The following is a 71,818-nucleotide window of genomic DNA, read 5'->3' on the forward strand; positions in this document are numbered from 1 at the left end:
TATAATTGGCCACGTTCCGAGAACACTTTAGGTTAACATTCTTAGCCTTATGATTTCTGATTAGATATAATTGGCCACATTCGGAGAACACTTTAGGTTAACATTCTTAAGTTCAACAATTAATTTTCCCTTATGTTTGTTTTGCAGTATATGACAGATGGAGTGCTTCTTCGTGAAACCTTGAAAGATGCTGACCTTGATAAATATCGGTATGCTGTTAACCTGCCCTTGTTCTCTCGTAGTGCTGATAAATCTTGTGATATTCATATACCTCAGTTTTGGAATATTGCTTGCTGTATTAATGCTTTCTCCCCTCTTTTATGTAGTGTTATCGTCATGGATGAAGCACACGAAAGATCCCTCAATACTGATGTTTTGTTTGGCATATTGAAGAAGGTTGTTGCACGTCGGCGGGATTTTAAGCTAATTGTCACATCTGCAACCCTAAATGCAGACAAATTCTCAAAGTTCTTTGGAGGGTAAGAGAACATGCTATATCTTTTTCTCCATTATAAAGATTTGAATCCACTGTCTGCAAACCTTATAATTATTTTCTTTGTCTGCAGTGTGCCTGTATTTAACATTCCAGGCAGGACATTTCCAGTTAATATCTTGTTTAGCAAAACACCATGTGAAGATTATGTGGAAGCGGCAGTGAAGCAGGCCATGACAATTCACATAACGAGTGGCCCTGGTGACATCCTCATCTTCATGACCGGGCAGGAAGAGATCGAGGCTACTTGCTATGCTCTTGCTGAGCGCATGGAGCAGCTAATATCGTCATCCACGAAGAATGTACCCAAGCTCTCCATCTTGCCGATTTACTCGCAGTTGCCTGCTGACTTGCAGGCCAAGATCTTTCAGAAGGCAGAAGAGGGCACTCGCAAATGCATTGTTGCTACCAATATTGCTGAGACATCCCTCACAGTGGATGGCATCTTCTATGTCATTGATACCGGGTATGGAAAGATGAAGGTATACAATCCACGGATGGGCATGGATGCTCTTCAAGTTTTTCCGTGTAGTCGAGCAGCTGCAGACCAGCGTGCAGGACGTGCTGGAAGAACCGGTCCTGGCACATGCTACAGGCTGTTCACAGAATCAGCTTACCAGAATGAGATGCTCCCTAACCCCGTGCCAGAGATTCAAAGGACTAACCTGGGAAACGTGGTTCTCTTACTGAAGTCCCTCAAAGTCGAAAACTTGCTTGATTTTGACTTCATGGACCCACCCCCCCAGGAGAATATCCTCAACTCCATGTACCAGCTCTGGGTGTTGGGCGCCTTGAACAATGTTGGTGGACTTACAGAAATAGGTTGGAAGATGGTGGAGTTCCCATTGGACCCAACTCTAGCAAAGATGCTTCTCATGGGGGAGAAGCTGGACTGCCTTGATGAAGTATTAACCATTGTATCCATGCTCTCAGTACCCTCAGTTTTCTTCCGGCCAAAAGATCGAGCAGAGGAGAGCGACGCAGCAAGGGAAAAATTCTTTGTCCCAGAGTCTGACCACCTAACGCTCCTGAATGTATACCTGCAGTGGAAGTCAAACCAATATCGAGGAGACTGGTGCAATGACCATTTCCTCCATGTTAAGGGTCTCCGTAAGGCTCGGGAAGTGAGATCTCAACTGCTAGACATTCTGAAAGCCCTGAAGATCCCACTGACATCATGCCATATGGAATGGGACGTGGTGAGGAAAGCTATCTGCTCGGCGTACTTCCATAACTCGGCAAGGTTGAAGGGCATAGGAGAGTATGTCAACTGCCGGAATGGGATGCCGTGCCACCTGCATCCGAGCAGTGCTCTGTATGGTCTCGGGTACACCCCTGACTATGTGGTGTACCACGAGCTTGTCCTGACAACCAAGGAGTATATGCAGTGTGTGAGCGCAGTGGATCCGCAATGGCTGGCGGAGCTGGGTCCTATGTTCTTCTCTGTGAAAGACACGGACACCTCCCTGCTGGACCACAAGAAGAGACAGAAGGAGGAGAAGACGGCCATGGAAGAGGAGATGGAGAAGCTGAGGCAGGAACAGGCGGAGGCAGCACTCGTGGAGAAGGAGAGGGAGCGACGGAAGAGAGCCAAGCAGCAGCAGCAGATCTCTATGCCGGGTCTGAAGAAAGGTTCGACATATCTGAGGCCCAAGAAGATGGGTTTATAGATAACAAAGCTGGAAGAAGCTTTTGCAGTGTATTGTGATTTTTGTAGGCCGAGGGAAACTTGTACAATAGTTATAATATGTCGGTGATTCACTCACGCCTGAAGGAATCTAGTAGTTCAAGCCTGCACTCTGCAGCATGTACAACACACATGAATGTAACATTTACATCACTTGAGAGAGGAGACGGCACTGTCAAGCACTTGTCACGATGGCAAATTGTTCTTCTTGGTGCTTGTTTGTATGTCAGTACTCCCTCTCCCTCCGTAAACAAATATAAGAGCATTTAAATAACTAAAATAGTGATCTAAACGCTCTTATAATTATTTACAGAGGGAGTACTTAAATTTTAATTCTTGGTTCTTACTTACTTTTATTCCCTCCTTCCATCTATATAGGGCCTAATTCGTTTTTCGAGAATGCCTTTGACTATTGACAAGATTAATAATACATGACATGCATAATGTGAAAAATATATCACTGAAAGCTCCTTTCACATATGAATTTGACGGTATGCTTTATGCAAGTTGTATGTCATATATTATTGCTCTAACACTAGGTCAAAATTAGCCTCGAAAAACGCATTAGGTCCTATATTGATGGAAGGAGGGAGTAGCTCAAATTTAGATTGATTGACATGAAGTCCACCATCTTAATTGCTCGGTTCTGAAGTGAACAATTCCTATGGTGCATCCGCTTGTTATGATTTCTCTGATGTTGTTGTCCAGCTATGAGGAACTGCAACATGAAACTGTTGGATAAACAGCAACTACTTTTCCTGAGGGTCAAAGGTCATTACATATACATGTGTGATAAAGTGCAGAAAACCCCTTATACAACGGGGATATACCGAAAGGGGATTATACACATCTAACACCCCCTCTCAAACTCATGGTGGATAACAACACTGAGTTTGGAGAGGAAAAAGGTATGCTGCGCTCGAGTCTGTGCCTTCGTGAAGAACTCAGCCAACTGTAACTCAGAGGGCACATAGTGAAGAGCGAGAGTCTGATCCTGCACAGCAGCACGCATAAAATGGGCATCCACACCTATGTTCTTGGTGAGCTCATGCTTCACCGGGTCACGCGCAATACTGATAGCACCAGTACTGTCTGACAGTAAGGGAGTCGAGGTAGTAGCCGGTACACCAAAATCCTCAAGTAACCATCGCAACCAGATCACCTCAGCCGTCAACATAGCCATGGCTCGCAACTCAGCCTCTGTACTCGAGCGAGAAACTGCAGTCTGTTTCTTTGTCTTCCAGGCAATCAGAGAGCCACCAAGAAAGACACAGTAAGCAGACATCGAGCGTCGATCAGAGGGATCACTAGCCCAGGTAGCATCAGAGTAAGCCTGGAGCTCAAGAGAACCGGAGCGAGGAAAGAAAAGGCGCTGAGAGATCGTGCCACGAAGATATTGTAGAACACGGAGGAGGTGACTATAGTGGACAGAGGTGGGGGCTGAAACAAACTGACTCAGGATGTGAACTGGATAGGAGATGTCAGGTCGCGTAACAGCAAGATAGACAAGGCTACCGACGAGGTGACGATAGCGAGTGGGATTAGGAAGAGGGTCGCCATCAGATGCACGAAGCTGAACGTTGAGCTCCATAGGAGTCACAACAGTGCGGTCATCACTGAGAGCAGCTCGATCAAGAAGATCCTGAATGTATTTCTCTTAAGAGATGTAGAAGCCATCAAAGATGGAGGAGATCTCAATCCCAAGAAAATAGCGAAGAGAACCAAGATCAGTCATAAGGAACTGCTCGTGAAGGCGGGCCTTAACAAAGGCAATGTAGTCAGAGTCGTCACCCGTGATGATCATGTCATCAATATAAAGAAGGAGAAGAGTTCGACCATGAGGAGACGTGTGAACAAACAACGCGGGATCATGATCACTGGGCAAGAAACCAGCTGCAGTCACCACAGAGGCGAAGCGCTCAAACCAAGCACGAGGGGCTTGTTTAAGACCATAGAGGGAGCGGCGAAGCCGACAGACCATGTGTGACGCCCGGGTAATTAAGCTACAGTGATCCTCTGCTAGTGATGCCACGTCACCTCGATTATAGTTGCTAATCTCGAGTTAATTCGAAACCGATTCAAATTCAAATTTAAAATTTGGTAAATAATAAAAGTTTTCAAACATTAAAATAAAATTGTTCGGTTTGTACTAGATATTACATAGATAATTATGGTGTAGAAGACACAGTTTTATAAGATGCATAAATATTTTAAATTGAATTAAAACAGAGGAGAAAATAAATAAAAGAAAACAAACAAAACAAACAAAAAAAACAGAAGACCAGAACCCCCCCCCCCCCGCTGGGCCATGAGGCCCAGCTAGCTAGCCAGCCAACCGGCCCACCCCGGCCGTGGCCTATATGGCCTGCCTCTCCATTCCCCGAACCCTAGCGCCCCACTCCCTCACGATCCCCACTTCTCCCTCGTCTCCCTCCCAGCGCCGCCACTCGCAACACACACACATACGCATCGGCACAGGGAGAGGAGCGCCCCTGTTCGATCACCTCCCCCCGCACGCTCGTGCCCGATGCAAACCGCCGCCGGCGCCGCCCCTCCCGGACTCCTCCGGGCCCCTCCTCTCCCTCGCACGGTGCTCGCTTGAAGCTGCGTCCTCGCCTCGTCACCGACCCGATGTCGTCGCCCGTCGTCACGCCACCACCGCCCGGAGACCTCGCCGCCTCGACCTCATCTCCGTCGCCGACCCGACCCCGACCTCGTCGTCCTTGTCCTCCCCGAGCCCATTGCCATGACCCTGCAACCCTTTGTGAGGACCCCCCTCCTTCTCCTCTTCCCGGCGCTCCAGCAGCGCACCTGCACGCCCGCGTCGTCCGCGCCGGCGCATGGCTCCCTGCCATGCTCCGACCCCCTCCCATCGCCGTCGTTCTCCGCCACTGACGCCGTCTCTCGGACCCCCCCCTGCCGGACCGCCTCCTCGACCCCGCCCCGGCCCTTCCCCTCGCCCCAGTACTTCGTCGATGCTCACCGAGGCCCCGGCTGGCCGCGCTTGGAGCCGGCGCCCGCGCTCACCCCCGCTCTCCCCTGCCGCACTACCGCCGCCGCATCCCTCCTCCACTGGTCCATCCGGCGGCTCCCCTCGTCGTCGGCGACCACGCCCCGGGCGGCGCCCGGCGCTAGCGTCCCGCCTTGCTTGGGTTCGCCCCCTCCTCGGGTACGGGCGCCCACTTCCACGCCCCTGTGCCCGTTCGCCCGTCGCCAGATTGGCCTATGGCCACTGCCCAGTGGTGCCCACGCCCCCCTTTTCTGAAAAAAGGGGTTAAAAAAATAATATTAACAATAATTAATTAATTAATTAATTAGTTAAATATTTAATTAACTTAATTAATTAATCTTAGTTAACCTAATGAAGTAGAATAGTTATTTTAAAACTGCAGTTAGCTAGATGAGCCAATGACAAGTGGGACCCAAACCCTATTGACCTTTTGACCGGTCAAATGTTGACTGGGTCAACTCTGCTGACTGGAACCTCCCTGGCCCGCTGTCAGCCATACGAGCACTCCGGCTGGGTACACTTTTGGGTGTATCTAGCAATTAACCATTTTATTTTCGAATTAAGAATAATCCCGGAAATTGCTTAAATCTTTGGAAAATCATATAAAATAATCCGTAACTCGGATGAAAATGTTTTGTACATGAAAGTTGCTCAGAACGACGAGACGATTGCGGATACGCAACCCGTTCGTCCGCCACACTCCCCTAACCTATCGAACTCGCAACTTTCCCCCTCCAACTCCTCTGCCCGAAAACACGAAACACCGGGAATACTTTCCCGGGGGTTTTCCCCCCTTCACCGGTATCACCTACTACCGCGTTAGGGCACACCGAACACCGCGTATTGCCTTGATATATTTTGTGGTGCTTTGTTTGCTCTGTATTCATTATTTCTTCCCCCTCTTCTCTCCGGTAGACTACGAGACCGACGCTGCTGCTGACCAGTTCAAATACGGAGTTGACGACCCCTCTCTCTTGCCAGAGCAACCAGGCAAGCCCCCCCTTTGATCACCAGATATCGCCTACTCTTCTCTATACTGCTTGCATTAGAGTAGTGTAGCATGTTACTGCTTTCCGTTAATCCTATTCTGATGCATAGCCTGTCATTGCTGCTACAGTCATTGATACCTTACCCGCAATCCTAAATGCTTAGTATAGGATGCTAGTGTTCCATCAGTGGCCCTACACTCTTGTCCGTCTGCCATGCTATACTACTGGGCTGTGATCACTTCGGGAGGTGATCACGGGCATATACTATATACTTTACACTGTTACATTACCTGTGATACTGTTCGGAGTTGGGGGCTGAAGGGGCAGGTGGCTCCATCCCGGTAGAGGTGGGCCTGGGTTCCCGACGGCCCCCGACTGTTACTTTGTGGCGGAGCGACAGGGCAGGTTGAGACCACCTAGGAGACAGGTGGGCCTGGCCCTGTTCGGCGTTCGCGGATACTTAACACGCTTAACGAGATCTTGGTATTTGATCTGAGTCTGGCTACTGAGCCTATACGCACTAACCATCTACGCGGGAGTAGTTATGGGTATCCCGACGTCGTGGTATCAGCCGAAGCACTTCAGACGTCAGCGACGGAGCGGCGCGCGCCGGATTGGAACGTAAGCCTGCTCTTGTATTAAGGGGCTAGTTCTGCTTCCGGCCGCCCTCGCAACGTGCAGGTGTGCTATGGGCGATGGGCCCAGACCCCTGTGCGCTTAGGTTTAGACCGGCGTGCTGGCCTCTCTGTTTTGCCTAGGTGGGGCTGCGACGTGTTGATCTTCCGCGGCCGGGCATGACCCAGGAAAGTGTGTCCGGCCAAATGGGATCAAGCGTGTTGGGTTATGTGGTGCACCCCTGCAGGGAAGTTAATCTATTCGAATAGCCGTGATCTTCGGTAACAGGACGACTTGGAGTTGTACCTTGACCTTATGACAACTAGAACCGGATACTTAATAAAACACACCCTTCCAAGTTCCACAGACAACCCGGTGATCACTTTTCTACAGGGCGACGAGGAGAGGATCGCCGGGTAGGATTATGCTATGCGATGCGACTGGAGATGCGCTTGGAGATGCTACCTGGATATGCTACTTGGAGATGCTACTTGGAGGACTTCAATCTACTCTCTTCTACATGCTGCAAGACGGAGGCTGCCAGAAGCGTAGTCTTCGACAGGATTAGCTATCCCCCTCTTATTCTGGCATTCTGCAGTTCAGTCCACTGATATGGCCTCCTTTACACATATACCCATGCATATGTAGTGTAGCTCCTTGCTTGCGAGTACTTTGGATGAGTACTCACGGTTGCTTTCTCCCCCTTTTTCCCCTTTCCTTTCTTTCTGGTTGTCGCAACCAGATGCTGGAGTCCAGGAGCCAGACGCCACCGTCGACGACGACCCTACTACACTGGAGGTGCCTACTACTACGTGCAGGCCTGACGACGACGACCAGGAGTAGTTAGGAGGATCCCAGGCAGGAGGCCTGCGCCTCTTTCGATCTGTATCCCAGTTTGTGCTAGCCATCTTATGGCAACTTGTTTAACTTATGTCTGTACTCAGATATTGTTGCTTCCGCTGACTCGTCTATGATCGAGCACTTGTATTCGAGCCCTCGAGGCCCCTGGCTTGTATTATGATGCTTGTATGACTTATTTTATTTGTAGAGTTGTGTTGTGATATCTTCCCGTGAGTCCCTGATCTTGATCGTACACATTTGCGTGCATGATTAGTGTACGATTGAATCGGGGGCGTCACAAGTTGGTATCAGAGCCGACTGCCTGTAGGAATCCCCCTTTCCAACTCCTTGGCCGAAGTCGAGTCTAGTCGTTGAAAAACTTTTACTAACATGGCTGTGTGGCCCATGGGCCCACGTCGCCATTGGGTGGTATTAGGATCTTTTATTCCTCGACCTTTACTCTGGGATTCTGAACCTCTTCTATTCGGGTTAAACGATTTTTACTAAAACTAACTTTAGGTTCTCGAAAATACTTTCTCCCGGAGAGCCCCTTCAGTCCAGATGGTCACCGACTGCACCAGAAGATTTCGGAGATACTCTTTGATATTCTCTCGAGACTTTGTGCCCATCACTTTTGCTATTCCCGACCACCGATAAATCCTTATGGATAACTACTTACACTTGCCATTCTTACGATCATTCCCCATTGTTCTTGTTATTACAAGATACCCGAAGTTTTCTCTATTGTTCCGAGAATACTTCGTGCCTACTGCCTAGCAGTTCTTTGCCACATGAATACCCCTTCAAATAAATCGCCGCACTTGTCAAGTATCCGCTCATCCCCAGTTGTTCATGAGTTTCACAAAAGTCTTCAAAATACTATTCGATCTTCCGAAAATCCTCTGGAGCCTTTGGCTCTTGAAATTCTTGTTTGCTCACATTATGGTTAATCCCATAAGTCTCGTAGTCTTAATGACATTCCTTGTCATTATCATTTTGAGTCTGTTGACTCAATATGTTTGCGAATGCACGCAATCATCATTGATCCTTATAAATTACTTCTCCGGCTAAGCTGCCATTCTTTTAACTGGAATTGGTTCTCGACCAATCCAATTGTCATTGATTGTACCCTAAGGCTATTCAACTTATCCATCCCTACTCAGAGCATTGCTTCTGATCCCTTGATTTGGAAATCATAATTCCTTTGCATTTGACAATTGAGTTAGTCAGTTGTTTCTATAATCTGATCTCCTTGCAATCTTCTTCCTCTAGTTGAGTACCGATGCTCACGTCAGATCCCTTGTGGACCACCAGATCCTTTGTTGGATTTTATCTGACAACGCCCTTCATATTCAATAACCTTGTGAGCCTTTCCTCTGATACATAATGCCTTTGGTAAATTGTATCCTCTGCTTTCTCAACCATGCTCTGCCTTTGAGCTTGAGTTAATTACTTCTGAAGATTTGGTATATGATTCTAAGATGCCCCAATGGGTTGAACCTATGCCTTCCTTAATAGGTGTGAACTCGAAAGTTTTCACGAGTCGTACTCTTCTGGTATTTTGCCAGATAAAATTTCAAAACTACAACTTCATTGAGCGCGAGAAGTGAATGAAAGGTTGTGCATTGGAGAAGTGGGAGTCGACCTTAAACTTGTGTTCATGCCCATGGACACGATGTAGATCTTATCATTAAAGCTTCTCTTAAATGAATTATTCCTTGGTATAAGTTCATCTTATATCTAGGATCTGGCCTTCTGCAATCGTGGTTCCGACCATGATTGTTCTTCTTTGATCTCTTTTCTCGGACAAGTTAAAACAATTGTCTTCTATGGATCAATACACCAGTCCAACCTTTACTTTGATGTGTCGTCGAGTATTACCCCCCCTGGTATCTCGAGATTATCATGGAACTGCATAACTTTTTATGAGTTCTTCATCAAGTGCTACCTTCCCACCGATTCCAATTTTTCGTGGGCTCTGAGTTATTGAACACTCAAAGACACCGATAACTGAACCGAGTCCGCTTTTCGGTTCAACAACTCTTCAGTAAGCTTCTATAAGTACGAGTTTGTACCCGATCACGCCATTCCTAGCCTGTTTGGCTATATCATTGTCGTGACGATTCTAACTGTGCTACCTGGTCCTTATTCTCGGAGCACCAATTTTCGACGATGAACTAACCTTATGTCGATCCTCATCGTCATATCATTTCGCCTTGAACAACAAGCTTGGTTTCGAGTTTGTGTCGTACCCTTGGTTCCAATAACCTTTCACTTCATCATTACTTTGACTTGATGTCGTCGCCGATCGATTACATCTTCATGAACTCTCGCGACAAAGGTGTCGTGATCGTCAACATTCTCAGCTCATCCAGGATATCAATTGGATTCATGATGAGAAATACCATCCTTGCCTCGATGGATTGTATTATCATCGACCACTTTATTGCCTTCCCACCAACACAAGCTTGTTCATGTTTGGTGTTATACCTTGAGTTCCTTGCTGTCCAGCAATTGATCTTCCTTACCTCGGAAGTATTACCATCTCTTTTTGTCAAGAATGTGGTGAGAATTTCACCACCTCTTAATAATTCTTGATATCTTAATACTTCTTGCCATCTTCGTTCATTCCTTGGTCCCCGTATTGTTTTCAACCGGAATACCGACAATGGAGCTATGACGTGTGAATTCAAAACTTCTAGCAACCCTATTGCTTTGAAGTGAATGGGCGATAGTTCATTCTAAGTCCTTCGCTAATTGAATCACCATTCTAACATTGGTAGTGCAACCCAACCCGTACTTCGGGCGCACCCTTCAACCAATGTTTAATTGTGTATGTTTTCCTCGAGCATACTTCCTTATATCATTTGATCTGACAAATGTTATCTCCTTGTTCACTTAATGGTGGAAATCCATCTTTTGGGAATCTCGGTGAATTGCCGTTGAGTTCACCAGACACCTCCTTGTCCTCTCCTTGGTTTAATGGTGAACTATTGCTTCAGAAACCCGCTCCCATAGTTCATTTCCCGAGAAGCTTGCAATGCCATTTCAACGATTTGTGTTGCGCCTTTTCTTCTCGGACATCCTGAGTCTCAGGTATCCTGACACCAATCGGATCTGAATCTCGGTCAGATATGATGGTTGGGACAACTTTCCAAGAGTTATGACGTTGATCCTTTGATGACCCGGTAACATGATGTCATGCCTAGCACCCCCCCCCGGCTGGAGGACCTATCATTATAGATTCCTTTTCAGCAAGGTTATCCATTCATCCATGAGGAAATTGTAAGACTTATTCTACAAGTTATTCTTGATGGATCCTTCGTGTTTCCAAAGTCTGATCTTCACCTGAAGACCATGTCACTGCTATCTCGAAGCATGTCAATGGTACTCCCATTTTCAACAGGCACATTTGAAGCACGATGCTATATTTTAATTATCATTATCCTAACACCGTTGTATGAGTAATATCATGAGATTCCTCCCCCCTTACCTAAATGGTTTTCTACTTTATATCCTGTCATGGATATCTTGCTCTGCTTGTCCTTGGGAAGGATATACCCTCGAAATATGTGTTTAAACATATTTTCCATTCCATTGTTCTATTTGATCTGATGATCACCTTTTCCTTTCCATTGTTTTGTTTAACCTTTCTTGTGGTCTATATGATCTAAGCAGTAATGTTCTCCTGCTTATGTAAACACCTCGGTGTACAACTCTGTCAGCAAGACCCTGTTACTATTGTTGAAAACATTCCGGTAACCACCGATGGACGAGAACTTTGCCTATTGGCCCGCCTCGTTCAACGAGCAGGAAAATGGTTCTCTTCGTCCCTCGCCCTTGGTATCGATGTTGTTGCCGACATATCTGACAGGCTACCCTTTGACACACCTTACTATCATGACCGTGCAAAATGTCGGCCCCCTTCCTACTTTCAACCACATGGTGGGCCCATAACCCACAGTTCCACAGGATCGAAACCTGACTCTCCTGCACCCCTGTTACTAAAGCTAATCCTCACGCTTGGCTTCGTATGAAAGATCACGAGCCACCTTCCTAGTGATCTATTCTGGTATCAGACGCAATGCTTATTCCCGTTGCTCTGAACCCCTTTCACGCCTTGTAACAGGCATCGAACGATTGCCTACCCGCTTGGAACTTCTCGTGGTACTTACTTACTTTGCTCTCGATAATTCGTTAAGTTTCAATTCGAGAGTTACTTTCCGCCACCTTCCCCGATCTTATCGACCAGATAGTTAACCTTGCAGAGGTTCGTTCTCCCTGTATGCCCACCCTTTATTCCTTCGTAAGTACGATGGAGTTCCGGAAGAAAGGACGCCGACTTCATCTTGATGACCTAAAGCAGCGAAATGAAGACATCAATGTATTGGACCGGCCTCTTCGAGAAGAGCAAGCCAGGATGAGAAGACCCGCTAGATTCGTTACCAAACTTCCCCCCTTACACCCCTCTTAAATCTCGGGACGAGATTTCTTGTAGTGGAGGAGAATTGTGACGCCCGGGTAATTAAGCTACAGTGATCCTCTGCTAGTGATGCCACGTCACCTCGATTATAGTTGCTAATCTCGAGTTAATTCGAAACCGATTCAAATTCAAATTTAAAATTTGGTAAATAATAAAAGTTTTCAAACATTAAAATAAAATTGTTCGGTTTGTACTAGATATTACATAGATAATTATGGTGTAGAAGACACAGTTTTATAAGATGCATAAATATTTTAAATTGAATTAAAACAGAGGAGAAAATAAATAAAAGAAAACAAACAAAACAAACAAAAAAAACAGAAGACCAGAACCCCCCCCCCCCCGCTGGGCCATGAGGCCCAGCTAGCTAGCCAGCCAACCGGCCCACCCCGGCCGTGGCCTATATGGCCTGCCTCTCCATTCCCCGAACCCTAGCGCCCCACTCCCTCACGATCCCCACTTCTCCCTCGTCTCCCTCCCAGCGCCGCCACTCGCAACACACACACATACGCATCGGCACAGGGAGAGGAGCGCCCCTGTTCGATCACCTCCCCCCGCACGCTCGTGCCCGATGCAAACCGCCGCCGGCGCCGCCCCTCCCGGACTCCTCCGGGCCCCTCCTCTCCCTCGCACGGCGCTCGCTTGAAGCTGCGTCCTCGCCTCGTCACCGACCCGATGTCGTCGCCCGTCGTCACACCACCACCGCCCGGAGACCTCGCCGCCTCGACCTCATCTCCGTCGCCGACCCGACCCCGACCTCGTCGTCCCTGTCCTCCCCGAGCCCATTGCCATGACCCTGCAACCCTTTGTGAGGACCCCCTCCTTCTCCTCTTCCCCGCGCTCCAGCAGCGCACCTGCACGCCCGCGTCGTCCGCGCCGGCGCATGGCTCCCTGCCATGCTCCGACCCCCTCCCATCGCCGCCGTTCTCCGCCACTGACGCCGTCTCTCGGACCCCCCCCTGCCGGACCGCCTCCTCGACCCCGCCCCGGCCCTTCCCCCTCGCCCCAGTACTTCGTCGATGCTCACCGAGGCCCCGGCTGGCCGCGCTTGGAGCCGGCGCCCGCGCTCACCCCCGCTCTCCCCTGCCGCACTACCGCCGCCGCATCCCTCCTCCACTGGTCCATCCGGCGGCTCCCCTCGTCGCCGGCGACCACGCCCCGGGCGGCGCCCGGCGCCAGCGTCCCGCCTTGCTTGGGTTCGCCCCCTCCTTGGGTACGGGCGCCCACTTCCACGCCCCTGTGCCCGTTCGCTCGTCACCAGATTGGCTCTATGGGCCACTGCCCAGTGGTGCCCACGCCCCCCTTTTCTGAAAAAAAGGGGTTAAAAAAATAATATTAACAAATAATTAATTAATTAATTAATTAGTTAAATATTTAATTAACTTAATTAATTAATCTTAGTTAACCTAATGAAGTAGAATAGTTATTTTAAAACTGCAGTTAGCTAGATGAGCCAATGACAAGTGGGACCCAAACCCTATTGACCTTTTGACCGGTCAAATGTTGACTGGGTCAACTCTGCTGACTGGAACCTCCCTGGCCCGCTGTCAGCCATACGAGCACTCCGGCTGGGTACACTTTTGGGTGTATCTAGCAATTAACCATTTTATTTTCGAATTAAGAATAATCCCGGAAATTGCTTAAATCTTTGGAAAATCATATAAAATAATCCGTAACTCGGATGAAAATGTTTTGTACATGAAAGTTGCTCAGAACGACGAGACGATTCCGGATACGCAACCCGTTCGTCCGCCACACTCCCCTAACCTATCGAACTCGCAACTTTCCCCCTCCAACTCCTCTGCCCGAAAACACGAAACACCGGGAATACTTTCCCGGGGTTTTCCCCCTTCACCGGTATCACCTACTACCGCGTTAGGGCACACCGAACACCGCGTATTGCCTTGATATTTTGTGGTGCTTTGTTTGCTCTGTATTCATTATTTCTTCCCCCTCTTCTCTCCGGTAGACTACGAGACCGACGCTGCTGCTGACCAGTTCAAATACGGAGTTGACGACCCCTCTCTCTTGCCAGAGCAACCAGGCAAGCCCCCCCTTTGATCACCAGATATCGCCTACTCTTCTCTATACTGCTTGCATTAGAGTAGTGTAGCATGTTACTGCTTTCCGTTAATCCTATTCTGATGCATAGCCTGTCATTGCTGCTACAGTCATTGATACCTTACCCGCAATCCTAAATGCTTAGTATAGGATGCTAGTGTTCCATCAGTGGCCCTACACTCTTGTCCGTCTGCCATGCTATACTACTGGGCTGTGATCACTTCGGGAGGTGATCACGGGCATATACTATATACTTTACACTGTTACATTACCTGTGATACTGTTCGGAGATGGGGGCTGAAGGGGCAGGTGGCTCCATCCCGGTAGAGGTGGGCCTGGGTTCCCGACGGCCCCCGACTGTTACTTTGTGGCGGAGCGACAGGGCAGGTTGAGACCACCTAGGAGACAGGTGGGCCTGGCCCTGTTCGGCATTCGCGGATACTTAACACGCTTAACGAGATCTTGGTATTTGATCTGAGTCTGGCTACTGGCCTATACGCACTAACCATCTACGCGGGAGTAGTTATGGGTATCCCGACGTCGTGGTATCAGCCGAAGCACTTCAGACGTCAGCGACGGAGCGGCGCGCGCCGGATTGGAACGTAAGCCTGCTCTTGTATTAAGGGGGCTAGTTCTGCTTCCGGCCGCCCTCGCAACGTGCAGGTGTGCTATGGGCGATGGGCCCAGACCCCTGTGCGCTTAGGTTTAGACCGGCGTGCTGGCCTCTCTGTTTTGCCTAGGTGGGGCTGCGACGTGTTGATCTTCCGCGGCCGGGCATGACCCAGGAAAGTGTGTCCGGCCAAATGGGATCAAGCGTGTTGGGTTATGTGGTGCACCCCTGCAGGGAAGTTAATCTATTCGAATAGCCGTGATCTTCGGTAACAGGACGACTTGGAGTTGTACCTTGACCTTATGACAACTAGAACCGGATACTTAATAAAACACACCCTTCCAAGTTCCACAGACAACCCGGTGATCGCTTTTCTACAGGGCGACGAGGAGAGGATCGCCGGGTAGGATTATGCTATGCGATGCCTGGATGCGCTTGGAGATGCTACCTGGATATGCTACTTGGAGATGCTACTTGGAGGACTTCAATCTACTCTCTTCTACATGCTGCAAGACGGAGGCTGCCAGAAGCGTAGTCTTCGACAGGATTAGCTATCCCCCTCTTATTCTGGCATTCTGCAGTTCAGTCCACTGATATGGCCTCTTTACACATATACCCATGCATATGTAGTGTAGCTCCTTGCTTGCGAGTACTTTGGATGAGTACTCACGGTTGCTTTCTCCCCCCTTTTTCCCCTTTCCTTTCTTTCTGGTTGTCGCAACCAGATGCTGGAGTCCAGGAGCCAGACGCCACCGTCGACGACGACCCTACTACATCGGAGGTGCCTACTACTACGTGCAGGCTGACGACGACGACCAGGAGTAGTTAGGAGGATCCCAGGCAGGAGGCCTGCGCCTCTTTCCATCTGTATCCCAGTTTGTGCTAGTCATCTTATGGCAACTTGTTTAACTTATGTCTGTACTCAGATATTGTTGCTTCCGCTGACTCGTCTATGATCGAGCACTTGTATTCGAGCCCTCGAGGCCCCTGGCTTGTATTATGATGCTTGTATGACTTATTTTATTCGTAGAGTTGTGTTGTGATATCTTCCCGTGAGTCCCTGATCTTGATCGTACACATTTGCGTGCATGATTAGTGTACGATTGAATCGGGGGCGTTACACCATGCCGTCAGGAGCATAGTACCCCGGCGGGAGATGCATGTAAACCTCCTCACGCAGCTCGCCATTTAGAAAGGCGTTCTGGACATCAAGTTGAGAGATAGACCACTGACGAACAGAAGCCACGGCAAGAAGAGTGCGAACAGTGGTCATGTGAGCAACAGGAGCGAATGTCTCGTCATAGTCGCGTCCCTGCTCCTGCTGAAAACCACGGGCCACAAGACGAGCTTTGTAGCGCTCAAGAGAACCATCGGAGCGGGTCTTAATCTTGTAGACCCACTTGCAGGTGATGGGACGAACACCAGAAGGGAGGGAAACCAGATCCCATGTGCCAGAGTGCTCAAGAGCAGCAAGCTCTTCGGCCATCGCAAGCTGCCATTCAGGCTGAGTCATGGCAGTCCGATAGGAGGTGGGCTCAGCAAGAACAGAGAGACCGTACCAATCAGGAGAGTAGCGATCAGGCGGAGGACGAGGCCGGGCACGAAGGTTGTGAACCGGGGTAGGCATGAACAGAGGCTCACCAGAGGTGGAAGGCGCGTCAGACACGTCAGGAGAAGCATGCTCAATACGAGGGCGGCGAGTATAGTGGAGAGGAAACGGTGATAGAGGGCGACGGACTAGAGAGGATGGGGGAGAGGTGGAGGAGGAGGATGGAGAAGACGGGGTTGGTGGTGAAGGAGAAGGAAGGAGAGGTGCCGGAGGAAGAGGTGACACATGAGGCACATAGCAGGGTGTATCGGGAAGGAGAAGGAAAGAAAGGTCGTCCACGGAGAAGCTCGAGGAAGAAGAACGTGGGTAGTAAGAACGAGACTCATCAAAAGTCACATCACGCGAGATGCGCAAGCGACGACCCACGGGATCCCAACATCGATAGCCCTTGTGCTCATCACTATAGCCAAGGAAAACACACTCAACCGATTGAGCAGTCAGTTTGGTGCGTTCTCGGGGAGCAAGAAGAACATAACAGACGCATCCAAACATACGAAGAGCTGAGTAGTCTGGGGAGCGACCAGTGAGACACTCCATAGGAATGCCACCCTGCAGAGCAGTTGATGGCTGAATGTTGATGAGATAGGTGGATGCGGAAACAGCCTCAGCCCAAAAATAGGGTGGAAGGGAAGCAGCAATCATCAGCGCACGAGCCGTCTCAAGCAAATGACGATGCTTTCGCTCGGCAACACCATTCTGAGCATGAGCCCCAGGACAGGAGAACTGAGCAAGAGTTCCCTGGTCCGCGAGAAAACCACGCAACAGCTGAGAGATATACTCTCCAGCGGAGTCAGCACGAAAAGTACGAATGGGCGTGGCAAACTGGGTGCGAACCATGGCAGCAAAACGTTTGTATATGGAGAGAACCTCGCTACGAGATTTCATAAAGTAAAGCGAAGTGTAGCGAGAGAAATCATCAATAAACAAAACGTAGTAGCGATGACCACCTTTCGAATCAAAGGGAGCAGGACCCCAGACATCAGAATGAACTAAGTCAAAAGGACGCTGAGATATAGACTCACTGGTAGGATAAGGTAACTGAGTCTGTTTGCCAAGTCTGCAACCATTACAATATAAGGAGACATCTCCAGATACGGACCCTAAGAGGCCCTGACGCACTAAGGAAGATAGGCGAGAGCCACAGATGTGACCAAGTCGATGATGCCACTGCTGGAAAGACGCAGACGAAGAGGCAGCAAGAGCATGAGAGCTGGCAGATGTGGTGGCAGCGGAAGGAACACAAAGCCAGTCAATCTCCCAAAGGCCCGCTGACTCACGGCACCGGGGGCCAGCACCAACCAAAGCTTTGGTGCGACGATCCTGAATGGAGCAAGAGTCGGTATCAAGAATGACCCGACAACCAGAATCAGTAAGTTGGGCAGCGGAAAAAAGATTCATGGTAAGGCGAGGAACATGTGAATCACTCGGAACAGAAAAAGATGGAGTGGAAAGAATACCACGACTAGCAACAGGAAGAGATGTGCCATCGGCAGTAATAACATTAACAGGCGAATCAAGAGGTCGGAGAGAAGACAACGCAAAAGAATCAGCAGACATATGAAAAGAGGCTCCAGAATCCAGAACCCACGAAGATGTACCTGACTGTGTAGAAGCCTGTGATGGTGAGGAAGAGGGTGCAGTCACAGCAGCAGCAGAGCCAGTCGACGAGGAGCCTGAGGAAGCAAGAAGACGCTTGAGGCGAGCAATGTCCTGGTCAGTGAGTGACGGAGTCGAGGAAGACACAGGAGGTCCACTGGAGGAGGAGCGCCTCTGGTCTCGCTTCTTTTGACGACAATCAGACTCTGGGTGACCTTGCCGGGAGCAGTAACCACAGACGGTGTCACGGCGCGACGTGCCCTTCTTAGCATAAGAAGGACGGCTCCCCCCCTGGAGGAGTAGGCAGGAACGGCGGAGCAGTGAGGAGAGCAGACGACACAGGAGCCCGGGCAGCCAACACTGACGGAACCAGAAGCAACCCAGCAGAGCGAAGGCGTTTCTCCTCAGCACGAAGCTCGGCAAGCACCTCCGAGATAGGAACACGACCACGAGCAAGCAGGTGAGCACGCCTGGGCTCAAACTCAGAGCGGAGACGAGATAAGAACTCATGAACCCTCTGAAACTCCAAGTCAGACCGCGTAGTCTGACAACAACGGCAAGTGCCACAAACAACTGTCCGCAGTGAGTCAAGCTGACGCCAGATGGCAGAGCACTGTGAATAGAACTCATCAACAGATGAGTCACCCTGCTGAAGAGCATGCTCCTGACGCACCACAGAGAGGTATAAAGCATCGCCAGAGGGCTGATAGCGCTGACAAAGATAGGACCACATCGCTGCAACAGTGCCAAGGGCCATGAACTCGGAAGCAAACTAAGGGAGGACACTGGCAGTGAGAACAGCAGCAGCTCGAGCATCATCATTGCACCACTAAGTGTAAGCAGACAGATCATCCCGGTAGACAGAAAGAGCATCAGAGTAAGCAGATACCTGCTGATCATAGGCATCAACTGCAGCAGCATCAAGAGCCTTGGCTGCATCCCGATCAGCCTGAGAAGCATCAGCAGCAAGTACCGGCGGTACTGGCGGAACAGGCACCACCGGAGCAACAGGGCACGGCGGACAGTGTACCTCGCCAGAGAGAACACCCCACAACAGAAGACCGCGCATATGAATACACATGAAACCGGCGAACTCAGCATAGTTGGTGCCATCAAAGATCACCGAGCAGCGAGGAACAACCACATAGCCCAAGGATGACATACTAAGGTATCCCTTGGTGCTGATTCTGCCTTTTTTTTTGGAAGTCAACGAAGGCCCGATCTGGATCGGGCAGAGATGCTCACGAGGCCAGAAACCGAGCGGGGAAGAGATGCTCACGAGAGGGGGATCGAGCAGGCGAACAAGGCCCGATCTGCAGCAGCACCCGAGGGCCGAAATGGATCAGGGCAGCAGCGAAGCAGCAGTGCCCGAGACCCGATCCAGAGCGGGAGCCAACGGCGCTCGAGGACAGCAGTGCCCGCTGGAGCAGGGGCGGCCGGGGAGAAGACACGGGGGCCAAGTGAAGCAGCAGCACAACAGCAGGCCGAGCGAAGCAGCAGGCCCGACAGGGCAGCGGCCAGGCGGAGGAGGCGACGGGGCCGGGCAGCGGAGCAGACCGGGGTGGCCGGAGTCGCAGTGAGGAGGACTGGGGCGGCCAGATCCGCAGCGAGGACAGCCGGGGTGGCCAGATCAGCGGCGAGAAGGGCCGGACGGGGTGGATTGGGGGAGGAGCTAGCACAGAGTTGCAGCGTGCGAGAGAGAGAGGAACCTAACATCTGATACCATGTTGGATAAACAACAACTACTTTTCCTGAGGGCCAAAGGCCATTACATATACATGTGTGACAAAGTGCAGAAAACCCCTTATACAACGGGGATATACCGAAAAGGGACTATACACATCTAACAGAAACCAGCCGGCTTCATTCCAAAAGCAGTCTGGAGTTTGTTTTTGGCAAAAGCAATCTGGGAACATGGTGTTGCTACTTGTCGGTTGTGAACCCGTTTAAAAATAAACTTATGGGTTGTGAATGCCCTACCACTGCAGAATTGATGCCAGGACAGTTAAGACTGCTGTTTGTAGCCGCAAGATCTGGAGTGAGGGCTTTTGGTGGCCGAGCATCAGGTAGGCCGGTATCCTGGCTGTTGGAATGGGCTTTGAGATCTGGAATCTGTCAGCCTGTTGGCAGGCTCGTGTCGGCTCGTGTAAGCCTATGCATCCATATACGGTCTGGGATACAGCCCGCGCGTACATGTTTGGCCCATCAGCCTGCTCGTGTCCTCTCTGCTCAACCTATGACGCTCTTTCTCTGTCGTTCTCGTTCCTGTTCCGTCGCCCAGCCATCCCCCTCCCTCTCTCTTTCTCATCTGTGCGTAGTTCCCGCGGTGGTGGTCGTCGGCGACCACGCTCCCCTTCAGCCGTGGCCAGGAGACCGGGTGCAGCCCCACCCTCCCTCGGCTCCTGCGACCGAAGCGCCGGCCCGAGCGCTCGTCCTCTTCCACTCTGACTGCCAAATCACCCGGATCCCGCGTCCTCTTCCACTCCGGCGACCGGATCCCCTCGAGTTTGCGGAACACCGGATCTGTCCAGGGCGAGGTCCTTGTCCACGGATCCGGCCGGGAGAAATCATTTTCTTCATTGTTTTCGTCGGTGAGGCTGGATCACACCTCATGTACTTAAGCTTTTATCTTAGATGGGTTTCATCTGTTCTAGATTTGCACGTTTCTTGGCAATTTCAAGTTTGTTCCTTATATTCCTTTGGTACGGCTGATTTGGCTGCATGGCTCGATCCAGATGTATACCATTTGTGTTGATAATCTAGAATAGAGTGCTCTCTGATGCTTGTACTTTTGTACAGATGTGATTTCCTTTTGTTTGCTTGTAATCCCCTTCGTTTGAACTGGATAGGTCTCTCCTCATCCTGTTGCTGCCTAGATCCGAATTTACTGTGATGTTTTTAGACAATATATGTGACGGATAATCATGAGAGAAAATGTTATCCTTACCCATGCGTATGTGCCACATCGGCTTAATTTTGCCAACATGTGTTCTTTGCGGTGCTAATTCATACAGTCCCAACTTTTTGCACTGCCCATTCTCATGTAAAGAAAAAACCTAAGTTGCTCCTTTGCTTGGTTTCTGATGGATAGTATCTATGGGTTAGATGTGCAGAAAACAATGATGATGCACTTGTGGTTCCTGATCAGCACCATGCTGATATGGTCTGTGATCTCAACCCTTTAGTAGAAGGTGTTTAATCTGAAGCATTTTCCTATTTCTGCAATCTTGTAGTATTGCCTTCTTGCCAACTCACATGTGCCATGGATAGATACAAGTGCCCTTCCCCAATGTGCAGAATTGGCGGTTGTTAACATCTTTGTTATGCCTAGCATCAGAAATTTTTGTTAGACATTTTTAACATATATCTTCTGTGTTTTTTTGCCAACTCTTTCTAATCCATATTCCCTTCAAATTCCGCAGATTTGTCTTAGGTTCAGTTCAACTAAGAATGCAAGGTGACAAAATGCGACAAATGGTTGAAAAAATGTGCAGTTCTGCCCCCAGAGAAAAAGATGCCATCCAACAATATGCATAGTTGGGTTCCTTGGAAACATCACCCTTGAACTTTCTGACAGCTTGGAACAGATGCTTCCACACATAACCTCCCTAGTTCGATTCTTTCATTTTGCCTATGTTGTTTTAGTGCTTCCAAGAATATGTGTACTGTAGTCATGCCTGGCAGTGGGAGCAAGCACGTGGCCCATCACAAAAATTGCAAAAATGCAATATCTTTAAGCAAATATGCATCTGGTGCCTTCAGATTGTGTGTTTCTTTATCACTGAGACAAATAAGCATCTTGATCGATCTTGATATAACTAGTTTCCTCATCAGGTGAGGAATTCTTCAGCTTTTACTTCTTGATTTAGCTGGTTGATGATGTTTTCATGGCTAATGGTGCTTTTTTCTGTTGTTAAAAAATGCAAATGATTAGGTTCTATTGATTGCTCCTACGAATGCAAATGATTAGGCATAACAGAGTATGTTGGAAATTTGTCTACCCTGTGTGTGATAATCTGTTGATTGCTCCTACCAATCCTAGTTAAGTTCAGACATGCACCAGTGCAAATGGCATGTGGGACGATCAGAAGATTTGTGTGTTAATGTTGATGCATTAAATGTACAAATCATTTTTATTAACATGGTAATAGTTTTTCAGCTACTATCTTGCAGGGTCAGGTCTGTTTACCCACTAGTTTATGCAACATTCACAAAAATCTTAATTAGGTTGCTAAGACTGTCAGATTGCCGGTGGTTAGACAAAATTCAGTGCTCCTGACTCGGTCATTATTGTTATGCGCAACTTGGCATTTGCCCCTGATCCTGTAAATTAGTTTTACAGCCTCAAAATCGACATCATCTTGGTGAGCAGCTGTTTAGGCGGCCTAGTGATTTGGTTATTTATTAATTATTACTAGATCCGTGTCTGCTGGACATAGTTAAGCCACGTGTGCAATAACCGAGCTGGTGGCCGGGCGTGCCTGCCGGGATTCCTTCGACTGTGCCCGTGGGAGATGTACTATGTTCAGTATGGAGAGGATGTGGAGTCGAATGGACCTGAGAACAACTACTTAAATGCCTAGATTCTGTACCTACACGTGCTAGCTGGCCTGCCCTCAATACACGCGATGGTGCAGCGATACGAGGGAGCATGAACCAGAAATACCGGGAGGGCACACATCCCTAGCACACTTAAGGCCTTGTTCGGTTGAGGTGGTTTGTGAGGGGGATTGGCAGGGATTGAGGGGGATTAGATCCCCTACAAGCCAAATTCCTCTCCAATCCACTCCAATCCCCTTGGGAGGAGGATTAAACGAACAAGGCCTAAATGGCCTACCTGATGCTCGGCCTCCATTCGCATTTTCCACAAGATCTGCTACTTCTTCAGACTTGTGCAAGCAGAGACACTGTGCACAAACTGTACTTAGGATTTAAGAGATACAACGAGTTGCTGCCTAGCAAATTGCATTGTGAGGATTTAAGAGATAAACGAGTTTGTGCATAGCAAAAAAAAAAAAGATGTGTGGCTGCTGGGATTCGAGCCCAGGTCTCCACGGGCCTCCATTCGCATTTTCCACAAGATCTGCTACTTCTTCAGACTTGTGCAAGCAGAGACACTGTGCACAAACTGTACTTAGGATTTAAGAGATACAACTGAGTTGCTGCATAGCAAATTGCATTGTGAGGATTTAAGAGATAAACGAGTTTGTGCATAGCAAAAAAAAAAAAAGATGTGTGGCTGCTGGGATTCGAGCCCAGGTCTCCACGGCCACAACGTGGAATTCTCACCACTAAACTACAGCCACATTGATGTACATGGAAGCCTGTAAGTACTTATAACAGCAATTCGAAGATGCTGCTCGCTCGATGAGCTTTTCTCCTCGTGGGCCCCGCCTGCTTCATTCTTCACTTTCCCGACTCCGCCTCCGCCTCCGCCCAAACCCCAGGGAAGGGGAAAGGAGGTGCCCTAACAGCCTCCGGAGGCGGAGGCAAGCGGCGCGTCACCTACCGCCCCTCGCCGGCGAGCAGGTACTCTCCGACTCCCCGTCATTCTCAACATCCCTATCACTATCGGGCTCGGCTAGACGGAGCCCTCGTTCTTAGATCCATCGATGTCACTTCTCCGTAATCTCATCCTTGGGTGTTCGTGGTAAGGGGGCTTCGTGAATCGTGACTGGAATGCTATGCAAAAAAGTAGGCAGCGTAGGTTTAATGCATTGTGTAGTTGTTCCATGCATGCGTGTTCCCTGGTGGCAACTGAACTGATTGCGCCGCCTGACTTACCATTTGCCAAAGTAGTGGTGATTGCTGCGTTCGCCGCGGGTCCGCCTTGCGGTTTGTTCGAATCATTCAGCGTGTGGTGGTGAGAACAAGTGTAGCGTGTGGGTTTGGTTGGTTCTTCCGCTGACATACCTGATTCTTGTGACTTCCCATGGTAGACGCATGGACTGTTCTGCACTCTGTCGCTGCATTGCAAAAGACCTCATTTTAGATGGTTGAGTGCCTTTCTTTTCCGGAGTTGCCATTTTACTTGGATTAACAAGGCATTGATGGATGCAAAATAAATAAATCACACAGTTTTCCGCATACCGATAGATATTATGGATATTGTTTCATTTTCCCATTCGTTTCAATTGCGACCCAGCTTTGAACGGATTAGTTGTACATCTTACAGTACATAAAAGATCAACTGTGATGGAATAAGTTGAATTTGGTTCTGAGGTTCCAGTTCATCGACAAACAATTACATGGCGGGATGGAGCCCAAGGGGCGAGAGAGCTGAGGTTCATCTCGCGGATTGAATAATGCTGATATCTGCTAGCGCCTTGGAGGATAGCGTTCTACGTTTAGGGCAAGATCTGCATGTATGGACCTAACTTCAAGCTAACCAAGTTCTGTTCTTAGTCAAATTAAATATGGCAATCAAGTCAAATATTTCATATTTTGAATTTCCAACACTCTATTTAGTGGTAGTTTGCAGGTGCAGTGCTGCACAAACTAGTTATTTGGGGTAAGGCCACCACCTACCACAACGCCAAACGGAGCATTTACTCCCCTAGTTCAATATGAGAAGAGTACATAACACAAATCATGCAGCCAGATTTAATTTAATTTTGAGGACAAGATTGTACTAACTTCTAAAGTGTAATAATTCTGGATCAGTCTTAAATCTTAATTATGATAAATTTTCTTTTGGATGGGTGAATCTTGCTGTCTTACATGTGTTTCATCTCGAGCTATTGCGATGATTGCACACAGCACAGTCACCCTGCATGATTTGCTGACCCGGCAGGTTTTCACGGCACTTATTAATGTAAGGCTTTTCTAGGAAAAACTTATATTTGACAAAACAGAATCAGTCTGTTTATTGTTTGCCATGTTGTGCCCATTTGCTGGATCTGCCATGAGAACATTGAAAACTCATGCTATATCGCTTCATTAAAAGCTGGATCTACCTAGGTGATAACGTACACACACCAGCAAAGGTTCCATTTTGCGTTTCTCCTTTTGTCACGTGCTTAGACTTTATATTGCATGAAATAGATTGTTATTAGGTCACTTATCCGGTTTCATCAGGATCATGTCCCGCACCCCAAGCTGCCACCCCGAAGAACAATAACCCCCTTGGAGCCTTACTCTTAGAGATGCCGTGATTCTCGTCTCACGACCCTTTTCCTTGGCCTGGTCAAACCCAGGTCCTGGTTACTGTGCTTTACACAACGATTTATCATCAGAGGCTATAGAGCTAACTTGATTGGAGAAATGAATTAGTATTTATGAATATTTACCTTGTGACCATGAGGTCACGGGTTCAAGTCCTGGAAACAGCCTCTTGCAGAAATGCAGGGAAAGGCTGCGTACAAAAGACCCAAAGTGGCCGGACCCTTCCCCTGACCCTGCGCAAGCGGGAGCTACATGCACTGGGCTGCCCCCCAAACTTGGCATGATTTGGTGCCAACTCTTGTACCTGGATCATTTACTACAAAAGGTTGAAGTTATTTCGAGTGTCCCAATAATTGCCCTCTTATTTTGTTTTGTTAGACATCTGTTTGTGGACCTTGAAAAGTTGCAACATACTGGTGGCATCTAAAGATGTATCATGCTCATCTCCACAGCTGATTACTTAAGGGAAAAGCATTATTATTACTCAGACTGACCTCACTGATATTTCTGCCAAAAAAACAGTAAAAACAAATTCTACACCGGCCACTGTTTAGATTTTAGAACAAATAGTGGCCATGGATGGAGCTTTTGTGCATGTGTATGTAATGCACTTTACTTGTGCTTTCCCACTATCCATGAATCATCCTACCACTGGGAGTGGTGGGTAGTCGGCAAATTATAGGGCAGGAAAATGTTCAAAACATACTTTAACTAAAAAATGTATTTCCCATAGACGTTGTCTATCTGAAATTCTGAATTATTGTGTGCTTGACTATATTTATGTTGCACAATCATCCCTTAACTTATCAGACCCTGTGCGTTATTTTACTGCTCAAAATATTCCGTTAGAAATGGTGTGTAATTGAATCTAGTGATTGCTGGGGCATCACTTTCAACAGTTATAAGAAATGGTGTCGCTTGTCATTATTCTGGAACATGCACTCTAGTGTATTGCTTCCAATATGTTGTTTCCTTTTTAGTTTTTTTACACATCATTTGTATCAACTGGATCTGCACAAATAACAACATCCCTGTTCGGTCTACCTTTTTGCTTAACAATAGTGGACGTGGAACATTTACCTTCATTTTTTTACCATGTTTTCCAGGATAAGATGAATCCCACAGCTCATGATCAGACAACACAGCAACAAAAACCAAATGGCCGAAGAGCAGTTGGTAGCTCGCAAACCTGGACAGTACGTGGCTCTTTCCTCCATTTCACTCGGTCGTTGTGAGCAAAAATATGTACTGACAAGCTCTATTTTCTACAGCGGTATGGTGTTCTGCTACCAAGCCAGCAGACACGGAAGCTAAAAGAATGGATTCTAACTGATGAACAACAACAAGTAGTCAATGCTAGTGGTCTTGGACATCTTGCTCTTACGACAGGATTTACCATTGACCGTTCCTTGCTTACAGCCTTCTGTGAGAGATGGAACAACGAAACAAATACTGCACATTTCATGGGATTTGAAATGGCACCGTCTCTCCGTGACGTATCATATATTCTAGGAATCCCAGTGACTGGTCATGTGGTGACGGCAGAACCCATCGGTGATGAAGCTGTGAATCGCATGTGCTTGCATTACTTAGGAGAGAGCCCTGGAAGCGGAGAGCAACTATGTGGATTGATCAGATTAACCTGGTTGTACAGGAAATTCCATCAACTGCCAGAAAACCCCACCATCAATGACATTGCATTCAGCACCCGAGCGTACCTTCTATATTTGGTTGGCTCCACCTTATTTCCCGACACAATGAGGGGATTTGTATCCCCAAGATACCTACCACTTTTGGGGGATTTCAGGAAGATACATGAGTATGCTTGGGGGGCTGCAGCCCTTGCTCATTTGTACAGAGGATTGTCTGTTGCAGTAACACCAAATGCTACTACCCAGTTTCTCGGGAGTGCAACTTTGCTCATGGTATTGTCTCTTGTGTATTTAGTGTTACTAGCAGAATGCCCGTGCGTTACTACTGGCTTAGGAAATATCAAAAGATGATGATGTCTTATGTCTATTGCATGGTTTATGATTAAAAAGGAAGCGTTATATATATAAGGAAAGGTCCTTTGCAAGATTTACAGTGAGATAACATTTAAATTTTAAAACATAGGCGAATGGACATGAGTAATTTGAATGTACAAGATCTTGGATTTGGTAGGAGGGCAACGTCTATGACCACGTTGAAATTGCAATGTGTTCGCTCTCTTCTACTATGCTAAAGAACTGGAAGAATTGATTGGGTAGAGAAATTAAAATAAAGACCATGGTTTTGAATTGGAATCGTACGCATTTATAATCTGTGTTTTTATAAGAGTGTTATGCTCATATTAGGGTAGCAGTGTATATTCTTATCTGGGATGGGATAGGTCTCACAATAGTAACATTTGTTTATTATATCTTTTGGAAGGTTGCTAGTCCCACATATGGGTAGAAGTGCATTTGTTTATTTATATGGTCCCACATGTGAACTCACCATCAACTCCAATCTTTATAAGTAGGAAAGATGTGTGTAGCTTTGTGCCATCTTGATCACTAACTAGAGATTTGCCTTGTTATCTCTGCCATCTTGTTCAATAATTAGAGATTTGCCTTGTTATCTCTAGCTTTGTGCCATCTTGTTCAATAATTAGAGATTTCTCTTGTTATCTCTAGCTTTGTGCCATCTTGTTCACTAATTAGAGATTCCCCTTGTTCCTACAAGGCTTGGATTTACGAGTATATTCCTTTGACTCAACCCCAACAAAAGAATCAGAACACGTTGCTGCCCCGGGCATGCCGATGGAACTTTGGAGGAACAACACGTGGGCAGAGAAAGAAAGTTATGGAATGGAGAAAGGATTTCGAGCAGCTTCAGTTGTCCGATGCAAGTGCAAATTACCTATTTTATAATTTATTCCTACAAATGAACTGCTGTTGAATTAATTTCTTAATCATTTCTTCAGGTCAACTGGAATCCTTACAAGGACATAAATCCAGCGATTGTTCCAGGATATTGCATCGCAGCAGATAACATTTGCCACTCTCGGACATGGCTAATCAGCTTTAACATAAAAGAGGTGTATGTACCTGACCGGTTCAATAGGCAGTTTGGGAGGGAGCAAGGTCGCCTCTATCAGGTGCCAATGTGGGCAAGAAGAACTTGGAGTAAAGGGAAAGACTGGAGGGTTGAGTATGCTCGTGAGATTGATGACTTCCATCAATTGGTTGGTTGTCGTTTTATCCCTTCTACGGGAGCTAATATAAACTCCCTCCCGAGTGAGTCTATAGCTGGACAGAGCAGTACCAGATGCAGCCGGAATGCATCTCAAAACTTCTCTATGATGGTAAGGTCCCAATAGGAATCTATTTTCTTTGTACATTTTTAGTATATGAGGTGATCCTTGATGTGATCATCGGTTGTGGGTTGTAGGTGGAAGATTTAAAGAATGATCTCCCGGTAATTGATCGTTATCTGGAGGGACAGGTACTCCCCGTGGAGGTTGCAAGCTTCCTAGAGAGGGTGAGCATGATGATCAAAACTTATTCCCCACCGCAGAGCAATGAAAGGAAAGATGAAGCAGCTCAGAGCAAGAATGTGAGAGCAAAGAATCCAAGAAAGAGGGCGAGGAAACCTTTGGTCTCTGAAGATCCTTCAAGCCCTCAGGACTGCGGGGTAGACCGGTATGCAGGTGCGCTGGTGCCTTATCAGGCTAGCAAGTGTGACAGGGTGTTGGATGGCACCGTGCCTCTGCTAAACAGAGGGGAAGCGTTGAAGGAAAATGAGGTGATGGATCCCTGGCAAATGTCGCATTTGACAGCAGAGTCGTCTTCGTCTGGAGACTCGAGCTTGCCGGAATCAAGGAGGCGGAGGTGTGAGGAATCCGGAGCCCCGAGGAGCAACCAGGGCGTCCGAAGGAGTGGAAGGATGTGCGTGCAGCTCAAAATGTTGAAGCACAGGGACGGGGTTGGGGCCGAGGAGACCAACCCGATCTTCCTCTGATAAGGGACTGACGCTGCCCGTCGTTTGGTCTTGGGCATTGTACAAAGTAGTGGACCTGTCGTCGCGCTGCCGCAGACAGTTTACTGTTTTTTATGTAGCGTTTGTATGCCTTTGGTCGTGGTGACTGGTGAGTGAAAACCTGGCCTTTGGCATGCGTACATGAGTCGTGTAGGCTGGTGGGGCAAGGTAGATGCCGCGCAACCTTTGTGGCGTATGCACTGCTATCCTTCCTCTCCAGTTAATCTGCGGCACTTGCGTTTTGGTGATGCTGTGCTTTGTAGATATGCGCAAGTGCTGGCCATGACAGAATGCCAGGATGGGATGTTGCACGGTGGTCTCTCAGAATTTCATGTTGGGGGCACGCCCAATCTTGAATTTTGAGAGGAAATGTTGCAGTCATGCAGGGTGAGAATGTAGGGAAATTACCATGTCCCGGATGGCTTTGGCATGGTTGCCTCTCGCTAGATCTACCCCTACTCCTACTCCTACTCCTACTCATCAACAAGAAACAATCTGAACGAGAAACTGGCGAGGCAGCCGTGGGTGGGCAAGGGACGCGGTTGGTTGTCAAGTAGCACCATTCAGGAATTGCCATAAATTTGGACTGCTCTACAGAAAAAGAGAGAGCGAGCTTGCAATGCATGCTGTCCTGGGTGCCACGTTTCGGCTCCACGGGCGTCCACTGGACCCGCATGTCAGCGCGAGCCTTTCCTTTCCCAAAAGGAGCCAGAGTCAGGCCAGTCATAATTATATGACCGCCAAGAGTAGAGCAGGAGGAGCAGTCCGTTCGTCGCCCAAAACCCGCTGGCCGCTGCCCTTTGCCCATTCCATCCATTCTGCACTTCCTTCGTCTTCCTGCGATTCACCCTGGTTTGCTCTCTCTCTCTCTCTCGATTGTACTATTTGCGTTTCAGTTCAGTTTCTTTTTCCGTCTAGGATCATCCTTTTATTTTTTTGAATGAAAGGGGGTCGTCTAGGATCATCCTCTGCTCGTGATTGACTCGACTCAACTAGAATTCCTAATTCTCGTCCTAGATCTCTCCTTCGCCAGCCTCTATTCACTGCTCGTGATTAGGGTTTTGGGGTTTTTGGCCCTTTCCCCCCTCAAGCTTGCGTGCTGCCATGGTGGTTGGGTTTGAAGCCAGAGGACACGCTTGTCCATCATCTTCGCTCTACAAGGGGAAAGGTTCTCTCTCTATCTCGAGAGAGAGAAAAAAAAAGCTTTACAAGGCGAAATCCTTAATGGCCAGATGCGTTTCTCTGGTATTCTGTTACACCGGTTTCTCATCTTATTTTGCTGCGGTGTACTAAATGGCTGGATCATCTTCTTGATCTGGCGCAAGTATCAACTTAGGGCTTGCTTCTCTTCCTCCCATGTATACTCAATTTAAATGAGTAATGAGTTTCTCACACTAGTTGCATAATAGTGCATCTTTGTGTTTACTTCAACTACGGCCTTCTTTCCAACTCACTTTTCAAACAAAATAAAAAGGGCCTTCTTTGGCTGGTTGGTTAGTAATAGTATGCTCCTTTTCTTTTACCTTGGGTGTCTGTCGCCTGCCAACCAAGTCTGATTCTTATTCTTGTGCCAATGTAGGCAAGGCATATCACTGTGAACTCCGTATTTCAACGACTTGTGTCATGAATAATTTTGCTAACGCCGTATTTACTTCAATCATGAATAATTTTGCTAACGCCGTATTTCAAGGAGTTGAGTCATTGCAGTAGGTTATGCTTTTATGGAATTCTGGTTTCCATGCCGTTGTCTTGTCTCTCATTCTTGTTGATTACAATCTGTATTTGCTTGCCCTTTTACCATTCAAACTCCCAACAACTGGTTTTGATAATTAAATGCAATTTAAAGGCTAAACCATTCAAGATCTGAAATCTACATTCTTCCCAACTTCCTGTTACCGGTACCGCACATCATCTATGCTCTGTTCAGACCTTCCATTAATTTTTTATTCTAACAATAGATCCTGTCTCGGATTCTTATTTTGCATACACTTACTAAACAGTTCTAAACATTTACTGTAGTTTCGTTGTTGATGTTTTGTCTTTTGGACTTTGTGGTTGTTTTATGGTCTGTAAGCTTTTATCTTGTCATAATATAACACATGCAGCCCTAGTGCATGGTTTGAATTTTTTCTTACTGTGTTTTGTTCCATTTGAAATAACTATGGTGTTTTATCTCTATGCAGCAGAACTAAATGGAATCCCCGGAGGCGGTACCAACAGGCAAAGGTCGCAATCAGGTAGTTATCTTCATAAACCAAGTGACACCAATTTGCCAAACCTTCCTTTGGTTCCTGCATGTATAACATGTGGTGCTTAATCATGCAGGAAGCTCGTGAACTATCAGTGTGCCAGACGACGGAGGAGCTCAAGACATGGAATCTGAACGAACACCAGCAGAAGTTAGTCGACGCCAGTGGGCTCGGCAATCTGAAATACATGGGAGATCTGGCCATCAACCACACTGTGCTCAGGGTATTTTGCGAGCTTTGGAACAAAGAAACGAACACAGCAAGGTTCCATGACTTTGAAATGGGACCATCACTCAGGGACACTGCCTACATATTGGGAATTCCGATCATAGGCCGTGCGGTGACCACCGGGGCTGTGCTCAACATGTCGTCAGAAGAGCTGCTCCTCCAGTACCTTGGCCGAGTTCCTGGTTCAAAGGACTGCAGGGGTAGCCGTGTGAAGCTCTCTTGGTTACACTCAAAGTTTAGTCAGCTCTCGGAGCATCCTACTGATAAAGAAATTGCGTGCAAAACAAGAGCATATCTCTTATACTTGATTGGAGCAACTCTGTTTTCAGACAAAGACAAGGGCTATGTCTCTCCAAAGTACTTACCACTCTTGTCGGACTTTGACAAGGTATGAGAGTACGCATGGGGCACTGCTGCTCTTGCTCATCTTTACAAGGCTCTCTCTACGTTAGCGTCTTCTCACTCTATTGCCAGAAAAAGACTTCGGCAGCGCCACTCTGCTCATGGTATGTAAACTCTCATTTATCAGGGGCAAATCTTACTTCGGTTATTTTCTTCCAGTTCTATTTAACTTTGCAAACCCTTCTTCTTTGTTGAATAAATTTTTCGCGTTAGGTTTGTGAGGAACAGTGATAATGTTACTCTAGACTAATTTATTTTCAAACAACGGGCACTAGCACCCATGGCATTTTGATTAATAGATGAATGGTAAGCCTCGCCAGCGGGTGTGCTGAGCGTGCACCCCTACCAAGCGATGCTCGGTTCCCTAATGTTACTGTAAACAGAAAATAATTATATATGCATGCACAGTGGAATAAGAGCTGAAAAGGCACAAGTGAGATGTTACATTCATACACAATTGAAAAAAGGAATTGGATGTTATAGGAAAGAATGAAATGCCTTTTGTCCTTCATAGACTCTTTGCAAATAAGGTTTGGTTCTCGCTCTACTGTTACATTATGAAAAAAGATTCCAATGTATTTTTTTTGAGCTCTTAGCATTACGAAGAAATACTATAATAGGTTTTTGAGAATATCGATGATGCTACATTCACAGAGAAATATGAACAGGAAAAGGAAAATGTGATCTAATCGCATGTATTTGATATACAGAACATCTATAAAGTTTTCGCCATTGGATGTTGTCTAAGAATTTACAAAGTTGCTCATGGTTGACACTTGACACTTCTTAAAACGAGAAAGAATATCAACAGGAGAATGGCAATTGGTAAAAAAATATATTGGACGATTGGAAAGAATAAAAGGTTTCCTTTGTTTCGAGTATTCTTTTTAAAATCAAGTTGTTCTAAGTTGTGACACTGCTCTAGTATGGAAGTGTTCTAATGTATCTTTTGAGTTTCTGTGCAAAGGGGTGGATATATGAATATATTCCAGCGATGCGCCCTGATATGGAGGATGATCCAGCACTTGTGGTCCCATGAGTGTGCAGGTGGGCCGGGCACGCAATCTCCCAACCAACAAAGGAAGCTTCAGATATCAGAAAAGCTTTCGGTCAGCTTCGAGTTTCAGATGTGAGTTTACCTTCCGGTAATTCGTAGCCATACTTTTTATCCTTTGTTATTAATTATTACTTGGCGTTTGAATTTGATAATGCAAGTATTTTATGTTAGGTGAACTGGGAACCTTACAAGGGCATGGATCCTGCATCTATTCCCAACATCTGCTGGGCACCCGATAGCGTCTGCTTCTCCAGAACATGGCTGATCAACTTTAACGTGAGGGAAGTATATCTCCCAGATCGATTTGCTCGTCAGTTTGGTCAAGAACAGCATCCGGTCGGCGATGTTGGCGGGTTCCAGCGACATCAGTGGAACGCGTCAGTGGATTGGAGCCTCGAGTATGCATCAGAGATCAAACATTTCGAGCAGTTGATCAATGCTACTCGTCCTGATCATACAGCAGTTCCTGCCACTTGTAAAACGATTGAGGATGTTTTTACACCAGCGAGCACGGCACGAGAATTTCCTGGTCTCAAATTGCTTGCAGTGGTAAACTCTGGTCCATAAAGGTAATTCTTATGATGGCAAGCTTTGTCCACAGTCTAAGTGACCTATCATTCATATATTGTAGGTGAAGAGCATCAAGAAGGAGCTCCCAACCATCACGCGATTTCTCGAGCAACGGCCACTTCCCGTCGAGGTAGCCACGTCGTTTGCTCGGGTCCATCAACTACTGGAGGATTCTCACTTGAAGGAAGGAAATGCCGCAGTGGATGCTGGGGGCGAGGGGGGACCTCTGAGCTGACTGCACCGCACCCTCCTGCCATTCCACCGTGTGAAGAAGCGATCATCGGCGCACCGCATCCGCATGGGCCTGTGCCTGATGAAGCGGTGCAGAACGGCAGCGATCATCCTGCGCCGGAATGCTTTGACAAGCCGACGGGGGAGGAGGAAGAGGAGGGGGAAGAGGAGGCATCGGAAGGGAGTGAGGACAGTGTGGAGGACGGAGGCCATAAGGGGCGGAAGCGACCGCCGCTTCAGAGGAGCAATCGAAGCTGCGTGCAGGCCAAGAGGTTCAAGAACCGGGGAGGGAAAGGGTCCCAAGCCTCTGACCCATCGTGCTGTGACTGCTGCATCCATCTACCATTTTATTGCCGGACATTACATTGCATGTTGCTCCCTTCTAGTTAATTTTCGGCGATTTGTTACCGTGATGTAGTTTTCTGTGATTTGTTGCGATTAGATTTATGCCGGGACGTGGACGGCTAGATGCCCACACGGGCCATTTCCCCTCTTAGCCACTTGCAAGAACTAGTGAGATTTGCTTTGGCATTGCCGTTTGTTGCTTGGTTTACTAGGAAGAGAAGAGCAACGAGCTATTAGCTCATTCATCGGTAGCTGAATAATGTGAGCGAAACGAGCTATTAGCCATTTTTTTTTGGAGTGCGCCAACGATGCACCGTATTTTTATAAAAGGAAGAAAGCGTTGTTTACAATAACCCGCGGTAGGATGCGAACATCGCAATGGGTACACCAACCAAAAAAGAAAAAGCCTACTCTCTCATGAATCCAGTAACCCCACTACAACTCCGGCAAATTTCCATATTTTGATCTCTTCCAAAATTTGTTGCACCAAACTAGTAGGTGCTCTAACTTGCTCAACTCGATTGAGCACTCTTGCATTCCTTTGCTTCCAGAGATGCCAAGCAGTTGCAATGACAAACGAGTCCAAACCCCTGTTGTCCATCTTGTGAAAGTTTGCACGAGTCCTCTCCCACAATTCCATGAAAGAGTCATCTTCCTCCGGTATGTGTATGTTAACCCGCAAGCTGTCAAACAACCATACCACACATGCCTCGCGGAAACGCGTTGTGCCAATATATGGTCCATGGTGTCCTCCTGAAGGCAAGTGTAACAAGCAGAAGGAGCATCCTGAAGTCCATGCCATGCCCTTCGATCCAACATCCACAACCGGTAATGAGAGGCCAACTATGCCAAATTTTTTTTTACACTTTAGCGGTGCCCAACTGCGCCAAATGCAGTTTGCTTCGGTGGATCGTACCAGGCCTTGACCCAACCTGTTTGTCACATCCCATATTTTCCCAAATCTGCATGTTGAAAAATTCACAAGAAATTAAAATTTTTCTAGGAAATACCCATGATTGCCTAGGAATGCTGGTGAGTGACCTTGAATTGCTTGATTGTTTGCCTAGAAAGGATAAAATCTCAATGCCATTAGTTGAAGCCTAGCCCTGGTAGGAACCAAACCATTTGAAATATTATTTGGGCATAAGGCCAACTCTAATACTCCCTCCGTCCGGAAATACTTGCCATCAAAATGAATAAAAGAGAATGTATCTAGACTCATTTTAGTTTTAGATACATTCTTTTTTGTCCATTTTGATGACAAGTATTTTCGGACGGAGGGAGTAAGTCCCAAGAAATATTCAAGCCAAAATAAATTCCCCAGGAATTGGATTGGATCTATTTTGGAATCAATTCAAAATCAAAGGGGAATTATATGAAAATGGCTTTGCATTAACTTTGGCAGGAAAATAAATTCCACAAGTCCAAATGACATGTTGACCGTCTGCCAATTTTCTAAAATGGATTTGAAACATATTTGGTTTTGAAACAAAATTCAAACTCAAATGATAAATGTAAGTTGCAGAAATTATTTGTCTAAAATGCCCAAACAAAAAGTTCACACAGTCACAAATATTCCCTCTGGAATTTAGGGACGTTTCACTGTTGGAAGAAAATTCAAATTCAAAGTCTATTTAAATTTACAGAGCAAAACAGAAAGAATAGGAAGAAAAGAGAAAACAGAAAATGTATATTTATATTTTTTCCTAATAATAAAACATGGATTAACTCCGTGGGTTCACCGTCACAATACGCTTCTTCCCGTGAATTTACTCTTTCAGTTTTTTTCACCTATATTGTTTTTTACATCGAGGTGGTACTATTCATGTGTGCTTCTTACTACCATAATTTCGTCCGTATTCACATTGTGCCATAGCGCTGTACCAAAAGGCTGATACGTGCACGCAAAGCCACCGCCCTTAGCAAGTCCCAATATAATACGGTGCCACAACTTGCCGTGAACGACACAAATACACCCAGCCACGACCAGTCCTCCTCCAGTAAATACAACCCGCAACCGCGACCAAGGCTCATCCTCTACTTCTTCCAAGCGTGTAGGCCTATGGTCTCGATCCGGGCGGGATTGGCCTCCGTCGCCCCGTGCACGTCGTGCCATGTCGCTGCACGGCGATCACTTGGCACCCTCGGCACTACGGTGTATCCTCAACGACATGACATAGATAGGCACATGAGAACAAATCGCGGAGCCCGACGACGAGCATGGGGCACAGAGCTTGGCCGGCCGCTAGCATCACCGTCTCAGGAGCTCTCCTCCTGCACCATGATATCCATATTCGCCTGCTTAACTTTGCATCAAATCATCATCGGCGGCGACCATGACACGCCAGAGATCAGGATGATGTTTTGTTTTGCTTACTTGTGTGATGCCGTTGCAAAATTCCTTGAAGGCAGGCGTGAGCTGGGCGCTGCCATGGGAGTGCATGCACATTATGCAGTAGCAGGATTGGTGACTGCAGTATCACGATGGACTCATCGCCCAGTCAGCAGAGGCGCAGCCAGGATTTCTCAAAGCCTAGGGCTAAAACTAAATGGCTATAAAAAAACTCTGAATACCACACATAGTAATGCATGTTAGAAGTACACCACATATTCACGAGAATGAAAAATATGAATTCATATTATGATGAAAGCAAATTTGATAAAATATGTAAACAATTTAACAAAATGCATCATTGGGAAGTTGGTACCAATTAACGAAGACTTTGTTCATTTGAGGTTATTGTTTGTCCACCAGCAATAATAAAACAACATGGACTTGTAAATATAAATCAAGTATTATAGTATTTAAAACCAACACACTGGACAGACTAAATCAATTGTTCATGTGAAATTTTGTAAAATATAAACATGTAACAAATTTTACTAAAGTAATAGAATTTTAACATCACTGATTCATTGATTTAGGCTGACACGAAAGAACTAGGAAAAAATTATGATACAACAAACTAGAGATTACCTATCATGTCCAGCCTGTTGTGTAAATGGAACTGAATATCGGTTTCTTTTCAATATATGAAATGAAATCGGGGGCATGGCCCAATTTGAAAAAAAGAAGAAGTAAATGGAGCTGAACAGGTACGTGAACGGATGGCGCTCTCTTCTCCTCTTGCGCTCCCCTCTCCGGGGGCGACGCCGGCCCGCGGCTCCCCCTCCTTAGCGTCCCCGCCCCGTGCGTCCTCCTCCCTCCTCTCCTCCTCGAGTTCTCCTCCGGGCTCTCCGTCGGCGACGAGGTCCGTCCCCTCCCTCCCCGCGTCTCCCCCTCCCATCCCTGCGGCCCTGGATGTGCCCCGGGCCAATAGGTTTTGGGCTCTCGGTTCGGATGATTCCGGCTCAGACTCTGAGGCTCCTCCCCCTCCTTCTCGCTTGGCTCCGCTGGGTGGGCCGTCGGCTATCTTGGCGGCGGGTCGCCGGCGCAAATTTGCTCCGGGTGGTAGGGGTCGGCCGGTCGGGGCGGGGGTGGATGCGGATGGCTGGTACCGTGTCGCTCGCGGCCGCCGGCGCGCTGTCTCCTGGTCGTCGGAAGCTTCTCTGGTGAGCCCTGGGGTGGCTGTGTTGGATTCGCCGGCTGCTTCCCTTTCGGTGGCTGCTTGCCCTGTCTCGCCGTCGGCGGTGGTCCTCGCTTCCTCGGCGGCGGCGGCGCCGGTGCCAACCCTAGATCTGGGATCGGGGTTGGCGCTGGTGCCCTGGGCTTCGGTGCGGGCTCCTTTGGCTGTTGTTGGGCCGGGTGGGCCTGGGCCGGCTCCTTCTTTGGGCTCCTCGGTTGATTCCCCCCCTTCTTTCTGTGGCCCCTGGGTCGAGGCCGGCTCTGTCTCAGCCCAATCTCCCTTCGGCCCACCTTAGCGAGCCTGGCCTGGCTGGCTCTGGCTATATATGGGTCCGGAAGGGTTCGGTCCCTCCTTTTCTAGGGTTTCCTGCCTCCTCTTCTGACCTGCGTCGGCTCCGTTTCCCTGTCCGTCGCTTCGTCAGATCTACTCCTCCCCCTCCCCTCCTTCTCCCTTTCGCGACGGTGGCGGCGATGGATCGTTCCCGCGGGTCCTCCAGTGAGGCCGTCTCCGGCCTCAAGCGGGGGCGAGACGGATCTGGTGATGCCGATGCGGATCTGGAGTACGAGGCCTCGCTCCGTGCCAAGCTCCAGGCCTCGCGTGTGGGGACCTCGTCGGAGACGGTCGTGGCGTCCCCTCGTGCTTCTGGATCCGGGCCGGCGGTCCCTCCGCCCCAGGTGGCTGATGCCCCGGTGGCCGCGGCCGACCCCTGGGAACAGGCGGCAAGGGGGAGTCGGGCGGGCTCCTCGGGGCATTCTTCGTCTCCTCCCTCGCTTGTCCCCCTGGGTGGTGGGCTGCCGCGGCGCCGGCGGTGGTTGGCGGCGACCCGTCTCGTTTCGTTCCCCGTGGCGGGTCGGGGGCCCCTGTCCGTCGCCCGTTCGGTGCTACTGCGGGATGTGGCGCCGGTGCCACTTCCAGTCTCGTTGTGAGAACCCCCCGTTTTGTCTCATCTGTCGGGAAGACGGCCACCTAATGGTGGACTGCCAAAGCCGTGTCAAGCCTCCCTCTTTCATTCATTACGGGATCGGCCTCCCTGGTTGTTCCTTCTTTGCCCTGGACAAGGAGGTTCCTTCTGTTGCTCCCAATCCCTCGCTCTCCAATGTTGGGGTGATTTCTGTCCAGGACAAGCGCATCTCCCCTCAGGCCCTCCTTGATGAACTTCGGTTGTGGGACGAAGGCGGATGGGACTGGCAGATTCGCCAGCTTTCTGAATTTGAGTTTGCTGCCACATTTCCATCTAAAGAGAGTCTTTGCATGATGTCTTCTTGCACCAGCTTCACGCTCCCTCTGAATAATCTTGTGGTTTCAGTCAAAGCCGCCTCCTCTGGGTCTAAGGCCATTGCCTCTCTTTCTGATGTGTGGGTGTTGGTGGATGACGTTCCTTCCAACATGCGCACCTTTTCCTTTCTGATGGCCTTTGGGGTGCTTCTGGGGAAACCCATCGAGGTGGATCAAGGCTCTCTGTCCGTCCTTGGACCAGCTCGGCTTCGGGTTTGGTGCGTGGACCCAATTTGCATTCGTGGATCTATCGATGTCTTTCCAGCGGCGGGTGGTTTTCGTCTTCGGGTCTGGGTGGAGGGTGCTCCTGGCCCTGTGTCTCCTTCCCCTCCACCTCCACCCCCGGCCTCGGGCAGCGATGATAAAAGCAAGGATGGTGATGGGGGCCTTGAGGACTCGATGCATGGCACGGATCCCCGCTTCACCTAGTCTGGGTGGGATGGGTTGTCTCCTGCTGAGCAAGACCTGATGAAAGACTGTGCTCCGGCTCCGGCGGGTGGTGGGTTCAGGGCTCGGTGCCAGGGCTGGGTGGTGGGGCGGCGGCTACGGATGGGTCGAAGGGCACCCCTCTTTCAGCGGCGTTCTCTAACCTTCCTGCTCGCCCCACCTCCCCCTCGCTGTCAGGCATTGAAGACCTACCCCCGGCGGGCCCGTCCACGGCCAAGAAGAGGAAGAAATCGTCGGTGAAGAAGTTCTCTGCGAAAAGCAGGGCCTCTGGGGATTCGAGGCAGTCCGCGGCTGGGCTTTGCCGCCGGTTGGAGGTGGATTTGGGGGCGGCCTCGGGCCCGTCTTCGGCGGCTGCTTCTCCTGGTTGGCCCCCCCTGTGCCTGTTTGGTCCCCTGCTTCTACCGCCCGCAAGAGTGGCCGCGTCTCCAACAGTGGCGAACGTGTGGTGGACCGGGCGGCTCGGCGTGCGGCGGCGCGGGATCTTCCCCCCTCAGGTTCGGACTCTATTCCGCCGCCTCCCCCTTCTTTGGCTTCGTCTCCTGTTAGATTAGTTCTACCTTCCCAGTCTGATGAGCAGCTTTTCAAGATTTTAGATGACGTGGGGATCTGTTTAGACTCTAGTTTGGGCTCCCCTTCTTCTTTACTTGAGGTGATCAGAGCTAACGAGAAAGCTCAGGCTGACATTGCGAAGGCCAAGGAGGCCGGGGCTGGGGTGTCCGCCCCTCTGGTTGTGGCGGGGGGGGGGGGGCAGTGGGGGAGGCTGACAGGTGTCAGGTGCCTCCGGTTCAGAAACATGGGGCTGGGAAACGCGCTAAAACCTGCAAGGCTCCGTGCAGGTCGAGTCTTAGAATTAAAAACCTCTCTTTCAGATGAAGGCCTTATTTTGGAACATCAGAGGGTTCTGTGCTAGGGGGCGCAGGGACCAGCTCAAAGATTTAGTGCGGTCTGAAAAAGTTGACTTTATTGGACTTGTTGAGACCCTCAAACCCTCCTTCTCCTCTAGTGACCTTTCGGCTATTGCTGGGATTGACAGATTCAGGTGGAATTCTGTGGCCTCTATTCGGACCGCCAACTCTAATGCGGCTTCAGGCCCCGATGGCTTCTCCATCCCTTTCTTTCGGCATTTCTGGCCTCAATTAAAAGGCATTATTATTGCTATCACTCAAGGCTTTTGGCTGGGCACTGTTGACATCTCTAGGCTTAACTACGCTGTTCTCACTCTTATCCCTAAAATCAAAGGCGCCGATCTCATCTCTCAATTTAGGCCCATTGCCCTAATTAACAACTTTGCCAAGATGCCAGCTAAGGGCATGGCTACTAGGCTATCCCTGATAGCTCACCAGGTCATTAGCCCTTCTCAGTCTGCTTTCATCAAAGGGAGATTCATCTTGGATGGGGTGCTCTGCTTACATGAGATAATCCATGATCTGCGGATTAAAGGGACCAAGGTGTGGTCCTTAAGCTTGACTTTGAAAAGGCTTACGACTCGGTGAGTTGGAATTTTCTTCGGCAAGTCCTGCTGGCTAAGGGCTTTGAGGGTCCTGTGATGCATCGTCTGATGCAGCTTGTTTCTGGTGGGCACACGGCTGTGGTTGTGAATGGTCAAACTAGTAATTTTTTTAGTAACGGTAGGGGCCTCAGACAAGGGGATCCGGCGTCTCCATTGATTTTCAATTTTGTGGCTGATGCTCTATCTCGCATTCTCTCTCGGGCCGCGGTATCTGGGCATATTACCCCGGTGAGCTCTCACCTTATCCCTCATGGCATTACTCATCTCCAATATGCGGACGACACAATCATTATGATGGAACTCAATGAGACCAGTCTCACCAATCTGAAATTCCTTCTGCTTTGCTTCGAAGCGCTCTCGGGCCTTAAAATTAACTTCTCCAAGAGCGAGGTCATTGTGACTGGGGTTTCGGATCTGGAGGCGCAAAGGGTGGCTCACCTGCTGAATTGTTCTCTCGGGGCTTTTCCTCTCAAATATTTAGGCCTACCTATCTCCCCGTACAAGCTCCGGGCAAAAGATTTTGCTCCGGTAGTCACCAAAGTGGGCAATAGAGTCCTCCCCTGGAGAGGCCGCTATAACACGCAAGCGGGCAAGGTTGCCCTTACTAACTCTTGTCTCTCTTCCCTCCGAATGTTCTTGATGGGTTTCTATCTTCTATCTAACGGGATTCATTCTGGTTTCGACAAGCATAGGAGTGCTTTTTACTGAAACGTTGCGGATAATAAACGCAAGTATAGATTGGTCAGATGGAACATCATTTGTCGTCCTAAGGACAAAGGGGGTCTCGGCATTATTAATACCAGAGTCATGAATAATTGTCTCTTGATTAAATGGTGGTGGAAGATAATGACACTGGAGGAGCGTCCAGTCTGGCTCTCGATTCTTAAAGCTAAATACTTCCCTTCCTCGAGCCCTATGTTCGCTTCTGCTTCTGGCGGATCTCAATTCTGGTGTCAACTGGTTAAAGTTAGGCCGATTTTTCGGTCCCTTGTCAAATTTGTTGTCAGGAACGGTAAATCCACTCGGTTTTGGCTAGATTGGTGGGTCGGGGACACTTCGCTTGCGGTTGCCTTCCCGGCCTTCTTTTCTTATTGTGATGATCCGGAGATCTCTATCTTTGAGCTCTCGGTTCAGGGTTGGGTTCTAGATTTCCGGCGTTCTCTTTCCCCTGTAGAGTTGGAAGATTGGCAGCGCCTTATTGCTGGCTTCCCCTTGCTCTCGGAGGAAGAGGACTCCATGGTTTGGCCCCTTTCCTCCACGGGGCGCTTCTCTGTCAAATCGGCTTATTCTAAGCTTATCTCTGGGGGCCATTCGGTAAAATTTAAAGATATTTGGTCAGCCCGAATCCCCCGTAAGATCAAGATCTTTCTCTGGCAAGCTGTCCGTCGTAAGCTCCCGGCGGCTGATCAAATTAAGAAGAGGAACGGGCCAGGATCTGATAGATGTGTGTTATGTGGGGCTCTTGAGAACACTGATCATATCTTCTTTCATTGCTCTTTAGCGAAATTTTTGTGGTGCTGCATCAGACTATGGCTACATGTTAACTGGTCTCCCTCCTCCTTTGAAGACTTGAGGCTGTACACCAATTCTTTATCCAGGCAATCTAAAAGGGTCTTCTTAGTTGGCTGGGCTGCGATAGGGTGGTCGCTATGAACAATTAGGAATAAGTTCTCGATTGAGCATATCTTCCCGGCTAACCCTGTCAATTGCTTATTTAAAGCCATTGCTTTTTTGCAGCAGTGGAGATTATTGACTAAGGAAGGGGACCTCCAGGCCTTTGACGGCATGCTATCCAAAATGAAATCTACGGCGTCTTCCCTTCTCCGGCGTAACTCGAGGACGGCTCCCTGATCTCCCTGTCGGCGTATTCTGGTGTTTTGCTGGCCTGCGTGCCATGTGAGGCTGATGGCCTTGTATTCATACTTAAGTTCTATGGTCGCTAAACTTGTTTGGATATTTGGTTCTGGTGGTGTAACTCTGCCTAATGGCTTTATCTATAAAGTCGGGCTCCTGCCTTTTCTCTATAAAAAAATGGAGCTGAACAGAATAGAACGTTTGGAGGGGGGTTGCGGCTAGATGGTCCCAGATTCTGAACGCCGTCGGCCGGGCGCAGCCGCGCAGGTCCGGACGAACGGTTGGTCGAGTCGAGTAGTCGAAGCCTCGAGGGGAATCGGTGGCGCAACATGAACGAGGTTTTTTTCTTCTGATCGATCTGGCGATTCTGGCGGAACGATGGAATGGAAAGAGATAGAGCGTCGTGCGTGATGGCGATGGAGAGCAGTGATCAGGCGACATCTTTTTAGGGATGGGTGGTTCGTTTTGGAGCGACCATTCGTCGTGGGCTAAGGCATGGCACTGGAAGTGCACGTCTGGGGCTGGGCCTTTATAAGTGTACACACTTGCAAAATTCCTGTTGGATAGTGTAGTTGCGAGTTGGGCCACGCCTGTGGCTTTGTCCTAGGCCCAATTCCGCCCCTGCCAGTCAGGACGGGCGGCTTCTCCGTCGATATCGGCGCGTGATTCTCCGACGAGAAGCTTCGGGGGCGTACACCCTCATGCCATTGTCCTGCACGGGAGCCCAGTGCTGGAGGAGGACCGGCCTAACCTTCCCGACGAAGAAGGCGTGGATGTGCCGTCGGGAGGCGGGAAGCCGGGGTTGTGTAAGGTCCCTGCAAGCAAATTCAGAATTACATACGTCCATACGAAAGTCTGAGTCAAATAGATTGGATCACCCAGTCATGTCAGGGACGCGTAGGGGTGGAAAGTGGTCGCGGATAATCCGAAATATCCGATTTTCGTATTCGAGAAAATGCCTATTCGTATCCGAAACATCCGCATCCGAACCAAAATGGAAATGGAAATTATCCGTATCCGAATTTATTTAACAAATAAAAAATAAAATATGGTATGAGCTATGGATATGGAAGTGGATATATCCGTATCCGAATAAGATTATGGGAGGTAATTTTCAAAATTCTAGCCCAAACATTCCAATTATCCAACATAAAAGCCAAATAAGTGGTCAAAAATTACTCTTCGTATGATTAAACTTAGAAATTATTATACATTACAATAGGATTTATTCATAAACCTATTTATCATTGACTTATTGTATGTCACAAGTTGATTATTTCATGTCACATAGCTATTGACTAGTATACTTAAGCAATATGTCGCTATATTCGTATCCGTTCCGAATCAAGAAAATATCCGATACGTATCCGTATTCGAATAACATCCGAGCCGAATCCGTATCCGATAACATCTGTATTCGCATTCGTATTCGTTTTGAAAATATGAAAACGGAAGTGGTAAGAGCACTATCCGATCCGCATCCGATCCGTTTCCACCCCTAGGGACATGGACGCGTGTGGTTCCAGAACGACACTTGGCAGCAAGGCCCTTGAAGAAATCTTTCGGTCAGACAGCCAGGATGCCGACGACAGGGTCGCGGTGCCCGACAACGACATTGGCAACCTCCATGGCTATAGTGTCGGGGCTTGCCTTCTGATAGTGATACATCGCCAATTAGCCATTGACGATAACGATGTTGAACCCCATCAGTGCCATCGTCCTGCTCCGCGCGGCAGTCGACTACCTCGCTGGTGCAGGACCTTCTTGGGCCGCTGCCGTGTCCGACGTCCACGTCAACGACCTCTGTGTCCTCAGTGCTGGGCCTTGCCTTTCTGAATACTAGTAGAGCTCTACATAGCTGATGACACCGACAATGCATGCTGAACCCCATCCGCACCATCGTCCCGAACCCGTACAGTAGGAGGCCACCTCATTGGTGCAGGACCTCCTGTGTGATGCCATCGTGGCTGGCTGGTTGGACTCCTACACCCGCCGCATGTACCTCCTCCGGGCTCATCCTTTGCATATGAGTGTTGCGTCGCCACTCTTCTGTGCCAGCCGGCTTTCTCTTGTCACTGGCGTGTCCGTGCGGGCATTGTGTGTTATGCTATGGAGTTTGTGTGAGTCCGACGCGTGCGTGCAGTCTGTGTTGGAGGCTCGTGCAACGTCTGTTATTGTATGGGAGCGAGCTTCGTGAAGTCTGCGATGAGATGATGTACTGTACATAATGCAAAATGCAACACGTAGTAGGGAAGGGTGTTACAAGGTCGCATGCGAGGTAAACGAGAAATGAGGCGGCACCAGGTTCTACCGCGCGCGATATGAGAGATGCACATGTGAGTTGTCGAGAAGCACACTGCCATGGGAGCTCCTACGAAAGCAAGATCTTCACAACACTGACCAAGCATTCTTCCTTGGGCACCATAAAAGTTGCATAGTCAAAGGTGGCAACTGGCAGGGGCAAAAGGCCTACTTTACGACCGTCACACCGGCGCACCTCGACGGCGACATTTGAGGTGGACATCAAGTGTAAGTGGTATAACCTAATCTTCTACCTCAATACGATGAGCTTAGCAACGACTTTATCATGCATGAGTATAAGATTATCTCTGCTGCCTCCAGCCTCCATACTCACCCGCCACAAGGTCACAAAAAATCCAAAGAAAGTGAAGGCGACGGTTGTGACCTCCGCCGACACCAGGTTGTTTGCCCAGTCCAAAATCAGTCAACCCTCGAGCTATGATGTGTGTCCTCATGATATGGCCAAGCCCGCTTCATGAAAATTGGCATTCGCTCCTCCGTGAAGCACATGTGTTTCAATGAATGTGTGATGCGGTCATCAAAATGTCGTTCTGACATGATATTTCCGTCTCATTTTCTTAGGCTTATCCTTACGAGTTCAGAACAATGAGCCTCGACATGCCAGTTGTCTGGTTGCACACTCAGCGTGTATTGTTGTACGTGTTTGAGAGCTGATCCATTGCAAAAATATTTTTTTCCTCTCCCGTTGCAACGCACGGGCATGTGTGCTAGTCTATATCTATATTTATATCTATATCTATATCTGCTAATAAAGCAAGGTGATATTTTTGGTTTCGTCCCGTTTAGAAGATTTTAACCAAGAAGCCGCTAACGAGGTGGTACTAAAATTAACTGAGTACATTAACTGAGTACATGTCCGATTTATTAGTCTGTTGTGCGTCAACAGAGAAATATGCCTCCTGGGCCAGAATTTGCAGTGGGCCGGTGATTCATCAGCTTCCTAAAAAATAATAGCGTGTGGAGCAATTCGATCTCATGACCTGTACTCTCACCCTTCCCGTCACCACCATCTGGCCTAGCTCTTGCCTATTTTAAAATGTACGATTTCGTCCTCTATAAATAATCCCCAGACATTGCTATGTCACACGACTACATTGTGCCCCAACAAAAACGGCCCAACCCGGCCCTAGCTACAGTAGGTTTGTATACAGTATACATAGTCCCACCTCACTCTCAAACATGCAAAATCACCAATTTATATAGGCCTGCCAATTAAAAATTAATAAGCCACAAAGAATCTATAAGGGAGAACGAACACACTTCTGAAGAAGAAGAAGAAGGAATTAACGAAAAGAAAAGATGAAAAATCCATGAGACATGCATGGTTGAATTAAAGGATGTCTCGATTGTTGGAGTTAATGGGGGGAAGAGAGGCCCGATGGAGTACATGTCTGATTTATTAGTCTGCAGCGCGTCAACAGAGAAATATGCCTCCCGGGCTAGAATTTGCAGTGGGCCGACATTCATCAGCTTCCTAAAAAATAATAGCGTGTGGATCGATTTAATCTCACGACCTGTACTCTCACCCTTCCCGCCGCCACCAACTGGCCTAGCTCTCGCTTGTTTCAAAATGTACGATTTCATCCTCTATAAATAATCCCCAGACGTTGCTATGTCACACGACTACATTGTGCCCCAACAAAAAGGCCCAACCTGGCCCGTCTAGCTACAGTAGGTTCGTATACAGTATACATAGTCCCACCTGGCTCTCAAACACGCAAAATCACCAATTTATATAGGTCTACCAATTAAAAAGTAATAAGCCGCAAAGAATTTATAAGGGAGAACGAACACACTTCTGAAAAAGAACAAGAAGGAATTAACAGAAAGAAAAGATGAAAAATTCACGAGACATGCATGGTTGAATTAACGGATGTCTCGATTGATGGATTTAATGGGGAAAGAGAGGCCCGACCTAAAATAGGTGATTGCCAGTGCCTTTGAAAGGAAGATATTAAAAGGAAAGATGAGACTCAAAATTCCAAAAGAGGGACGCGTCTAGCGGGCGGCTGGCTGCCCGCTAGCGCTCGTGGGCGGCCTGCCTTTTTGCCAAATAATTCGCGTAGCGTGTTGTTACTTAACCATCCCTGTGGCTAGAAAGGACACTGCTAATTAATTACCTTTTATGTGGTCTCTTCTCACGTGATGGATGCCTTCATGCCGTTGCATTAATGTTCCTCATATTTGTCCCTTGTGCGTTAATTTTTGGTTTTCAAAATTATAAAAGACATATCTTCTAAACTGCGTGTCAAAATTCAGATGCATTTTCACCGTTGAAACCTCCGCGACGTGCTCTTCAGAAGTAGATCCCGCATGAGGATATTTCGACGAACTAGTTTTCCTGCCAACTAAACATCAATGTGTGTACAATTAGACTACATTGGCGCGCCAACTAAACATATGTATGTGCCAAATAGTCCTGCCAACTAAACATCAATGTGTGCGCAACTAGACTACATTACCGCGCCAACTAAGCATATATGTGTAACTACCGATGCCAACTAAATATCAATGTGTGTGCAACTAGACTACATTGCTGCGTCAATTGCGCATATGTGTGTGCAACTAGTGTCATGTCAACTAAACATTAATGCGTGTGCAACTAGACTACATTACAAGCAAATTGAGAATATGTGTCTGCAACTAGTTTTTCTGCCAACTAAATATCAATGTGTGTTCAACTAGACTACATTACAAGTCAACTAAACATCAATGTGTGTGCAAATAGACTACATTACAAGCCAACTGAACATATATGTGTGCAACTAGTCTTCTTGTCAAGTAAACATCAATGTGTGTGTAACTAGACTATATTACAAGCCAACTAAACATTAATGTGTGTGTAACTAGACTATATTACAAGCCAACTGAGTATATATGTGTGCAAATAGTCTAGTCTGTGGTCCTATGTGATACTAAAGTTGCATGATGTAGTACTAAAGTTGCACAATACAGTACTAAAGTTGCATAATATAGCATCAAAGTTGGCATAAAAAAATTTCATCGAAACATACCCATATGGGATCTAGTTTCAAAGATCTCATCACGAAGAACCCAAAGGTGAAAACGGATCTGAATTCCGACACACGGTTTGAAAGATGTGACTTTTTAAAAATTAAAGACCCGGATAAATACACGGGAATCTGTTTTGCTGTCCATTAGTATGATAAGTCTGACTACATTTAATGGTCAATTACATGCACCATCAGACAAATCCTACACATGCATATGTGTGGCAGAGCACGGCCGTTGGTTTTCTCGAAAATGTGCGAGAAGCCTGAAAAAATGGTGATTATTTGGGGGGGGGGGGGGGGGGGGGGGGGGGGGGTGGAGAGGGAGGGGGGGGGGGGGGGGCTTAGTAAAGGAGGAATTTGGGAAATTTAGAAAGAAGAGATTCGGACATGTATGGTGGCATTAATACAATTCCTGGATTGGTGAAAAAGAGCGTCCAGGATGAAACGGGATTTTGTAAAATCGCATGCAACGATTGCGTATTTTTACTTGCTGCTGCCCCACGCTAATCTCGCATGCATGCATAACTTTTCAGTTTTTTAACGCATGCAACACTTTTCAGTTAATTAGTCAGACTTTTTTTTGGGAATGCCCTATACGTACCGGACACATGTCCTTTGCTCAGGGTTCCAGTTGTAGGCGTGTTAGATTTCAATTTGTGGCGCACTCTAATTGTATGCATCTCTTTTGGCCAGCGCCCAAAGATTAAAATTTCAGAAAAATCACGTGTTAAAAAATGTAAGTCTTATAAAAATGTTCCAACTCAATAAAATGGATTAGTTTTGTCGGCATTTTTATTTTTTTAAAATAAATACAAAATAATCATGTTTTAGTGAAAAGAAAAAAATATATGTTACTTTGAGCAATGCCAGCATGCCATCAACCTTACATAAGTTATTCAATTCAACTTAGCTCTTGGAAATAAGAAGAGAAAAAATTTCCAGCTTAAACTCGGCAACTTCATGTTGGATAGAACCTCATGTCATTTTATACCGCCATTTGTTTAATTCTAAATTTAGATTTGTGTCATATGTTGCATGCCTACTGGTCTTATTTTATTAGATAGACATATTTTGTTTACCATAATTAGATCACAACAAACTAACCTTTTAGTACATCAAGTTACTTTTCTTAAGTAACCTGTGTAGAGTAATATGCATTTCTATAACTACCCGACATGACTTCGTTAGATTACAATGCATACCAATAGTAACTACATATAAATACCTACCATGCCCAAGATAAGCTAGACAAGTAAAATCGATGGGGCGTTTATGTCATTGGTTGCCGTGCATTTACAGTTTCATGACCGCCAGTGAGAATTTGCCTCTCCCATTGCAACACACGGGCATATTTCCTAGTAAAAAGAAAAAGGAAAAAGGCCCAGCAAAGCCAGCCAACCAGGCTGAAGCCTAACTAGCCAGCCCAGCCAGGTTAGCGCGCTGCCGCCCTCTCTCCCTCTCACTGACGCGCAGGACCCATCCGTTAGCTTCGTCCCTGCTACTTGTGAGCCGAGAGAGAGAGAGAGAGAGAGAGAGAGAGAGAGAGAGAGAGAGAGAGAGAGAGAGAGAGAGAGAGAGAGAGAGAGAGAGAGAGAGATCTAGCTAATCACTATGGACCCGTAGGTCTGTGGTGAACTACTCACACATCATTCGAAGGGCTGCAAGGTTGATGTAGAAGCCCTCCGTGATCGATTCCCCCTCCAGCAGAGTACCGGAAAAGGCCTCCAAATGGACCGCTTAAGAACAAAATATCGCAGTGGCGGAAAAATTGTTTCAGGTGGCGCTCTGAGTTTTTTGAAATATTCGAGAATTTATAGCGTTGGAATTAGGTCAAACGGAGCCACAAGGGGCCCATAAGGCATCACGGCACGCCCTGTTGCCTTGTCATCTCCTCGTAGGTCTTCTGGTCCTCCCCCGAAGCTTCTAGGGTCTTTTATGTCCAGAAAAAAATGTCAAAAAGTTTCACAGCATTTGGAATCCCTTCGGTACAATTTTTTTGTAAAACCAAAAATAAGCGGAAAACAACAACTAGCACTAGGCATTGAGTTAATAGGTTAGTCCCCAAAAATTAAATAAATTGCATATAAAGTATTTAAGATTGATAATATAATATCTTGACACAATAAAAAATTATATACGATGGAGACGTATCAGTCCCCAACCGCCTGCACGCGCCCACGTTGCTCACGATGCGCACCCGACGCACTCCCGCACCCACGATCTCCACCCGCACACTCTTCGCGCTACGCCAGCCCCGACCACCATGCCCCTATAAAATCCCTCTCCCTCCTCTCCATTTCCCCTCTGCCCGCGTCGCCAATGCCGGCAGGCTGCTCGCCGTGAACCCTCCAGCCCCGCCACTGACCGTAACCCTAACCGGTCAATTCCAGCCACCACCGAACCCCTCCCAACCAGCCACCACCACCACTTCATCCACCGCATGCCGGCGAACCCTGTAGACATCCTCGTTGTGCCCAAAGCCCCCTAGAACACCGACTTCGCCAGCAACTGAAGCTCGCCGCCACGTTGTTGTCGTCTCCAGTAAGAACCATAGGCGCATGACCCTGAGACCTTGTCCATTGTCTTCACCTTGACCTCACGCATCTCCCTGACCATTCTGTTGTCCAGACGCGCACCAAATCGAGCACCGCAACCAGACCTGAGAAGCTCCGCCACTGCAACAACTCCAGTGACATCGCCCCGACAATCTCCGTTGTCTCCGAGACTAGTCGCCGCCACCAGCAGCTCCACCTCGATGAGCCGCGTCCACCCATGCCCGCTCCCATCTCCGGCGACCTCCGGAACATCGGCAACCACCGCACCCGAGCCGCGCGCTGTTGTCCACCGTTGTCCTCGCATTTTTCGGTGACCTAACTCTGGTGAGGACCCCCTCCGATCTAATCTCGTCCATTGATTTTGATCTAATGGTGCACACTTATTCACTTAAACCCAAAATGGTAATGGCCAATTAGAGCATGCCACATGGCCTAGCCTTATTGTCGGTGTCAAAACCGACGGATCTCGGGTAGGGGGTCCCGAACTGTGCGTCTAGGCGGATGGTAACAGGAGACAAGGGACACGATGTTTTTACCCAGGTTCGGGCCCTCTCGATGGAGGTAAAACCCCACTCCTGCTTGATTGATATTGATAATATGGGTAGTACAAGAGTAGATCTACCACGAGATCAGAGAGGCTAAACCCTAGAAGCTAGCCTATGGTATGGTTGTTGTTCGTCCTACAGACTAAAACCCTCCGGTTTATATAGGCACCGAAGAGGGTTAGGGTTACACAGAGTCGATCACAATGGTAGGAGATCTACATATCCGTATCGCCAAACTTGCCTTCCACGCCAAGGAAAGTTCCATCCGGACACGGGACAAAGTCTTCAATCTTGTATCTTCATAGTCCAGGAGTCCGGCCGAAGATGATAGTTCGGCTATCCGGACACCCCCTAATCCGGGACTCCCTCAGTAGCCGCTGAACCAGGCTTCAATGACGACGAGTCCGGCGCGCATATTGTCTTCGGCATTGCAAGGCGGGTTCTTCCTCCGAATACTTCATAGAAGATTTTGAACACAAGGATAGTGTCCGGCTCTGCAAAATAAGTTCCATATACCACCGTAGAGAGAATAATAATATTTACACAAATTCAATCTGCTGACGTATTCCGTGGCATGACATCACACCACGGCCAAGCCTTTATTCGAATCGTTTTTACTGTTCCACCTCAGCGCGTTTAGCGAGGCAGTTTCCTTGGCATGTCTTGTCAAAGCAGAGATCGTGTCCTCTTATTCCGGGTTTCTCATCAATACGGGCGTGGGTAACCCAACCGCGCCATTGATTACGACGCTTAGGAGATAAGCGAGTTTTACCAGGCTGGTGGGGACGCATAGTTTCATCCGTCCATATAAGGGGATAAGGATCCACCTTTTTACCTACGCCTTCTTCCTCCTTTGCTTATCCATTTCCGCGCACTTGAGCTCCAGCGCCCAAGTCCGCACATCTCGCCTCAACCTCCCCCAGCCATGTCCGGAGCGGGAGGCAAGTGGACGGCCTCCTCCGTCACGGAGGGGCACATCAAGAGGCTGCGGAAGGCCGGATATTTGTCCAGCGACATCGCGCATCGGCTCCCCGACAAGGGGCAGCTCATTCCCACCCCCGGGCCCCATGAGAGGGTGGTGTTCCTCACCCATTTCCTCCAAGGACTAGGTTTTCCACTTCACCCATTTTTCCGGGGGCTCATGTTCTACTACGGCCTGGATTTCCACGATCTGGCCCCGAACTTCATCCTCAACATCTCGGCGTTTATCGTCGTGTGCGAGGCCTTCCTCCGCATCAAGCCCCACTTTGGCTTATGGCTGAAGACCTTCAATGTCAAGCCGAAGGTAGTGGGCGGCCAGCAGGCGGAGTGCGGAGGCGCCATGGTGGGCAAGATACCCAACGTTATATGGCTCGAGGGCTCCTTCATGGAAACCATCAAAGGGTGGCAATCGGGGTGGTTCTACATCACCGAGCCGCGTGACCCTGAATGGGCAGCGGCCCCCGAATTTCGATCTGGCATCCCCACACGGCTCACCTCCTGGAAAGAGAAGGGCCTCACATGGGGTAATTCAGAGGAGCTGACTGGACTCCAAACCTGCGTCCAAAACCTTGTGAACAAGAAGATCAAGCTTGTCAACGCAGTCCAGGTCATGCTCATCCGCCGGATCCTCCCGTGCCAACAACGGGCCTCCAGCTCGTGGGAGTTTGATCTGGCACAGCACCAAACCTTGAGCAGGCTCTTCGACACTACCTATGAAGATGCCTGGAAGGTGTTGTTCAAGGGCGCCGAGGCTCCCGCATCCGCTACATAAGATCGCGGATTCAACTCGCAGCGCCAAGCCGGCGAGGTAAGCTATTTTACCCTTTACAGGACACTTATTTTCCATAGTTTGACTCTATGTGGGATCTAAACTCCCCTACCTTTGACAGGCCTAGCAAAAGAAGTCCGAGCAGGTTAACTGTCCGGCTCCCTTGCCCGAAGACCCAGCGGATGCCCAATTAACGGGGCTGCTGGCTCCGGCGCCTTATGTGGTGCCGGAGAAGAAGGCCAAGAAGAAGGCCACGGGAACCTGAAAGAGTTCCCGGCGTCAGGTGTTATCGGACTCATCGTCTGATGACTCCGAGGTGGACTCCTCCCGCGAAGATGAGGAGGAGAAAAAAGAGACCTCTCCCCCAGCGGGGGGAGAGAAGAAAAGGAAGGCCTCCCCAACTGGGGAGGCCGGAGGGTCCAAGAAGGGAAGGACCCTTCATCCGGATTACTCCACCAATGCTGATGACGGCAAAGAGGAGTGGCCATCGAGGGCTAAGCCCCTGGTGACATCGTAAGTGTCCGGATACCAGAATAACTCATGGCATTTCGTTTGTCGCATAGAATCTCTTAACGCCGAATATAACCCTGCAGCCCGCCCAAGGACGAGCTCGACACTTCAACGAGCGGCTCCCTGGTGCCATCGGACGTAGATAGCACTTCACTTCCGGCCGTCTCCTCTCCTCGCGCCGTGGATGACGCCGACGTGGGGTACCAAAAGGGGGCTAGCCAGGAGGAGGAGGTCCTAGAGGTGCCGCAAGGCAACCTCCCGGACTCTGGGCACAAGGGGGATCAAACCCCAAAGGGCTCTAAGTCCGGCCCTGGGCCGGACTCCGCACCGGAACCTTCAGTGGTTCCGGAGTCCGCCGGTCGGCCCCTTCGTAAGAAGGGCGAGACTGCGACACCGGTGACCTCCGTCCAACCGGAGGCACCGGATAATTTGCTGGAGGCGCTTAATGGCGCCTCCATCAACAAGGAGCACCGCACTGTTATGAGTGTGGTGATCCAGAAAGTTCAGTCCGCCAAGAGCGGGCTGACTGAAGCCTACGCCAGCCTTCTAACAGGCTTTGAGGTATGTATTTAAGATATACAAAAATATTACCGCATAGACAGTAACCCCTGATGCTCAGTTTGGTGTTCGGAAGGAAAAACCGAATTGAGGATCTTAAAAAAAGATGTACGCAGGAGTCTAACATAAGTATGTCAATATGGGAATGCAGGCTGCGCTGCGGACCTCTGCCGCACTGACTGCGGAGGTTAATGCATTGAAGCAGAGCCTCGAGCGGTCCGAGAACGAGCTCGGCCTTGCCAAGAAGCAGCTCGAGGACAAGGAAGGTAAGTAATACCTTATGGGAGTATATAAAAATGTGGTTGCAAAAAAGAACAGGTATAACGTGAAAATTGCAGGGGCCACGAACGAGGTGGCGACCCTAAAGGAAGCGGTGTCCAGGGCCGAAAGCGTCGCGGCCGCGGAACGCACCGAGCGAGAGAAGCAGGAGGCGCGGGTGGCGGAGGTGCGGCAAGAGCTCCAGGCTCTCGTGGAGAAACATGAGATTTTGGAGCGTGACTCAAAGACTCGAGAGTCCGAGCTCGCCTCGGCTCTTGAGAGCGCCAAAGCTGCTAAGGCCGAAGCCCAAAAAGCCCTCCAGGAAATTGAGGCAATAAGGAAGATAGCAGCAGGTAAGGCATTCTTCATGCAAAGCAAGCACGTGAAAGTGAATTACTTGTTACTTACCCGAATCTGGAGCTCTCCAGGAGCATTCGCAGATCTGCCCCGCAGTGTGTCCGCCGCCGCCGCATTCTACCGGGCCGAGGAAGGGATCTCGACGGAGAAGGTGTTCTGGTCTCAGTATGCTGAGGCCGGACACCCGATGCCCCTGAGCGACCAGCTGAAGCAGCTGGTCGAGCTCCATAAGGTGGCCGAACAGGCCATGAAGGGCCTCATAGTTCGGCTGTGGCCCGAGGAAACCATGCCTGGGAGCTACTTCGGGCTGGTGAGGCGGCTAGTGGACGCCTGTCCATGGATTGAAGTCGTCAAGCGCTCCGTCTGCATCGAAGTTTCCCGTAGGGCCCTTGCCCGTGCTAAAGTGCACTGGGGCAAGATGGACGCTGAGAAGCTTGTGACGGACGCTCCACCACCGGGCAGGGAGTATCGCAAGCCCGAGATGTATTATGAGAATGTCCTGAAGGGTGCCCGCCTTATAGCGGGTGAATGCTCCAAAGATGTAATTTTTGAGTAAACTCGCATTTGTTATCCTGTACGCTTGAAAACTTGTTCATATGCGCTAAGCAATGCTTGTGAATTTAAAATATTACCTTCTGTGCGTCCGTTTACTAAATTTGAGAGATGGCGAGTCGTCGACTTCTGCCCCCATGCCACGAGTGCTGGGGTGTTCGGGATAAACTTGAGCGCTCTTTTTCCCATTCTTGGGTCCTTCGAGGGAGGCGCTCAATGCAACGAGCAAGGCAACCGGACTATAATGCTTGAACACTCTCACTTAGCCATAGAATTCTATAATTTTAAATTTCGGCGAAGCCCCTAGTATTCGGAAGACCGAGTTCGGGGCGCTATCCATGCCTGGGTCGGACAAAGCCGACTCCTTGCTCTAAGCGGCATGAGTCTTTAGGGACTCGAAGAGACCTCTCGAACAGCGACCGACTCTCGCCCTATCATGATGGTCAGTTTTAGCTTTCTCCACTGAGGTGCTCAACCCAGCTCAACCGGGGCACAATCGCAGTGGTTCTCCCAGCGCTACCTTAGCCGATATAACGGAACGTAAGGTACCAAAACATGGGAGCCGGGCAAACCCAACTATTGACCCAAGACATGATTCGGAGCCGATGCATATAATGCTATAATTTCAGGGTGCCGCACTTGTGAAAGTGTTCGGACTTATCACACCATATGTTGGGGTACTTAAGCCCCTGGTGTATTTGGCCGTACCAAAGCGTACGGATGCAACATGTCATAAGTGAACATATATAGATAAGAAAAAGGAATGCAATAATAGGCAAAAGCTGTGCATTGTTTATTAAAAAAGCTGCGGTAAAAGCAGAACGATACAAATAGTGCGATAAGCGAGGGACGGGACTATTTGACATGTCCCCCTCCAGGAGCGAGCTGCGGGATGATATGTAAAACAAGTATACTGCTCGTTATAGATACCACCTATACACTCGACGTAGCTTTCTGCTTCCCTGGCTGTTGCATCGTGTGTTCGACAATTCTACTGCCGGACAGGGCTTCTTGAAAAAGGAGTCCTGAAAGTAAGAGGAAAAAGAAGAATGACACAATTGGGAGCCCCTGGTGCAGTTGAGCCGCCCTTCTGGGCTTGCCATGGTCGTGCCCCTCCCCCTATGCCCATGGTATTTCCAGAGCGTAATTATGTACGCGTAGTATTGGTTTCGCAATTTTGCGAGGGCTGGGGTTGGGGCCGCATTGCTATGCGTGCTTGAAACGCGCCAGACGGTCTTGCTGTTGGTTACTCCGGGCGCGCTTGACGGTGTCTGGCCGTTTAATAGCCAGACTCGAGAATTGCCTTAAGAGGCTGCTTTGTACTTCTGCTGCGAGGGCCGCCGTATGCTCCTCCGTTCGGAGAGAGCGTTCGGTGTTTCCATTGACCGTAATGACTCCTCGAGGGCCTGGCATCTTGAGCTTGAAGTATGCGTAGTGCGGCACCGCATTGAACTTTGCAAATGCGGTTCGTCCGAGCAGTGCGTGATGCCGCTGCGGAACGGGACTATATCGAAGATTAATTCCTCGCTTCGGAAGTTATCCGGTGATCCGAAGACCACTTCAAGTGTAACTGAGCCTGTACAGTTGGCCTCCACACCTGGTATGACGCCTTTAAAGGTCGTCTTTGTGGGTTTAATCCTTGAGGGGTCTATGCCCATCTTGCGCACTGTGTCCTGATAAAGCAGGTTCAGGCTGCTGCCGCCGTCCATTAGGACTCTAGTGAGGTGAAATCCGTCAACGATTGGGTCTAGAACCAATGCAGCGAAGCCGCCATGGCGGATGCTAGTGGGGTGGTCCCTTCGATCAAAAGTGATCGGGCAAGAGGACCACGGATTGAACTTTGGGGCGACTGGATCCATCGCATATACGTCCCTTAGTGCACGCTTCCGCTCCCGTTTGGGTATGTGGGTTGCGTATATCATGTTCACCATCCGCACTTGTGGGGGAAAGCCCTTCTGTCCTCTATTGTTCGGCGGCCGGGGCTCCTCCTCGTCATCGCTATGCAGCCCCTTGTCATTGTTTTCGGCAGTTAGCTTGCCTGCCTGCTTGAACACCCAACAATCCCTGTTGGTGTGATTGGCTGGCTTTTCGGGGGTGCCGTGTATCTGGCACGAGCGATCGAGTATTCGGTCCAAATTGGACGGGCTCGGAGTATTTCTTTTGAATGGCTTTTTCCGCTGACCGGGTTTAGAGTCTTTAAATCCGGCATTGACTGTCGTATCCTCAGTATTATCGCCATTAATGTGGCGCTTGTGCTTGTTGCGACGCGACCTGCCGTTGTTGTCCTTGGTATCCGAATTACCAGGGCTCTTGGTCATATTGTTACTACGAGCTAGCCAGCTATCCTCTCCCGCGCAGAAGCGGGTCATGAGTGTTGTGAGGGCTGCCATGGATTTCGGCTTTTCCTGTCCTAGGTGCCGGGCAAGCCACTCGTCGCGGATGTTATGTTTGAAGGCTGCAAGGGCCTCTGCATCCGGACAGTCGATGATTTGATTTTTCTTGGTTAGGAACCGTGTCCAGAATTGTCTGGCCGATTCTTCTGGCTGCTGAATTATGTGGCTTAGGTCATTGGCGTCTGGTGGTCGCACATAGGTGCCCTGGAAGTTGTCGAGGAATGCGGCTTCCAGATCTTCCCAACAACCAATTGACTCCACTGGCAAGCTATTAAGCCAATGCCGAGCTGGTCCTTTAAGCTTGAGTGGGAGGTATTTGATGGCGTGTAGATCATCACTGCGGGCCATGTGGATATGTAGGAGATAGTCCTCGATCCAGACCACAGGATCTGTTGTGCCGTCGTATGATTCAATGTTTACGGGTTTGAAACCCTCAGGGATTTGATGATTCATCACTTCGTCTGTGAAGCATAGTGGGTGTGCGGTGCCTCTGTATTGGGCTATATCACGACGCAGCTCAAATGAGCTTTGTCTACTGTGTTTGGCCCGGCCGGAATTGCCATATCCGGCGTGACGGTTATCATCACGTATCATGGGGTGCCCACGCGATCCGTAGATCGATCTTGTTTGCCTTGCCTTGTCCTCTAGTATATCCCATAGGTCTGGCGCATTCTCCCGCGTCTTGGTATTTTTCGAGCGGCGCCGTGGTGCGGCTTGAGTGGAGGGCCGAGATGCCTCTCTGTCGCAGCCACGAGGTGGCCGGTCGGCCGTATTATGCGCTGGTGATGTAGGTTTAGGTGCTTCCTCCTCTAATCGGGGTAGCAGCCTGCATTTTGGGTAGCTCTTGGAGGGGCGTTCGAGTTCATACTCTTCGGCCGCAAGGACTTCACTCCATCTGTCGGCTAGCAAATCTTGGTCAGCTCTAAGCTGTTGCTGCTTTTTCTTGAGGCTGTTTGCCGTGGCCATAAGCCTGCGTTTGAAACGCTCTTGTTCGGCGGGATCCTCAGGCACGACAAATTCGTCATCGTCGAGGCTTGCCTCGTCTTCGAAGGGAGGCATGTAATTATCGTCCTCTACCTCTCTGCCTGCCGCTCTCTCATGAGGGCTGGCTTCTCCATCCTCCCGCACTGAATCCTGCTGGAGGGAGTTGTCTTCGGCACTGTCCGGGGTGTTATTGTCTCCCGTGCCAGAATTGCCGTTTTTGCTGTGGCGGGATTTAGAGCGGTGCCGCTGACGCCGGCGCTTAGGCTGTTTCTTGGAGGGGTCATCCTCCGTTGTTCCATTGCCATTCCCATCTTTTGGGATATCCACCATGTAAATGTCGTATGACGAGGTGGCCTTCCAGTGCCCTGTAGGCGCTGGTTCTTGGTCGTCTCTTGCATCGTCGTCCATACCGTTGATGTCTTCGGAGTCGAAGTCGAGCTTGTCGGTTAGATCATCGACAGTGGCTACTAAGTGGGTGGTGGGTGGGTTTTGAATTTCTTCGTCGTCCGCATCCCAACCTTCCTGACCATAATCCGGCCAGGGCTCTCCTGATAAAGAGAGAGACTTTAGTGAATTCAGGATGTCGCTAAAGGGCGAGTGCTGAAAGATGTCCGCGGCGGTGAACTCCATAACCGGCGCCCAGTCGGAATTGATTGGCAGGGGCGCGGGGGGTTCGGAGTCCAGAGAGGAGTCCGGCACCTTGGAGTCACGAGCTTCGCAAAGGACAGGGTTGGTGTTCGGCTCCATCGCTGTAGAGATCGTAGCCCTCGAGGCGGTGTCCAGCCATCCGTCCTCGATCGGCGCAGTCGGCTCCGAGCTAAGGGTCGGAGCGGACACTGGTGCAGCCTCCAGGGCACTGTCCGACGGCAGAGCTAGATCATGCCCTTCGTGATAGTGCGGCGCGCTCGGCTGTGGCTCGAACCCGTCGAAGATCAAGTCTCCGCGGACGTCAGCCGTGTAGTTCAAACTTCCAAATCTGACCTGATGGCCAGGGGCATAGCTTTCGATCTGCTCCAGATGGCCAAGCGAATTGGCCCGCAGTGCAAAGCCGCCGAATACGGAGATCTGTCCAGGGAGAAAAGTCTCACCCTGTACTGCATCGTTGTTGATGATCGAAGGAGCCATCGGGCCTAAAGATGACGACACAGAGGAACTCTCAATGAAAGCACCAATGTCGGTGTCAAAACCGGCGGATCTCGGGTAGGGGGTCCCGAACTGTGCGTCTAGGCAGATGGTAACAGGAGACAAGGGACACGATGTTTTTACCCAGGTTCGGGCCCTCTCGATGGAGGTAAAACCCTACTCCTGCTTGATTGATATTAATGATATGGGTAGTACAAGAGTAGATCTACCACGAGATCAGAGAGGCTAAACCCTAGAAGCTTGCCTATGGTATGAGTGTTGTTCGTCCTACAGACTAAAACCCTCCGGTTTATATAGGCACCGAAGAGGGTTAGGGTTACACAGAGTTAGTTATAGTGGTAGGAGATCTACATATCCGTATCGCCAAGCTTGCCTTCCACGCCAAGGAAAGTCCCCTCCGGACACGGGACGAAGTCTTCAATCTTGTATCTTCATAGTCCAGGAGTCCGGCCGAAGATGATAGTTCGGCTATCCGGACACCCCCTAATCCGGGACTCCCTCACTTATCCAAAACATTATCGTTCAATTTTCTGTTAACTCAATTATTTGGTAATTTTACAAAAAAACTCTAAACATAAAACCCTCATAACTAATTATCTACAAGTCACAATTGGGTGGTTCTTTTTGCAAAATGACCCTCATGAAATGCACTATCACCTGGGCTAATAAATTTGGCATTTGAATTTTAAAGATTCAAATTCAAACATAATGAATTCAAATTCAAATAGGGCATAACTTGCAAATTAAAAATCCAAATTAATTGATTCTTTTTGCAACTTGGACCTAGTGAAGTGTAGTTTCATCCTAGCTATTATAGCATAATTTTAAAATAATTTAAAATGACAATTTAAGTATAGTTTACCTGTAGCAGTAATCCAAACAGTATTTAAACCTAAATTGGGTTAACTTTGAATGAAATTTTATTGATAGAATAACTATGCTGCAATTAGATCAAAAACCTATAATGAACCTTAGTGAATATTTCTGGATTATTACTTGACTTTAGGGAACTCAAATAATATTTGAATTGAATTCAAACATAGTTTGGATATAGCTTTAAAAACCTAGGTTTTATTTGAATAAAACTAATGCAATATAGTTTAGTGATGTGAATTAAACCTAGTAATTAATTTGGAGTTAACAATTGACTTTAGGGAAAGATGAACCCAAATTAAATTTGAATGAAATTTAAAAAGAAATTGCACTTAGTAGATCACTTGGATTAATATTTGACTTTAGACAATTAATGAAATAAACTACAACAATCATATTGGATTTATATTTGACTTTAGTTGAACTTGAAATAAGCAAATAAACCTTAGTAAACATATTGGAGTTGTATTTGACTTTAGGAAAGCAATATTTGTGTTGTGTCGAACTGAAGCAACTAAGTCAATTATGAAATAATCCATAATTTAATTCAACTATGTAAAACCAAATCCAGTGAACTCAATTCAATTTGAAATCATTTAAGATGAAGCCTTTCTAATCCAAATTGAATTAGAGCCAGACCAAGTTATCATTTTCAGACCTTAGTGTAATCAAGCTCATGAAAGGTCAACCAGTTGGAATTGTCATTCAAACTTGAACATGAACTTGGCTATCCAAGGTTCATAGACCACGACTCTCTTGTTAAGGTTCCTTTCCAAAATCTAACAACCACAAGTTGACACCACATACTCCTTATGTGATGAACCCTTATTTGATACTTGCATGTGAACCCTTATGTCACATGTATTCCAACGACATGTTGTTTCAAAACTCTTATGAGTTAACCCTGACATTGACACCATGCACAACACTTGTATGATTGTTGATTGTCTTGTATGGTTGTTTATGATTTCTCTTTATTAGATTGTATGGAGAGCGAAGAGTAACTTGACCAAGATTGTGAGATTGAAGAATCGTCAATACAGGCAAGTGGAACCTTTGATCATAACTTATGTTTTCATGCATTGTAGTCGTTTCTAATTAGGAAATCCCATAGGATTCTTTTCCTTTATGCTTAGCAGAACCCACTGGAGGAAATATAGGTCGATTATACCCTGACCTTTTAACCACCGAGTAGTTGCTTAGCTGCTATAACGTGGATTGGGATCATCATTAAAGGTTACTTATGGTTGACTACTTAACTGCTACGTAATTAATGAATCATTTGGGCGGTGCTTTGGTATTGTTTGGTGGTCGACAGTTTTGTGGACGACCGCCCAGGTATCAAAGGGATTGCAAAATTTCAAAGTCGAGTGGCTTCCATGTGTAACCGTGAAACATTACATGCTTTATTTGGACCAAGTAACTTCTGGGAACCCTCCTGGGCTGACCAGCAGATGTAGAATTTGCATGTAGGGAAACCCGGACTGGGTCGACCATTTTTGAGGGGGCTACAATTTCCCAAAAGTATTGTCTTGGTCTACCTAGCCACTTCACAAGTGAAGTTTAGTGGCACAAGGGTGTGATCGGGAAACATGGGTAAAGTACACAAACCTCTGCAGAGTGTATAAAACAGATCATGATTAGTCGTGTCCCCGATTACAAACAAACTTAAGCAACTGAGGTAAGAATTTCCAGTTTGATCTCATCACCTCTTCTCTAATAAAATTAATGGGTTGAACCAATTAGGGAGTGTGGAGCTCTCGGAGTACTAGGGGGGGTTACCAGGTTCTTTGGAGAAAGCTTGGGGCAACCGTGTGATGCGGGAGTCCACACACTCAAATGATATACTGGACAGTCGCGTGATACGATCTGTCCAGGACTACTGTGTGATGCAGTATGTCCAACTATTGGAGTAGACCACTTTTATAAAAGGTAGGAAAACTATTTTCACGCAAGAAAACCTTTTGTTCGCGAATACGCATTGTTGCATATCTTCGCATTGATAGGTTGGAAAATAAGTTACAGTGAGCAACCAGAGGGGACGTGCTCTAGAAGGCATCCCGCAGGGTGCAAGTGAGCATGGGGAGGAGGTTGCTCAGCCTCGGTACAATTCAGTCAGGTTGTGAGGATAAAAATTCCTAGGCCTTTGGCACTGGCATGGGCCCCAGGCGAGCCTCATCCCGGATAGTGCGCGCGAGATCGTTGCTCGATGGCTGAATGTTATCAAAAACCGTAGCATTGTGGTGCTTCCACAAGGAGCAGGCGACAAGGGAAATGAAGGAGTTTGCTCCTTTGCGAAGGCTGGCCGGAGTGGCATTGCTGGTGGCCGACCACCAGGCGTAGAAGCTTGCTGAGGCAGTTGACGGAGAAGCTGGCAGTCTGCACCAAGAGAGGATTTCATGCCAAGTGATTCTGGAGAAGGCGCATTGGACTAGGAGGTGGTCTATGGTCTTGAGCTCTTGGCAGCAAAATTTGTAGTAAGGATCATGTGGGAGTCCATGGCGAGCACACCGCTCAGAGGTCCAACAGTGGTCCATGAAGGAAAGCAAAGGAAGAAATTGGCGTTTGTGGGAGCCCAACAACGCCATATGAGGCGCCAAAAGGGGGAACCTATCGATCCAGCGAATAGGGCCTTGTAGGCCGAGCTGAAAAACCTAGCCGCACCAAATTTCATACTTAAGTTCCATCAAGCCAATCCCGCTGAAGCTTGCCAGTACATTCAATGTGTTGACCCTTGTGGCTGCAATGTATCATGTTGCAGGTTTACCATAACAATTGGAAGGTACGGGGTAGGTTTCCGATGTTATAATCAACTCTTGCCTGTGAGTGATTGGACGCCACAAAACTAGAATATTATCTCCGCTGCATGACTATATTGTAAGCTAGCCCACGAGCTAAGAAGGTATGTATTGTAAAGCACTGGATCTATGATGTAATACTATGACAGGTGGTGTTTCCCTGGTGTTTCATCATCGACTGTGCATGTCAGCTATTGATCTAGGGACTGACATAGTAAGCATAGGGATTTGGGCCCCTCCCGGGACTGAGTCGTGACATGATGGTATCAGAGCACATGTTGTCTATAGGACGTGACCCTAGAAAGTGGAAAGCCATAGTATAAAACCTATGTTGTAGATCGATAGTCTTGTATATTCTTATCTCATTCATTTCTAGTCCTCTTCTTTTCATAAACATAGATGGCCACACTCATGGAACCAGTTGATGAGATTCCAATGCTTAGCATGACCCTGAAGGGAGACACTAAATTCCCAAGAGCACTAAAATGCATCATGTTAGGCATGGGACTACTTGGAGAAGCACTATACAAAGGATTTCCAGTTTGGCATAAAGGAAGGAACTGTTGGTTACTGCAACTTCACATGTATGCCCATCAAGGAGACAACCATGAGGCCGAAGGAATTCATGTGATCACCAACCTGACACTCCAAGCTACCTTTTTTCTTGCTACACGAGATGCTGCATGGGAATCAATCAAGAAGTTGGGAATGAGACTCTGAATCAGACTGTACTGCACTCAGGAGCACCTTAACGGAGTTCAGGATGAACTGAGGTCAGTCAAGGAGGAACTCGCAAAGGAGAAGAATAGGAAGAACCCAAGAGTGAAGCAATCTAAGGAAGAAGGATTGACTAGATGGATCAAGAAGTAAGATAACTGGAGCAATCAAGAAGCTTAGACTTGACCACCACTACTATGTTAATCCGAAGTAGAACGTTATGCGTGAACCGCTACTATGTCAATCTGACGTAGTGATGTACAGTAGTTGGATGAGATCATACTGGATGCAGTATGACCTTACTTAGGGTTTGTTTTGAACCTTGTTGCTTGAGTGAACTAATTGACATAATTGTCAAGTGGAATTTGTTTGCTCTAATTTTTGTGAAGTGTGAACTACATACTACATAGTTAGAGGACTACCCGAATATGATGGAAGTCAGAAGAATGCCACTGGAGGAGTTAAGATGAGAACAAAGGAAACATAGGAAACTTCAAAATAAGTGGGAAATAAGACCAGACCATGCGGACAAACCTTAGGTGTGAGTGTTATCATGTGTTATACTAACAGCCATACGAGGCTATATATATAATACTAGTGGGACTAACATAAGGGTATCTATCTCTCTTGTCTATTCTCTCAACCCTGACCTAGACCGCCCAATACCCAGAGTTGACATCATGGAACCCAAGCTACTGATCTTGTGCGGACTAGCAACCAGAGTAGAGATTGGCAGTTGGATTGCAGCTGTTGAGAAGGAGACGAGGAAGGACATAATCGAAGATAGAAGCAAGATTCGCTATGCCAAGTCATAGGCAGGGAATGTGCTCAACTAGTACAGAGAGTATGAAGCAGCAGTAAGAACATGAGTACCATTTACATGGGGAAATCTTAAGAAGGAAATTAGAAGAGCAATTGAACTCATGAAGTTAGAGGAGAAGCTAGAACCTGAGGGAAAGGATTGAGCCAGTAAGTCAGATTGCCATCGAGGAGAAGGATACTATCCATACATGAACACAAATAAACTCACCGCTTAGACTAGAAAGTAAATACACTTGACCCATCCGCTTCTCGCAAGAAGTCAGAACGACACTGTGCATTTCTCATGCTAACGCAACTCATCTTACTATGACAATGGTATGACTATACCGACCAAAATACTATCAATAAATTATTTCCCAAACTTAACCATTTCTAAATTAAAGTTAACCTGATCCAAGTGGTCTAAACTCCATACCATGTCCTATTATCCTTTTTCCACAAGTGTCCTTATATTAAAGTTATCATAATCTAAAATGGCCAAACACGTCATCTTAAATCTCAACTTAAAATACTTTACTCAACTTCCTACACTATACTCTTGCCAAACTCAACTATTACCCTTTCATTCATAACCCTAGGTTTGCATACCTTATGCTAGCAAGTGAATGGCATCTTAGTGGCTGTCACACCCCTGATGTCATGCTATAGTGAACCCATGCTAATGATGTCATGTCATCATGCTTTACTAAGCCAAATTGCCACTTGATAAAAATGCAAGTCAAGTTATTATTTCTTCAAACTGTCCAACAAAAATATTTGTTAGGTTGCAGATAATCACTAAGTAATTTTCATGTAAAAACCAAAATATTTTTAAATATTTAAATGCCCTTAACCTATTTAAAACTAAAGCAACATCATTAGATTGGTCCATTTCCATATAAACAAATATTTATACATTTCCATATGGTTTGAAACTTTGTGGGCCTCTTCATTATGATGCATAGTATTTATTTGTAATTTCCATAAATAATAAAATTCCTTTAGTAGCTATTTAAAATAGAAAATAGGACAAAAATGAAAACAATAAAAGAAAAAGATAAAAGAAAAGGGAATTGCGTCACTGGGCCCCAGTGGCCACAGTGCACAGCCCAGCCCACCCGGCGCCATCTTCTTCCTTCTGTTCATAGGAGGCTGTAGCAGGAATCCACCGGCGCCATGGCCGTGCTTGGCCGCGTGCAGACCATCGAACACCCCCTGTCCGCCTACAAGACGCCGGTGCCCCTCCCCAAACCCTACCCACCTCTCCTTCCTCTCCCCCACGTCGCGACCTCCTTTGCCCGCATCGCCTGAGGGTACCGTCGGCACGTTGCTAATAACCCACAAGTATATGGAATCAATTGTAGCCTTTTTCGATAAGAGTGTCGAACCCAACGAGGAGCTAAAGGTAGAATTGATATCCCCTTCAAGTTATATCGACCACCGATACAACTGTACGCACACTTAATGTTCGCTTTACCTAGAACAAGAATAAAACTACTTTGTAGGTGCAATAGGTTATGTTTGCAAGAATAAAACTAGAAGTATTTCGCTAGATAATAAAATTTAGTTTGTTTTACTAGAGAGCTTTGCCTTTTTGTAACACAAAGAGAAAGATTATCCATAGGTAATTGAATATAACATGATAGATACTTATCATATACAATGAGGAAGAGGCATACGCTAAAATACTTTCGGTTGTTGGATCACATGCACTTATGATTGCAACTCTAGCAAGAATCCGCAACTACTAAAGATCATTAAGGTAAAGCCCAACCATAGCATTAAGTAACAAGTCCTCTTTACTCCCATATGCAACAACCCCTTTACTCGGGTTTAAGCTTCTGCCACTCTCGCAACCACCATAAGCGAATTATGAACGTATTACAACACCCTACAACGGTAATCCCTAATGCTTGCGTGACATGGAGGGCACCATAGGACAACACTATATAACATACAACTCATATCAATCATGCCATACCACAATTAACCCGAAAGACAAAAGAAATCTACTCAAATATCATAGGATAGCTACACATCGTTGGATAATAATATATATCATAAAGCACCAAGTTAAAGTAGAGATTATAGTGGGAATAGAGAGGTTACACCGCTGCATAGAGGGGGAGAAAGTTGGTAACTGTGGCGGCGAAGTTGTTGGTGTAGATTGTCGTCAGGATGGTTCCTCCGGCGGTGCTCCGGCGCCACCGAAAGAGAGGGGAAGAGCGCCCCTCCTTCTTCTTCCTTGCCCCCTAGATGGAAAGAGGGTTTCCCCTCTGGTCCTTGGCCGCCATGGATCCCGTAGGGCAGGATCCCCTCTGAGATTGGATTTACCTCTCTATTTCCCTTCTGTTTCTCATTCCTGTTTTCTGGCCCTTCACCATTTCTTGTATTCCTGGAGATCTGTAACTCCGATTGGGCTGAAATTTTAACACCATTTTTATCCAAAAATTATCTTTCTTGTAGCGAAAGAAGGGCCCCAACCGACTTACGGGGTGGCCACAAGCTTGCTTGCATGCCTCAGGGTAGGGGCGCGTTGTGTGAGCTTGTGGCCCCCTCTAGCATTATCTTGTGTTGATTCTTTTTCTTGGAAATCACATATATTCCAGAAAAAAATCTCCGTAAAGTTTCATCGCGTTTGGATTTTGGTTGATATGGATTTTCTACGAAATAAAAAACATGCAACAAACATGAACTAACACTGGGCACTCGATCAATATGTTAGTCCAAGAAAATCATATAAATTGTTGCCAAAAGTATGTGGAAGTAGTAAAATGTAGGCATTAAACAATTAAAAATTATAGATACGATGGAGATGTATTAGCATCCCCAAGCTTAATTCATGCTCATACTCGAGTAGGTAAATGATAAAAAGATAATTTTTGATGTGGAATGCTACCTAACATAATCTTGATCATATAATCTGATCATGGCATGAATATTAAGATACGAATGATTCAATTTGATATTGAAATAATAATACAAAAATGCATGTAATTCATCATTGCCTTTCATAATAATGGAGCTAAAGGAAACAACCTCTATACACTTAGTTGTGGTAAGCATGACTGTAGGATTGAAAGTACGTCTAGAGGGGGGGGGGTGATTAGACTACTTGACTGAATAAAAATCTAACCTTTTCCCAATTTTAGTTGTGGGCAGATTTTAGCAATTAGCACAAGTCAAACAATCAACCTACACATGCAGTTCTAAGAGTGTAGCAGCTGAAATTAAAACATTGCATGTGAAGGTAAAGGGAAGAGTTTGGAGAAGGCAAACGCAATGATGACATGGAGATTTTTGGTGTGGTTCCGATAGGTGGGGCTATCGTACATCCACGTTGATGGAGACTTCAACCCACAAAGGGTAACGGCTGCGCGAGTCCATGGAGGGCTCCACCCACGAAGGGTCGATGAAGACGCAACCTTGTGTATCCCACCGTGACCATCGCCCATGAAGGACTTGCCTCACTCTGGTAGATCTTCATGAAGTAGGCGATCTCCTTGCCCTTACAAACTTCTTGGTTCAACTCCACAATCTTGTCGGAGGCTCCCAAGTGACACCTAACCAATGTAGGAGACACCACTCTCCAAAAGGTAATAGATGGTGTGTTGATGATGAACTCCTTGCTCTTGTGCTTCAAATGATAGACTCCCCAACACTCAGCTCTCTATCACATATTTGGATATGGTGGAAAGATGATTTGAGTGGAAAGCAAATTGCGGAAGGCTAGAGATCAAGATTCTTGCGGTAGGATTGGTATATCTTGGTCTCAAAACATGACTAGGTGGTCCTCTCTCAAAAAATGTATGCTAGAAGTGTAGGCACATTCTGACGGCTCTCTCACATATGGAGAAGGGGGTGGAGAGATATAGATAGCCTCCACACAAAATCTAACTGTTACCCACATTTGACACAACTCTGTCAGACCGAATAGAAGAACTCGGTGAGACTGATTCAGTTCAAAATGTGAACGTCAAGAATCTTGATGGGACCAACTGGAACAACTCGGTGTGACCGATGTGCCAGAGCTTAGGGAAAACAACAACTCGGTGACGCCGATTGCGTCAACTTGGTGAGACCAAAGTGAAGCAATGCACAAATAGAGAAGATGTCAAGCAAACTCGGTGGGACCGATTGCTCATTTCGGTGAGACCGCAAAGGGAAACAGAGAGTTTGAAAGGCCATCTTAGTGAAACCGAGATCCGTATTGGTGTGACCGAACTATTTAGGGTTTTTGGCAGTGGCTATGTCATATAAACTCAGTGGCGCCAAATAGAAAGAATCGGTGGGGCCAAGTTTGACTTTGAGTTTTGGACATATTTGGAATGAGAAAGTGGTTGAAGATTTTGGAGCAATATCACTAAGCATTTTGAGCAAGTAGACCATTAAGCAACAACTCATCCCCTTTTAATAGTATTGGCTTTCCTATGGACTCAATGTGATGTTGGATCACTAACATATAAATGAAGAGTCTTGAGCTTTTGCTAATATGTGTCCTTAGCATTTTGTGGGGTCCACATCTCTAGTCCATGCCATGCCATTCATTGAACTTTCTGAAATATTAAACTTGAATGGATATTAGTTCAATGAGCTATATGTTGTTATGAATTACCAAAACCACCAGAGATTAGTTACACTTTCAATCTCCCCCTTTTTGGTAATAGATGACAACATATAGATCAAAGCTTCGACAAATGATAATATGAATGAAATACATCGTCGCTTTGAGTAGTATGTGATAAGCAAGAGCTCCCCCTAAATTTGTGCATTATTTAAAATTTGCATTTGAATGCAAATGCACAATCGATAGGATCATGGGTCACTCTTCCATGTCACATACATCTTGGTGCAGCGCTCAAAATGATAAAGATTGAGTAGCATGCACTCATCACCAAAGATAGAAGTGATTGATCATACAAACATTCATAGACATAATCATGAAAGCATACATTAAGCATAGTGAAGGAAATATGCCCTAGAGGCAATAATAAAGTTATTATTTATTTCCTGATATCATGATAAATGTTTATTATTCATGCTAGAATTGTATTAACCGGAAACATGATACATGTGTGAATACATAGACAAACATAATGTCACTAGTATGCCTCTACTTCACTAGCTCATTAATCAAAGATGATTATGTTTCCTAAACATAGACACGAGTTGTCATTTGATTAACGTGATCACATCATTAGTAGAATGATGTGATTAACATGACCCATTCCGTTAGCTTAGCACTTGATCATTTAGTATGTTGCTATTGCTTTCTTCACGACTTATACATGTTCCTACAACTATGAGATTATGCAACTCCTGTTTACCGGAGGAACACTTTGTGTGCTACCAAACGTCACAACGTAACTGGGTGATTATAAAGGAGCTCTACAGGTGTCTCCAAAGGTACATGTTGAGTTGGCGTATTTCGAGATTAGGTTTTGTCACTCCGATTGTCGGAGAGGTATCTCTGGGCCCTCTCAGAAATGCACATCACTATAAGCCTTGCAAGCAATGTAACTAATGAGTTAGTTAAGGAATGATGCATTACATAACGAGTAAAGAGAGTTGCCGGTAACGATATTGAACTAGGTATTGAGATACCGATGATCGAATCTCGGGCAAAGTAACATACCGATGACAAAGGGAACAACGTATGTTGTTATGCGGTTTGACCGATAAAGATCTTCGTAGAATATGTAGGAGCCAATATGAGCATCCAGGTTCCGCTATTGGTTATTGACCGGAAACGTGTCTCGGTCATGTCTACATAGTTCTCGAACCCGTAGGGTCCGCACGCTTAAAGTTTCGATGACAATTATATTATGAGTTTATGAGTTTTGATGTACCGAAGGTTGTTCGGAGTCCCGGATGTGATCACGGACATGACAAGGAGTCTCGAAATGGTCGATACATGAAGATTGATATATTGGAAGCATATATTTGGATGTCGGAAGTGTTCTGGGTGAAATCGGGATTTTACCGGAGTACCCGGGGGGGTTACCAGAACCCCCTGGGGGCTTAATGGGCCATAGTGGGCCTTAGTGAAGAAGAGGAGAGGAGGCCAGGGCAGGGCTGCGCGCCCCTCCCCCTAGTCCGTATAGGACAAGGAGAGGGGGGCAGTGCCCCCCTTTCCTTCCTCTCTCTCCCTTCTCTTCCCCCCTTCTCCTAATCCAACAAGGAAGGAGGGAGTCCTACTCCCGGTGGGAGTAGGACTCCCCTTGGCGCGCCTCCTCCCCGGCCGGCCGCCCCCTTCCCCCTTGCTCCTTTATATACGGGGGCAGGGGGCACCTCTAGAGACACAACATCAGATCATTGATCTCTTAGCCGTGTGAGATGCCCCCCTCCACCATAGTCCTCCTCGATAATATTGTAGCGATGCTTAGGCGAAGCCCTGCGACGGTAGAACATCAACATCTTCACCACGCTGTCGTGCTGATGGAAATCTCCCTCGACACTCAGCTGGATCGGAGTTCGAGGGACGTCATCGAGCTGAACGTGTGCTAGAACTCGGAGGTGCCGTACTTTCGGTGCTTGATCGGTCGGGCCGTGAAGACGTACGACTACATCAACCGCGTTGTTCTAACGCTTCCGCTTTCGGTCTACGAGGGTACGTGGACGACACTCTCCCCTCTCGTTGCTATGCATCACCATGATCTTGCATGTGTGTAGGATTTTTTTTGAAATTACTACGTTCCCCAACAGTGGTATCAGAGCCTGGTTTTATGTGTAGATGTTATATGCACGAGTAGAACACAAGTGAGTTGTGGGCGATACAAGTCATACTGCTTACCA

The 71,818-nt window shown here is 47.7% G+C and overlaps 2 protein-coding genes, 1 non-coding gene and 1 pseudogene across 6 annotated transcripts in view; 3 read left to right on the forward strand and 1 right to left on the reverse strand.

Annotated features, from left to right (window-relative positions):
• The window catches only part of LOC123044718 (pre-mRNA-splicing factor ATP-dependent RNA helicase DEAH7), an 8,610-nt gene extending 6,231 nt beyond the window's left edge, over window positions 1-2,379 (forward strand). Inside the window, exons 14-16 of the mRNA XM_044467550.1 lie at window positions 148-209; window positions 327-479; window positions 567-2,379. Coding sequence (XP_044323485.1) covers window positions 148-209; window positions 327-479; window positions 567-2,163 — 1,812 coding nt within the window. The 3' untranslated portion in view covers window positions 2,164-2,379. The remainder of the gene's footprint in view (window positions 1-147; window positions 210-326; window positions 480-566) is intronic.
• Window positions 2,380-20,198: 17,819 nt separating this feature from the next.
• Window positions 20,199-29,365, forward strand: LOC123044719 (protein MAIN-LIKE 1). Of its 4 annotated transcripts, XM_044467554.1 has the most exons (7): window positions 20,199-20,584; window positions 21,416-21,827; window positions 26,264-26,353; window positions 26,429-27,082; window positions 27,864-28,025; window positions 28,105-28,485; window positions 28,572-29,365. In XM_044467554.1, exons 3-7 carry the CDS (start codon window positions 26,270-26,272, stop codon window positions 29,139-29,141), a joined length of 1,851 nt encoding a protein of 616 aa, XP_044323489.1. In that variant the 5' UTR covers window positions 20,199-20,584; window positions 21,416-21,827; window positions 26,264-26,269; the 3' UTR covers window positions 29,142-29,365. The 4 variants fall into 4 exon arrangements, with proteins under 4 accessions (XP_044323489.1, XP_044323486.1, XP_044323487.1 ...); XM_044467551.1 differs by lacking the exons at window positions 20,199-20,584; window positions 21,416-21,827 and adding an exon at window positions 23,232-23,522; XM_044467552.1 differs by lacking the exons at window positions 20,199-20,584; window positions 21,416-21,827 and adding an exon at window positions 23,604-24,358.
• Window positions 23,228-23,299, reverse strand: TRNAH-GUG (transfer RNA histidin (anticodon GUG)). Its single transcript has one exon. It is a non-coding gene; the product is annotated as a tRNA-His (tRNA).
• Window positions 29,366-29,441: 76 nt separating the features above from the next.
• LOC123044720 (protein MAIN-LIKE 1-like) lies at window positions 29,442-34,309 on the forward strand (annotated as a pseudogene).
• Window positions 34,310-71,818: the final 37,509 nt, after the last annotated feature.

The sequence above is a fragment of the Triticum aestivum genome, chromosome 2B (assembly GCF_018294505.1).
Source record: "Triticum aestivum cultivar Chinese Spring chromosome 2B, IWGSC CS RefSeq v2.1, whole genome shotgun sequence".
NCBI classification, from domain to species: Eukaryota; Viridiplantae; Streptophyta; class Magnoliopsida; order Poales; family Poaceae; genus Triticum; species Triticum aestivum.

Bases quoted from the DNA above. Each gene is read 5' to 3' on its own strand.
- LOC123044719 (XM_044467551.1), top strand. From the start codon at position 23,361: ATGAGCTTTTCTCCTCGTGGGCCCCGCCTGCTTCATTCTTCACTTTCC. The intron at 27,083-27,863 runs GTATTGTCTCTT...TGTTCCTACAAG, and splicing joins GGAGTGCAACTTTGCTCATG to GCTTGGATTTACGAGTATAT. The intron at 28,486-28,571 runs GTAAGGTCCCAA...TGTGGGTTGTAG, and splicing joins CTCAAAACTTCTCTATGATG to GTGGAAGATTTAAAGAATGA.